The 72,089-nt window shown below is 34.7% G+C and overlaps 2 protein-coding genes across 2 annotated transcripts in view; both read left to right on the top strand.

Moving 5' to 3' along the window:
- Positions 1 to 26,386, top strand: part of brp (ELKS/RAB6-interacting/CAST family member bruchpilot) — a gene marked incomplete in the record, with an annotated part of 771,444 nt that extends 745,058 nt beyond the window's left edge. The window contains 2 exon segments of the mRNA XM_081742418.1: positions 3,997 to 4,161; positions 22,688 to 26,386. Coding sequence (XP_081598544.1) covers positions 3,997 to 4,161; positions 22,688 to 22,738 — 216 coding nt within the window.
- Positions 26,387 to 34,003: 7,617 nt separating this feature from the next.
- LOC145673068 (uncharacterized) lies at positions 34,004 to 60,892 on the top strand. Its single transcript, XM_081742417.1, has 2 exons — positions 34,004 to 36,519; positions 59,851 to 60,892. Exon 1 carries the CDS (start codon positions 35,194 to 35,196, stop codon positions 36,160 to 36,162), a length of 969 nt encoding a protein of 322 aa, XP_081598543.1. The 5' UTR covers positions 34,004 to 35,193; the 3' UTR covers positions 36,163 to 36,519; positions 59,851 to 60,892.
- Positions 60,893 to 72,089: the final 11,197 nt, after the last annotated feature.

Raw genomic sequence — 72,089 nt, 5'->3', positions numbered from 1 at the left:
CAAAGGATTAACCAATGTATATAATAAGATTTTTTAAACCTCCTACATACAAAACTAAGCAGGGTTGGCAAGAACCGTGGTTGTTTTTGAAAATGCGAAAACCCCGTTTATGGGGGGGGAGTTTAAACTAGTTTTTTTTTGTTTGTTTGTTTAAACCAGGCTTTTTTGGGTTTAGATATTTTGCTTTATGTATTTATATTACATATTGACAGAAAGAAGTTTGTTTCGCCATGGTGTTATTATGCAACAATGGGGTTATGCTGGAAGAGGTCACATAAGCTTAAAGAAGTCCAGTCAGTAAATTTCTTAAATTGGGAAACTCCCGCCCTAGCCATCGGAAAAATCCCGTCATTACTTTAAATGTAAAACAATAACGGAAAAATCCTGTTATTGTTTTGTATGTAAAATTTAAAGGTCAACATATCATAATCAGTACGCTAAAACTGAGGTATTAAATTACAAATTTAGTACGTACGTATCATTGAAAGTCCAATCTAAGCTAATGTTGGAAGCTACATAGGCAATCGATAAATTTTGCCAATTTCTATCAATATATTTAAGTAACCTTGGCTTCTTTATAAAACAACAGGCATTCAGGCATGGGGAAATATACAATTTAGTTTCGTTTCGTATGTTCAGGCTTAACATCCTTACGTAATACCGAGGTTATCAAGGAGAAGACTTTTGCTTAAAGTTACATCCGAACCGCTACTTTGTTTACGCATGAAAGAAGGGTTCGGCCGAGAATTGAACATGGGACACCTTGATTAAAAGGTGAAAAGGAAATAAAACTAATGCAGATAGTTTGATGTGGGGAAACATCACCATGAAGTTCACACGATTCGCATTTTCGTTCTTTTTAATTTTTTGGTTTAAACCAGTTCTTTATTTAAAAAAAGAAAAAAACACCTGGTGTAAACCAGCCAACCCTAAAAGTAAATACTTATTTTTTAAAAAAATACACAAATAACTAGCAAAATTCTATGTAGTATTTTTCAAAATATTCCATACCCTCTTTTTGGAACAAAATAAAATAAAACATAAGCAAAATGCTTAGATTTATATGATACACTTAAAGACTGCACATCTAGAGCTTTTGGTTTTGTATATTCTTGAAATTCTACAGTTTTACATAACCACCATCATGGTTTATTCAGTCCTCAAGTTTTCTGAATTTTAACAAGAGGGATTCAACATATGAAGGGTGTGAGGTAAGAACATGGTAACCCTCAATTTTACTATTTTAAGAAATTAGAGATTTTCTGCTGCACAATCCATTTTGAAAGTCGGAAAGCAGATTTTTCACATAAGACTATAAATGAAGGATTAAACGAAGCGGTATGCGTTGCTGTCTATCTGGTGCTGCATAACTCTGCATAACTTAGCAATTGAAAATTTGTTAGTTATCATGTTCTTGGCTCACACCCTTCATATCATTATGAAACTCTCCTCACCCTACCCCCCCCAAAAAAAAAAAGGACTACGGAATATATTTAGCTTAAGATAAATACAACTGCACAACAAACATGACTGAGTGGAGCTTTTGCGCTTCTATCGGGAAGTCCGGGATTCAACCATCATTCGACCATTCTAACAAAGCTTTTCTTCATTCCATCTGTGAAGTAGTGAAGTAGAAATAGTGCGTGTACTGTGGGTTAGCCGACTTCCTTTCTTATTGTTTTTAAATCGTTATTATTACTAATTACCAGCAGTGACGGTTTTGCGAAGGTTAGGGGGGCGGTCTTTCAGACTGAAGCCTGTTTCCCAAAACTACTTAATGTCTAAAACAAACGAAATATCTTTTAGTCATGTCTTTACTCATAAACTTTGAGCTCCCGTCAAATAAAAATTACGAATGTTTAGAAAAACTAAACATTAGTAAGAAAAAAACTCTCAAAATACTTTTCTAAATCCGCAACTGATTCTCAGTTGTATCCGGAAGATTATCGCTAAATATATAAACGAAACGAAATATTAGTTATGCCTGTACTCATAAACTTCAAGCTCCTCCCAAATAAAATTAGGACATTTTAGAAAACGAAACAATCAGAGAAATCCCTCCCAAAGTACTTTTCTAAATCCGCTGCTGATTATTTGTATAAATTAGTATTCAAGGTTGTATCCGGAAACTTATTACTAAATCGTTGCACAGCTACAGTATAACAGAAATGTGGAAGTACGGTTTGACGGATATATTGAAAAACGTACGCTTTGACGGATATATAGAAAAACATGTTTAACCTTTGCGCTAGAAGCTAGAGTACTAAGCTCTTAGAAATGAAACACGGATGAAAAACTGAAATGATCCCGAGAAGGAAAAAAATGTCGATAACTCAAAAGTTAAAATAAAGTTAAATAGCCCCTAAAATTGCGCTCAAATACTACATTCCTCACGTTAGTTTTAATTCTTAAAACATGTGCTCCATGCATCTTGCTGGTGAATTTTAGAGCGAAATATGGCATTTAGGTCATGGAATTCTTATCTAACTATAGAATATACTATAAGAAAGCTATTTAGATAGAAAAATCATGAAAATGAAAAAAGCCAAAATTTCCAAAATTCTCGTTTTTTTTTCCCAAAGAAGCCGGCTTTTTATGTGAAAAAACCATCGATTCAAAAAAGCCGGCTTTTTTGGATCTCTAAATAAGATACACCTGAACCGTTTTCCAGGAAATCGTTCCAGAGAAATTGACCTCAAATGTAAACTACCTTTCTTTTTTAAATTTTGAAGAAATAGTAAGTATATACCATATTAGGCCCGAAACCAGCCACAGAGGCTGATCCAAGGAGGGCCGATCGAGGCAATGGCCCCCCAGAACAGGAAACTTTCTTGTTTATATATATATATATATATATATATATATATATATATATATATATATATATATATATATATATATATATATATATATATATATATATATATATATATATATATGTATAAATAAATTCCATCCCGGAGTTTGGAGCCCTTAAAAGTAGCATTATGACAACCCACCGCCCCCCAGAAGTCGGTCCTGGATCCGCCCCTGGTCCATGGGTTCTCTCGGTGTACTCCCGTTTTCTTCCACTTATCCCAACAATCCTTCCATTATCATTCACTTGACTTAGTCATCCGTCCCCCTTATCCTAAGGAGCATAAAAGCTCCTTCGTGGCTAAGCAGTTAGCATTGGCGTGAGTGACCCGGGTTTGATTCCCGGCGGGAGCTCATGTGATTCGGTTTCCACGTTAATCAGTAGGTTCCGTCTGATATAGCCTCGCTGCTGAAAGGGACGTTAAACTCCAAATCAACTCACCTAAGGAGCAGAAACGTGTGACGTTAAACTGAAAGATTTCATTGCCCAATCCAACTACGGGAGCTTGACAAGCTTGTTCTGTAGCCACTTCATTTGCCAGATTTAATGCCTTAATTTTTCTTTCCACCATTAGTGGCAGAATAAACAAAATGCAAAACATATTAAAGAACACTTTTTGTTTTGTATGGCTGAATTTATTTATCATGTAGATAACTGCATGTCGAGTGTCTAAATATGTATATATTGAAGGATTATGATTAACACATCTCAAACTTAAGACAACTGTCATCTCTTAGGTCACACTCACCTATGATAGTGAACAGCAGTGGTGTATTTAGGGGGCAGCTTCCGGGCTTAAGCCCCCCGAATTCTTACTTACTATAGTAAAGTATATGAAATATCTTGCAGAATTTTCACATTTTCAGGCAAAGCCCCCCCCCCCCGAAAATTAGCAAAGACCCCACCCGAAAAAAATCGTAAATATGCCACTAATGAACAGTAATCTTATTCGGTGGCTCAAAACTACAGTTACAACATAAATGCTCTCTACTTGGATGATAGCATATTCCTTTTTATATAGGCCTATCAAAACTTTAAAATAAACAGTGAATATATCCTTTTTGGCAACTAAAAGCTAAATGTATACAATAGTTAACGTATAATAATCAAATGCTTATAATTGCGTTTCAATTTTGTAGAATGAACAGAGCATGAAGCTTATGCAAGAGTATTCGGCGCCTGAGCCAGCACCTTTGGATACGTCACTGATTGATCTTGAAGATGAAGATATGAACAAAAGCACAGGAGCCAGAAAGAAAGAGAAGGAACCCACAGAGAATGGACATCAAGCTGTGACACAAGAGGTAAGCAATATAGATAACTAACCAACTAACTCTATGGCCTATGGAACCCGGAGGCACCATATACCGCGTTCACAAAAGCTCTTCATTGACTTCTGTCCTTAGCCAACGGAATCCAGTTTCTTCTTTGTATTCCTATTTCTGCGAGATCTATCTTAATATTGTCCTCCCACCTGCATCTGCATCTTCCTAATAGTCGCTTTTCGAGTGAACTTCCAGTTAAAACTTTGAAAACGTTTCTACTTTCTTCCATTCTGGCTACACGACCTGCCCACCTGAGCCTCCTAGACTTGATGACTCTAACAATGTTTGGTAAACGGTCCAAATTATGTAATTCCTCGTTATGAAGTTTTCATCATTCCCCATTCCCATTCCTCTTGGGTAACAGTGGCGATTATTAGTATAATCCATATTAACTAGCATAGAGTTTTTGCGAGCTACAGGTCTCTATTTTATCTATTTTTTAAAGACACTATCGTAAGTACTATTACATTTCTACAAATGATGCCACATTTTATTCACCAAGGAGAAGGGTTTTAGTTTTAACTTAGCCTCGACGCAGAGTTGGTCAACTACATTCTCCGGAATGTTACCGTACGTGTTCAGAAACTCGCGGCCGCAAAAGGTTGGAACCATGTTTGGCTTACGGACCACGATTTGGGTACCCCCGAATAAGTTAAGGAGTAGTCTATATACCTATGATGCCTCTAGTGTCGTGTTAGTATCCACTTTTGATGTTCAGAATGAATTATGTTTCTATTGGTGAATCAAAAGCCACCATCTCTTCGTTGTTTCTTAGTGGTGATACTCAATGAATCAAAATAATTAGTGATATTTCTCAGCATGTGCTCCCCTCCCAGCAAAAAAAAAAAAAAAAAAAAAAGTCAGAAGTTTTATTCTTAACTATTTTATTGCTAATTTATTGTTATTATTATTATTATTATTATTATTATTATTATTATTATTATTATTATTATTATTATTATTATTATTATTTTTTACTTGTGATAAGTGTGTCAATATGTGTCTATGTAGAGTATTTAGAAGATAGTCCTGATTCAATTTTAATAGCAGCCTTGATGATAATAGTGTATTATTATACATAATTTTATATTTACAATTGAGGATTTAAGTTAAAAACAGAAAGTGTAACGGACCTAAAATTTGTCGGCGGAAAGAAAACTATTACAGCATTCACCTATAAAAACATTATATATAATGTTTTTATAGGTGAATGCTATAATAGCTTTCTTTCCGCCTACTGCATATATTGTTAATTTAACGATGCATGTAGTGAAATTGCCTTTTTTTTTTTTTTTTTTGGCATTGGAGTCATTTGGTTTCCCTTTTTGAAGGCCCTTTTTCTCCTTCTTAGTAACACATGTGTATGTAATTTAATAATGGTTAACAACACGTTTTTTAACGCCCTAATAGCCGGATAGCCCACTTAAATTGTATACTACTTTGTCCCCTTTCCCTATGGGTGGTCCTGCTTTGCAGAAATATGTTTCTAGTTTGTAAAACAAGATCTTGTAAAACAGAATTTAAATAATATAAGTGAACAAGGAAATATATAATTGCTTGTGTATATTGACATCAAGTGCAATATAAATTTCGTCTTGTATAAACTTCAAAGTATCGAGTGTGCAGCTGTTTTGCAGCATTTGAAACTAATTTTCCACGTTAGTTTAGGCACATGCGTAGGAATTTATTTCCGTGGGGGATCCAGGGTTCTTCGGGGAATCCAAATTCAATGGATCAATTGTATTAAAATTTGTAAAATAATTCCTAAAATCAGACTATTTTACAGAAAAGTCGGGAATTCGGTGAGATCTGACCCTTCAGAACCCACCCTCTTCGAACGTCCCTGCTGTAGTATGTCAATGGTGTGATATAAAGGATAAGTTTTATGAATGAAGTCTAAGTTCGTGTAACTTACATATCTGTCAGCATTTACTATAGAGATCCTTATTTTGCCTGCCACTTGTCTAAAGTAGAAATCATTAGTACGTCCGTAAAGAAATGCTTTTTTGCATATGATTCTTCCATTGGTAAGAGAGAGAAATCTAATGCAAATAAAGTGAATGTGACAGCTGGATATTTCAGGTGCAGAAAAATTTAAGTATATCTGCAGTTTAGTGAGCGGGAGCATTATCAGCCAAGGAAAGCACATCTTTGGTTAATTTGCCACTTTTTTTTTCATTCTCTTTTATAACCTTCGTAATAAATCTCAGGAATGGTCGTTATTAATGCTGTGCTCAGATTCTACACAATATGTTAAAATAATCCCTTTGAAATCTCAAATCCCTTAGACACAGAATTCCACTACTTCATGGACCTGGTCCTCGGTGAATATTCATATTGATGCACCCAATTTTGTCTGTTCACACTGGTCTTTCAAAAACGCATCACTGTTCTACAAACACATCATCAATATTACGCATGTAAATGACATCAGTGGATAGATTTCTGTGTAGCTTTTTTGGAACGGAGGCATTCAAGTTTGTCTGATATCACTGAAGAAGACATCAATTAGGATTTTAATACTAATACGTAGGCTCAAAGTAAACTTGGGGGGGGGGAAGGATCGGCACCCATGGATCGGCAAGGTAGATTATCCATTTTTTTTTTTTTTTTTGTACAATATATATAGCAAGTCCTAGCATTACACGTGGAAGGCCCAACATAGGCAAATGGTTGGGATGGTTGGTAATTGCAAAAATGAAGTTGAAAATGCGTTGACACAACCTAGTTTAAGGTGTATTTTGACCAACCAACAATTTACCGTCATTTATCCAGTAGTTTCGATCTCGTACTTCCAACCACAATTTTACTTCTTTAGTACGGATTACGTTTGGCAGTTGAATTGATCGGGAAATGCTCTGCAAAGTGGCTAATTACAACGTAGGGCCAAATTGAATTCGTTGGGGAATGCTTAGCAAAGCGCCCAATTACATCATAGGCCAATGTTTACAGTTGGCTAGTCTATCATTCTCTTCGTTGGGCCAACGCTGTTCAATTGAGTTGATCGGGAAATACTCGGCAAAGAGGCTAATTACAATGTAGGGCCAACGTTGGCAGTTGGCTAGCCTACCGTTTCACTGCGTTAGGCCAACGTAGGACCAGCATTGGCAATTGGCTAGCCGACAATTTCCCACTGTTAGGCTTACTGTCTGTCCTGCTAAGGAATGCCGTAGTATTTATTTGAACAGATGCAGGGAGTTCATGCAGGATGGCTAAAATTCGATCAGAAATTAATGCATGAAGAGCACTCCATCTGTCCGAGAGCAATAGATACCTTCCTTTTCTCATTATGTCGTCATTAATGGATAGTTACCTTACTTTTGACTCGCCCTCAATTCTTACACGTCCTCACTTGAATAATTAGTTTCAGGTTTTAATATTACTGTAGAATAAACCCCACAAACAGATTTTATTTGATCATACATCTGTGTGGGGTTTTACCTTACAGATGTAAGAAATAGATTTCAGTCTTTGTTTTATAGTATCTTTCTGAATTAGACTTGTAAAACATAGAGTTGAAAACAAGACGAGACAGACAATTTTCTCGACGACATTCGAGATGAGACATTCTCTACTTTTATCTTGTGCACATTTCAACAAAACAAATTCTTGTATAATTAGATTTGCACATACCTAGGGTATATAGATGTGGGCAGAATACAGCAATCGAAGTTTCGTAGCGGAGTGCCACCATAATCAGGACAAAAACTTGTTAATATGCCCTCGAAAATTCACAGAGCTTTGTTTTCGTGAACTTTCTCTCGATATTTTGCCATTTCTTAACAACAAAAACGAAAGATGTGGGCATTTGTTTTGCTTATATATGCCACACTTGTGGGAGGAATTATGAACATAAAAAAAAACATAATGCTTTAACCCAAATTAAACGGAGTTAAAGTTCTCTGTACGGATAAGAAAGATGATGCTGATAGAGGATTGAGGCGGGGTGAGCTTGAGCTAATCAACAAGATACTTTCTTGGTAATTAGCGTTTCAATTTCTAGATTCTTAAAAAGAAAGGTAGATTGTCTTCATTTTGGTGAAGACTTTCAAGGAGGGTGGGGGAGAAGTGATGGAAGGATGCAGCGTAAACTCAAGTTCTTTATACACTGTCTTTCCTAATCTACTGTGTGGTCATGTATGTAAGACCTTCACAATCAACAAGTAATCTGATCCTATGATTTGTCAGTCAGTAAACATACCAGCGGCATCATTAGTGACAGTCATTTGTTTCCTCTCTGGGTAATGTTTAAAGTTGTTACACTTATGGTTCAGACCTCCAACGATGCCAGTTACTATTTGAAATACCACTGTCATTTTTTTTCTTTTTCCCCTTTTTCGAAACTTTTTTTTTTTTTAATGTAGCTTTAGTTGTACTTCCTATACGAACTTGGAATAATATAAATTATAAGTCTTGATGTGTGGTTCTACTAGTTCGTTTCACAGTCATTTGTTTTTCCAAGAGTGTTCATTTTCTTGCCGCAGCGACATATATAATGTGTCTTGACTTACTAGTATTTAAAGGATATAAATTTAATTCTATGTCATTTTCACAACCAATGCAACATGTCTATTAAGGATCACAAATTGATTCTACGTAGAAGAATTTTCTTTTCTTGGGTTTCCTCTTTTTCTTTTTCTTTTTTTCTTTTTTTTTAGCATTTATTTGGTTCCTTGTAATATAAACAACGGAAGAGGTTTGTTTCTTGTTTGGTTTGATTTTCTTATGTTTGAATTTGTTGTTAAACTACAAGCAGATATATATTGAACAAACCTGAATTGGAAATAATTGTGTATACTCTCTTTTCTTTCACTTTACATCCAAACATTCCTGTACATTGATTCAAAAATAAAGAAATTGAAATTATAAAAAAAATGGTGTTTAATAGACTGTATCATTGTAATGAACAGTAGCTTGTAGTCATTAAAGTTTTCCGATCATTTAACAAGGAACTGGTTACTGTCACGTGTCTATGGTAAGACATTAGTGAATATGAGACTACGGATATACATGGAACTTAATTTTTTGAGAGTCTTAACCTGTCGAACTTTTATTCAAACTGGTTTGAGTTGACAAATTGTTATCCTGGACTCCCCCGTAGTCTCATTACTAAAACAGTGAGCGATTCCGTTTTCCACAAACTTTACTCGACTTCTTGCTCGCCGATTTCAATAGAACTCAATTCATTCGACCTCAATGGAACTCTCCTAGCTAACTTCCGTGGAAGTACCGTTCACTCGATTTCTTGATAACCAACCTCAGTGGAATCCGTGTCACGTTGTAACAGCCAAGCTGGGTAATGTTACCATTACCGTCCCTTCCCAGAAAAACTATATCTTTGAAAATCAGAAAAGAAAGTTTTACGTTCCCTTCCCTCTACTATAACAAGTAGCCCCTCCGAGAAGAGTTTCCCGGCCAGGTATATGGTTCACAACGCCGCTTAGCGCACGTAAAAATGTAGGCTACTGAAAAAGAATGGTATGCTAAAGCTCAACAAATAATAATATGTCTTCAAAGGTTGCAGGAACATAATAACACTACTTGATAAACAACACAAAAAGAATTCAGATAACATTAACAAATTTTATTTTTAATAAAACGAAAAAAAAATATATCTACGTAATGTTGAATAGAACAACGAATTTGTGAACTTCGAAAAAGTTTTGTCCGATTTTGAAAAATATTTTCAACCACTAGTAGATTTAAATAAATTCGATTCATGCAAAAACCATAAGAAATTTATAATTACTGAAAAAATCATCAGGCACATGATGTATGAAGTAAAATTCCAAGATGGCTCTTGCCTTACAACAAGTCATATTCAACGCGAACCATATTTGAAATATAATTATTTATATCACAGGAATTCAATAACAATATTTGAACTGATGGTTCAATTAGAATATATAAAAATTTTCTATCTACATGTTTTTTTTATATACTCACGGAAAACCGATAATATGATTTTAAATTCACAAATAAAATATACTACACACAATATTAAATATGGTATTACACATACCTCGCGAAGAGAACAAGTGACGGACCCAATCACTTATTTTCAAGGCTCCTTCATCGGAAGGATAAACAACTAATCAAATTCAAGTATAACAATCACATGACATTTTGACAAAAGACTCCAACCATAATACCAGATCATTTAAATTAAGAAAACACCAAACTCTATATCCCAATAAATATACTGTAGTGGAATACAGGAAGGAAAAAGAAGGATGAATAGGTTACCGGAAAAAAAAATATAGAAGGAAACAGCGCTCTTTCTAATTTAAATTAAATCCCTTTTGCATTCATTTTACTCTATAATGCCAATAAATACGCAGAAGTAAAGATCACTACGGCACAACGTGATCTCTCGCTAGTTGACTTAAAGTAAAATTTACACTCACTCTATCTCTCACTAGTCGATCTCAGTGTCACACCGTGCTCGTGGGTTTTCTCGGGGTTCTCCCGTTTCCTCCCACTTTCTTCATTCCACCATTTCACTCATCTCTCATAATCACCGTCTCCTTTAGCCTAACCGGCATAACCGTGGGACGTAAAACTTAAAGATTTCATTTCATTTTTCGATCTCAGTGTCAGTGGAACTTAGGCTCAATCGATCTCTCGCTTGCTCTATCTTTCTCTCTATTGAACCTCCGTGAATTTCGTGCTCATTCGAACTCTTGCTAACCATTCTCAGTGGAACTCAGGCTATTCGATTTCTTGCTATCCAACCTCAGTGGAATTCGCAGTCACTCGATTTCTCGCTAGCAGTCCTCAGTGGAGCTCGCGCTCAATCGATCTTTCGCTAGCCTATCTTAATGGAAGTTGCTTTTGTTCGATCTCTCGCTGGCTGACCTCGATAGGACTCATACGGTATTCATTTGATTTCTTCCTTGCTCATCTCAGTGGAACTCGCGCTCAATCGATCTCTCGTTAGGCAAATTTAGTTGAATTTGCGCTAACTTTTCCCCTCGCTAGTCAACTTCAGTGGAATTCGAGTTCACTCGATCTCTCGCTAGCTGACTTCAATGAAATTCTCGCTTGCTCGGTCTCTCTCTCTACCCAACCTCCGTGAATCTCGCACTTACTCAAGTCTTGCTAATCATTCGCAAAGGAACTCGGGCTTACTCGATTTGTGGCTAGCCAACCTCAGTGGAATTCATACTCAGTCGATCTCTCGCTACTTCAGTGAAATTCACACTTACTCGATCTCTTGCTAACTAACCTCAGTGGAATCTCGCTCACCCGATCTCTCGCAACCCTTCCTCAGTGGAACCCGCGTTCAATCAATCTCTCGCTAGCCGATCTCAATGGAACTTGACCTTGTTTGATCTCTCGCTAGCCGATCTCAATGAAACTTGATCTTGTTTGATCTCTCGCTGGCTAACCCCGATATGACTCGCATTCACTTGATCCTTCTCTAGATGATCTCAGTGGAACAGGCGCTCAATGAATCTCTCTTTAGCCTTAATAGAGTTTACGCTCACTTGATGCCACGCTAACCGATCTCAATGGTGCTTGCACTCCCTGACCTCAATAAACTCCCGCTCAAGCGAACTCGTTCTTGCCGTTGTCAATAGGACTAGCACTCTAACGAATTCTCATTCGCTAACTTCAATAGAACCAGAGCTCGATGATTTTTAATGAAGCTTATGTTCAGTAATTGAAGAACTCACAAGTTTGTATACATTTGGCTAGATTGCTCGTTTTCTTTGTGCCTGATTGGTGGCTCAAATCCTACACGAGGTACAACCCTCGGATACAAATTTCCAACCCTTCGTTGAGAATTACCTCTCCATTTCCTCATTTTCGTCACCTGGCACCTAGTGACGATCTGGCATCTAGTGATTATATGTTTCTAACGTTGGAGGCCGCGGTCACTTAGTGAAGAGCGTCCACCTCTGGTATGTGGTCCTTGGTTCGATCCCAGTCCGCACCAAGTAAACTTTAAGGTGGACAACCTCCATGTGTGTGGGGAAGGGGGTTCCCGGAGTTCTCCCATTTTCTCCCACGTACTTCAATCCACCGTTATCATTAGTATCGATAATAGTAAGAAAGATACTTATTTAAAGAGTTTTGTGTTGAGTATAGCCTTATTTGTACCAGAGCCATGGAACTTTGAAAATCGAGATATAATGTTGATTGGCTGGAATTTTAATGACTCTTTATCAGCACTACTACTCTGGTTTGCATTTTAGGAAAGCGTTTTCATTGGGAATCGAACTCGAATCCATGGACACAGAGCACATGTATTAGTCACTTGGCCACAAAATGTCTTATGTAGTGTTAAGCTGATAAAATATTAATTACGCAATGAACAGAAAAAAGAAACAGTAGAGAAATATCAAAGGAACCGAGATGGAGTGCACTTTGGTCTCTATAGAGAGAATAAATAGTAGCAAAAGATCAACCATTTAGTTCGTCATTAAGAATGGAGTTATTGATAACGACTATTTGATCATTCGGGAGGCTGCGGTGGCTCAGTGGTAGAGCGTTCACCTCTGGTGCGCGGGGTTCTTGGTTCGATCCCAGCTCGCGCCAAGTGAGCTTTATGGTGGACAAACACCGTGTGCGTGGGTTTTCTCGGGGTTATCCCGTTTCCTCCCACTTTCTTCACTCCACTATTTCATTCATTTCTCACCATCACCGTCTCCGTTAGCCTAGCCGGCATAATCGTGGGATGTAAAACTTAAAGGTTTCATTTCAAAAGATTTCATTTTGAACATTCGAATATTCGAGTTATTCGGAGAACTATTAGTTATTGCTCAAGCACTACTTGTTATTGGAATAGTTATTCAAACAACTATTCGTTATTGAAATAGTTATTCGAAATAGTTGTTCGTTATTAAAATAATTATTCAATCAAGTATTCGTTACTGAAATAGTTATTTAGACAATTATTCGTTATTGAAATATTCAAACAGTAACTCGTTCTTGAAATAGTTATTCAAACATTTGTTCGTTTTTGGAATAGTTACTCAGTCAACTATTCGTTAATGCAACAGTTACACAAACAGCCATTCGTTATTAAAACAGTAATCCAAACAATTTTCGTTATTAGAATAATTATCCAAACGATTATTCGTTTTTCGAATAGTTATTCAAATAAATATTCGTTATTAGTAGAGACCGGATGTTAGGCAAAATGCCTATTCTTTAATATTAAAGATATGATGAAATATAAAGTTTTAAAGTTTATATAGGGGTTTGTAGTTTCAATTTAAGCAAATTTTATTTTGCCTATTTTGCCTATTTCGCCCCTTCCTGCCTAAATAATTGCTTTAGTGCCTAATGTTGCCTATTCTATGCATTTTTTGAAAATAAGATTTGAGATGAAATGAAATCTTTAAGTATTACGTCCTACTGTTATGCCGGCTAGGCTAAAGGACACGGTGATGATAAGAAATGAATGAGATGGTGGAATGAAAAATGTGGGACGAAACCGGAAAACCTAGAGGAAAGCACACATGCGGTGTTTGTCCACCTGAAAGTTCATTTGGCGTGAGCGGGGATCGAACCAGGGACCAGAAGTGAATGCTCTACCACTGAGCTACCACGGCCCCAAAAATAAGACTTTATTGGGAAAAGTAAAATAAGAATTTATTGCGAAAAGTAAATTTAGTACCGGTATTTTAGGAAAGGGTTCTGCATCCCGAGAAATATAAGTGCTGTTTGTAGTGATAAAATGCCGTAAAACTTTGTATTGCTATGTGCACTGATAAAGTGCTGTAAAACTTTGAACTGTTGTGTGTACTGATAAAATGTGTAAAATTTGGACTAATATGTAGTGATAAAGTGCTGTATAGAATGTATTTATCAAATATACATGGAATACATGTCAAACTTCGTTGTTATACATACAGTTTCAGTAAAATAAGACATTAACAAACAGGTATGTTTCTATATTCTTTGAACATTAACTAATGACTTGAATTTATATTTTAATTGTATTGAGTATTTTCTTCATTACTTCAAGTTATATTTGTGTGCCTATTTTACTGCCTTTTTTGTAAATGCTAAGTGCCTATTTGCCTGCCTATTTTCCAGGTTTTTAATGCCTAAACATCCGGTCTCTAGTTATTAGAGTAGTTATTCTATCAATTATTCGTTCCTAAAATATTTATTCATGCAATTATTATACGTTGATTGAAATATTTATTCAAACAGTTATTCATTATTGGAATAGATATTAAAAAAAACTATTCGTTATTGAAATAGTTATTCGAACTATTCGTTATTGAAACAGTTATGCAATTAATCATTCGTTATTGAAATAATTATCCAAACAATTATTCGTTTTTGGGATAGTTGTTCAATCAATTATTCGTTCCTGCAATATTTATTCAAGTAATTATTATTCGTTGTTGAAATATTCGTTGAAACAATTATTCATAATTGGAATAAATATTTAAACAATTATTTCTTATTGGAATATTTATTCAAACAAATATTCGTTATTGGAATAGTTATTCAAGCAACTATTCGTTATTAAGGTATTTATTCAAACAGTTGTCCGTTATTCGAATTATTAGAACAGTTATTTAAACAATTTTAGTTATTGGAGTAGTTACCAAGTGATTATTATTCACTATAATTGAAATAATTTTTCAAACAATCATTTTTATTAGAATAGTTATTATATCAATTATTCGTTATTGGAATAGTTATTAAATCAATTATTCCTAATTGGAATAGATATTCAAACAATTTATCGTTATTGGAATAGTTATTAAATCAAGTATCCGTTATTGAAATAGCTATTCAAGCAACTATTCATTGTTGAAATACTTATTCAAACAATTGTCCGTTATTCGAATTGTTATTCAAATAATTGTTCGTTATTGGAACAGTTATTCCGACAATTTTCGTTATTGGAGTAGTTAAGTGGATAATCGCTTGTTATTCGAATATCCAATCGGATATTGAAAACGAATATTTAGATATTCAAATAACAGCAGAACACTCATCCGAATAATCTTAACAGCGTACTAGGAAGAACCAAATATGGAAGACGAACAACGGAGAGATATGAACAATATTAAGAAACGACAACTATAAGCAGATAAAATAACCAACAAAAAATAGAAAGGGAATAATTTTAATCATTCCACGTTGCCTACCGACCTTTGGTTGAGGAACGCATACACATCCGCCCCCTCGGCATTTTTTGTTAAAAAAAAAAGAAAAACACAAACGAAGCTTTGAGCGGCATGAGAGGTTCATTAAGGAATGAGCTTGTAACGAACCAATTATTGCTCTCGTAAATTATTTTGAGGTAATGGGTAGATGTCATTAGCCAAACAGACCTTATTTCCTCCTGCGCTTTTCTTTAAATCTTCTTTCAGAAAAAAAATTAGAGAAACCGCATAAGGGGTAAAGTAAAGAGAAAACAAGTATACGAAATAAGAAAAAGAGAGAATTATAGAAAATTGTACTGACATACGTACATCGTACCAATAACAATATAAATCACAAGAAAGCTCTTTTTTTCCATCCTGTCTTTCTTTTTGACGAACCTTCTTGGCTAAGTGACTAATGTGTGTGACTTTCTGTACACGTGGATCCCGATGGAAGCTATTTTGAGTTTTAGTTTGTGTTTCGCTTCCTTATGTACAGGAGGTGCTCATCCCCTCAAAAGCTTGGACACAAACATCCCAATTTACCATTTTCCCTTCTAAAGTTACTATTTTCCTCCCAAATTTACCCTTCTGCCTCAAACCTATCATTCGATATTCATGTCAACAGAGTAGTTGGTGAGGCCTTTAGCAACCTTGGCTTTGTGATGAGATTAGGAAGTGATTTTTCTAACATCAATGTTCTCAAAACACTATACATTGCCTATGTAAGGTCTAAGGTGGAATATGCAGCGATAATATGGGGTTCTGATAGTAAGAAATATACAAGTAAAATCGAAAATATTCAAAATAAATTTGTGAGCTTTTTAACATATAAAGAAACAGGGATATATCCGAAATTTGAGAAGTATGATCTTCGAAGCAAATATTCATTACAATCACTTGAAAGCAGGAGGACTCACTTCATTTTATCTTTCTTACTTAAAATAATTCATAGTACAGTAGATTCAGAATATTTATTATCAGAAATCAAACTTCACGTCCCACATAGAACAACCAGACCCCATAATAGCATATTCCATCTCTCAGCGCAAAGGACTAATGCATTGGATGTATCGCCTGTCAGAAAAATGTGTTTATTGTATAATAAGATGTCAGAAAAGCACCCAGAGATAGACACTTTTAGCTATAGACAGAATTTTACTCTAAATAAATAAGGTGTAGATCATGTTATATGTATTTTAAAGTATTTTGCTATCGTATTATTTTGTTATCATATGTGTATTTTAAATTATATTATCATGATGGAAAACTGTAATTAGGCATCCGCCTGTTGTTTTCTGAAATAAATAAATAAATTTACCATTCTGCACCCCAAATATATCTTTTTCTCCCATCCCTATTTATCCTTCTCCAGCTAGATTGCACCTTTTTTAATGAAAATTATGCCCATCTCCAAATATTCTCATGGGCACACCTTCACCCTAAAACCCGCCTGTGGGCATCTCTGCCTATATAGTACTGAGATTACACTGGAAAGACGGAGTCTACTATTAGCGCGGGCTCCGAACTACGACCCATGCAGTTAGCGGATGCACAGATTATCATGAAGATTAACCATCTCAGTATAAATCTTTCCCCACCATATCTTGCCTCCTCCAAAAGAGCAATAGTTTTATTTTGGGTTCGAGTACTGGTTCGAACTCCACTTTTAATAGTAACGCCCTGTCTCGTATATTAGCGCTGAAAAGGAGCGTTAAATTCCAGTCATTATTCATTTATTATTACGAAATTACACTATATTCTTGAAACATGGGAAAAGTTTAATCCAATACTATGCTTAAGAAAAAGCACTAAACACTAACATTATGCTGTTATAGTTCACAAGATGTTAATGTTTTAAGTGTTGAGCGTGTGTGTGTTAGCCTCTGCACTAACTGCCCCGGTAACATGGGACAATTTTCATTCGTTAGTGTATACTCAATAACTCTAAACGCAACATTAGCACTCTGTTCAAACCGGAAGTGACAAAAATCAACCACTTCTGGTTTTAACGTTGATCACTATAGGGTAAAACCGCTAATAAATAGCGAGAAGTGGTATTCTGCAATCAAGTGAGCGTCTCAAGAACATATTCCATCTCTACTAAAACCGGAAGTGGTAGAAATCTACTGTCACGTCCGGTTTGAATATTAATTGGCGAAAATATCACGCCATACAAACCAAAACTTTATTAAATCGAGGATTTACTCCTTAAGAAGTTCAAAGAAGAGTTCGTGAAAACAAATCAATTGGTTACAGTTTCGTCAAGAATTCAATGTCGTATGGAAACACGTTTTCTCGATAAAATATATAGGCCCAGTTTTTTTTTAATAAATTACAGCGATAGCGTTAGAAAGTTTACACTTAGCTAGAGCGCAAAATATGAAAACGAAAAAGTTTACCCCTACCCCTTCTACATTACTTAATATTTGTATCCTAGTTTCCTATAAGAACCTACGTAAGAGATCTTCCAAATACCAAGGGAAAAAGTACAAAATGTATTATCATATTACTAAGGCCAATGTCACAGTTTTCAGTACGGTACGACTGGCTCGACTCAGTTTTGGTACGATACAGTTGTTTCAAATTGAGAGCTATTCTCCTTGCATTTCGGAGCACTTGATGAAGTACAAATTAGTTTTCTTTTTTAAGAAAAAAATCACATTTGAAAGTATAGTGAAATATTGATAATTGAATTTGAATAATTGATAAGTGAATTTGAATAATGGAGACTGATGGTATATAGTAGAGGTGCAGAAAGCCCGGCTTTTTGATAAGAGAATCTTTTCTCAATAAGAAGCCGTTTTAAAAAGGAAAGAACCGGAACTTTTCACTCTTTTTTGACTTTTTCTTACTTTCTTGTTCAACACTACTTTTGTTTCCCTGTAATGCAGGACGCAAAATTTCAAAGTCAGACGCACTCGCCAATCCAAAAATAATGGTGGCCAGTATCTCTCACGTACAAATTATGAGTCCCCCCCCCATGTCCTTTTGTTTGATAAAGAAAGAAATTAGATCAGGGCATAAAATTTCAAAACCCAGACAATTTAGACTCAGGATAATCAATTTTGAATTGGAGAATTCATATACATGTTAAAAAGTACCTTACCTTAAAACTTCACGTTTGGGTAATGCTTTCTCTCTGCACCGAAGTACCAGTTGTCGATTGCAGTTTTCGGATCAAAGTCCTTAAGTGAAGAATCATTGATAGAAATTGTCAGCAAATCATCCAGTGTGTCAGTTCTCAGTGAATTCCTGTAGGCAGTGCTAACTCGGTTGAGACTACTGAAGCCTCTCACATGAAGCAGTACTCACAAGTAAAACTGCACAAAATGTGACAATTGGAAGCAAATTTGGGAATCTCGTAATGAAATTTTCGATTGAGGGTGGGAAAGGAGGGTCAAATTACAAAGTTGTGAAGACTTCATATATTCCGTGTTTTGTCTCATTCAGTGACAATTATTTTTTGTGCGAAACAGAAACTGCACAGCCCTGCGAGTTTAGGCAGAAAAAAAATCCTACTGAACACTGTCCGCCATCTCTACATTTCTAGTCGCCAATGGCGACCGGAAATTTCGCGCTCTGCTGTAATGGATTCTACAATTACGTAAGTGCTTTAACATCATCCAGTATAGTCCCTTCAGGTTGTCTAAAAAGCCTTTGGAAAATGAAATGAAATACTTCAGTTTAAAAAGCCTTTGAATATTAAAATTGAAAATACATTTATTATGATTTGAAAATAACATTATAAGAACACATATGCATCATTTTGTTTCATGATCTGCTATTTTTCCGGCAACACCATAATACTATAGAGATTCTGAGGTTTATAGTCAAAATATTGTGACACGTAGTTTTCACACGCATCTTTTCAAATTAGCTTAACACCATTCAGGTAGTTCTGTAGAGACCGAAGCAAATAATACTCTGACGGTGCCAGGGCCGAACTATACGGTGGATGCATTAAAATCTCCCAGCCGAGCTGTCGTAACTTCTTGCAAGTCGTTAAAGAAGTATGCGGTCCGGTCGTCGCTGACAGTGTGGTATACAACACCTTTTCTGTTTATCAGTTCTGGGCGTTTCTTTTGAATTGCTAAGTGAACTCGCGCCAATTTTCGACAGTACAGGTCCATGTCTATCATCCTCCCCCTGTGGCAGCAGGTCGTGATGCATGATGTCCTTCCAATACCACCAAACGCACAGCATAACCTTCCTGGGTGTCAGCGTGAGCTTTTTACAGACTGCAGAACTTTCCCTCGCTTCAACCATATTTTCACTAACTGAAAGGACAGCATTTCGAACTGTGGCAACTAAGAGTTCACGTGGAGTTGACAAGCGGCTATCAGTTGTTTGAAATGAGCGTTCTGGTTGGCCATTTAGTTATTGGGGGTGTTTTGCACAAGTTCCTGCCGACGATGAATTGTTTATGGCACGAGCCATCATACGTAGAAGGCGGCATCCTTTACATACGGACTGCACTTCGGTTGAAGAAACCAATTATATTTGGACCTACCCAGAAAATTCTATTGAGAGCATGTCTGGGAATTATACGGCGCAGTAAATCCCCTGCACACTCATTAACCATTGATGAAATATACATTTTTGGATTACGTATGTATAACTTCCTTTACGCTGATATGGACCGCAATTCCATGTTTTCTCAAATTCGAAATAGCGCGTATTGAAATTTAGTTTTTTTTTTCTCGATGTTGGACAGCCATAGCTTTTAAATTACGAATTTTCTCTTAGGTCCATGTGAATTTTTCTTTTATTTTGATGTAAAGAATCATCTCTTACAGTTTGTCGGTATAGCTCATTAACACCCTGTATATATATATTCAAAACTTAGTGTGTGATCATTTACAAATGAAAGTATTTGACGGCGTATAAATTACTGTTCTAGAAAATACTCGATACCAGAATACAAGTAAGGTTTTTCGAATCCACATTAAATTACGAACAAAGCTTATTTATAGAATGTAGTTTTTTTTTTTTTTTGAGTCGGTCAAGTGTAAAAACGAGTAGTTACAACCAAAGTTTACCGTATGCGCAACATGTGCGTTTGCACGGGGCGATAAAATAATGACAAAATATACAAAAGTTAAATATATGAAGAATGTAGGCTATTATTTAAAATACACGTGTATAGTTTAAAGTTAATTTCTAATAAATAGGGGCAGGAGTTTTTCGCAATTTGAAGTTAAACATTTCGCATTTGAAATTAAAAATTTCGTATTTTGTCGCATTTTGAAATCTAAAGCTTCTCATTTTGTCACAAAGTAAATTACTTTACAAGCTCTAATATACGAACTCTAATATAAATTATATAAACTCTAATATAGGACTGAGCTCATCCGTGGCTAAGCGGTTAGCGTACGCGCTTTTGGCGTGGGAGACCCGGGGTCGATTCCCGGCGGGAGCTCATGTGGTTCGGATTACACGTTAATCAGTAGGTCCACGTCTCATATAGCCTCGCTGCTGAACGGGAAGTTAAACCCAAAATCAACTCAACTCAACTCTAATATAGGACTAATATAATTAATAAAAAATACTACTACTTAGGACAATGAACTTATTCGTTATGCAGTTACTAACAACAAATTACTTCTTTCTTCTTTCACAAGTCCAAAAACTTTAAATACACTAGCACAGTATCTTCACGATTGTCATCACAAAACACCATTGTATTAACCATACACTAGGGATGGAAAAATAATCCGGAACTTTCCCGAAATCGTAATTTTTCCGAATTCCGGAATTTTTCCGATTTTACTTTCCGGATTCCGAAAAGTAAAAATTCCGGAATTAGCCATCCCTACTATGCAGCAAGAACACATAGCCCCTACTGAGAAAAAGTGAGATACACATGCAAAAAAGAGGGAAACATATATACAATACATTAACTAAAAAACTAACTAACTAACTCTATGGCCTATGGAACCCGGAGGTTCAGTGCCGCGTTCACAAAAGCTCTCCACAGACTTCTATCCTTAGCTAATTGCATCCAGTTTCTACTTTGTATTCCTATCTCTGCGAGATCCATCTTAATACTGTCCTCCCATCTGCGCCTAGGTCTTCCTAATGGTCGTTTTCCTATGGGTCTACCAGTCAAGACTTTGAAAGCGTTCCTACTTTCTTCCATTCTAGCTACATGACCTGCCCACCTAAGCCTCTTAGACTTGACGACCCTAACAATGTTGGGTAAACCGTATAAACAATACATTAGTGCAGTGTATCTCATCTGCAAATTATTATTCTGATGAAAAGTACAGCATGTTGCACTGCATTTTAACAACAGAAATGGCCTTTAAAAAAAAATATCGTAATTTGTCGCGTTTTGCAGCATATTTCGCCCAAAATGTCAGTGATCGCATTTTGTCGTGCAATCTGACGTAGTTCGTCGAAAAACCAACTCTCGGCTTTGTCGGAAAACTCGCGATTTCGCAACTTGCGAAAAACTCCTGCCCTTACTAATAAATATAGTGTAACTTTATGCACTCTCACCGATCTACAGCACTTCTTATTTCTTCTTCTTCTTCTTCTTCTTCTTCTTATTATTATTATTATTATTATTATTATTATTATTATTATTATTATTATTATTATTATTATTATTATTATTATTATTATTATTATTCGGTGTATCTTATGTTTTAATTAATGCTACTACAATTAGGATGTGGTAACGTATTAATTTGGCTTTTAAGATGTCTTCTTTCAAGGGAAGAGGTGCTCTTTCTAGTGAAGGGACGGGAGGTAAATAATACTATTGCGTGGGGCAGCAAATTGACTGAGGCCGAATCTGGATAGAGGGGACAAAGCAAATAGCGTAATTTATTTAGACTTTTCCCCTTCCTGTATAGGTAATTACTTTACACATCTCGTTATTCATTGATTGATGAATTGACATCATGTCCTTTTTCTTAATCTATATTATACGGAATCTATTGTTCAAACTGAAATACAACGTTTAAAAAAGTAACATTTAGGAATACATTGACAGTCTAAGAGCATAAAAAGTAATTTCCTTGTAGTTAAATAGTGATTTTCTTCTAGGAAGAGGGTTTTGGCATTCCAAATAAAAGCATTTATAAACTGATAACGTCTGATGTTCAACAAGGGACGTTTTGGCACAAATCAGACATTTTTTTTATGAAGGAGCATTCTCACATGAAGCGTTTTGACACTAAATCAAATTTACAAAGAATAGCTGCCCTTGTTCGTTTAATTGACTAGTGTCATTTTTCTTATTCTAGTTTTTTTCTTATTCTAGTAGTTCTAGTCTAGTCTTTTTCTTATTCTAGTATATTAATAGTTTGTAAGATCACTGTAATATTTGAGAAATTCACTATTTCTAATAATTTTTCACTACTATTGAATTGCAGGTGGAGCCTGAGAGTTTGGAATCAACTAGTCCCATGAAACCAAAGGAATGAAGAACTGAATACTGTTGCCATACTATAGAAGATCTTTACAAAGTAGCCCTAGTCACATCATTATCCTGTGTTTTCTGCTTACCACCCACGCCAAAGATTGTTAAATAGTGAAATACACACACATATATAATTAGCTATTCAGCAAAAAGAAAAATAACACATCGAAGATATAAGTGCAGAGAAACCAAAATGTTAAGATTATTACAAAGAAATTACCAAATCTACTCTTCTGCAACTCCTATATTGGAAGGAATGTGTCAAGTAAAACTGAAACTTGTAGGTTAGCGGCACAAACGACTTCTAGCCTTCTTCAGTGATATGTCCTATTTAGAGAAGATAGTGCGTATGATTTATGGTTGTGTGAACGTTTGTGAGTATGTATGCAAAAAAAAATCTAATATAAAGAAAATAAAGTGAAGAATTCTGTGAGAAAAAGAGAACGAAAGTAGTTCCATGTTTTTATTGGAACCTAAATCTGCAAATTCAAAACTAATCTAACCTACAATTCCCCCTTCTCTTATCTTTGTGAAGACAGACTGTTGAAGCTGAATATAACTTCAAACGTTAGTGGAAACAATTTTACATTACTACATTAATCAATTAATAACAAATCATAATAAAAATGTGTTTCTTCTGCTATTACGTCTAATAACAGCAAATCATCTTCCATTCCTCGATTTTCGTCGATTACCGTGTATTATCTTCATAGTAGTGTGACTTCACCTCTTCCTCCCTATCTCCTATATACTGACTCTGTCCATAACGAAGTTCGGACTTCTAGCTACTTAGTTGGAAGCTCTCTCCAAAACTATTAATAGATAAAGCTAATATCTGAAAAAAAAAAGTATATCTGAAGAAGGAATCTTGAAGCAATAAAGAGGGAATTTATAATTCCCCAAGAACCGCAAAGAACTCAGAACTGTTTCCCCTTTTCATCACTAAAAAAATAAAAATAAAATATGATCTCGAAGTACTCTTTTTGTGTACATAGCTGAGTAATAAGTAAATGTTTAGTGATGCTAAAGAGACTAGAAAAGAAAAATTCAACTACAATGAACGGAAAGATATGAAAGTTGTTGACAATAAATTTATTTATTTACTCAAGAAATTCATGTCTTCCTATGGTGGAAGGTTATTGCTTTAGATGTAGGCATGGTCAAACTAGTAAAAAAATAAGATGCAAGGAAAGAAAGTTGTTAATTCTTTGTGAAAAGTATGGAATTTTTAGGATAAAAAGTTAAGAAGAAAAAAGGCCATTGTTCCCAAGGACTTATAGTATTTGACATGGTTGTCATGTAGTATTTTTCTTTTTTAATCTACATATATACTTATTCAGTGTTGGTATCTGGATAATTGGACTTATGTTGTAAGCGTTAAGAAATACTTATAATGTACTGATATCCTCCTCCAAGACCCTGCTTGCCCTCTCTATTTCTCCTTATGAATATATATACAGTAAACATTTATATATAAATGTACATGTCATGAGGAACATGTGGTGTTTAGATCATGACAGTTAGCACATCTGCTACTACGTTATTATTACCGGTAATATACTTCTGCTAAGGAAGAACTTTCCAGGAGTTATTTTTTTCCTTCACTAATATTTGCGTGTGTATCAAAATGGAAGAAGTTCTTATTGTGATGTGTGAATGTGTATGAGTGTGTGTGTATGGTAAAAAAATCTTCGTTTGGGCGTATATGTAAATCTGTTCAAATCAGACTTCTTAGCTGATGTTGCCCAAATCGAAAGCAAGATCTATACACATAAAAAGGAAGATGGTTTTTAATTAAAAAAATAATAAACTTCATTTAAAATATTAAGTAATAAACAAGATGTACTTCTGCCTGACGATGGGGTGCTTTAATGATAGACATATATTTTGAACATTACGACTGAATAACTAACATTCATATACTGCTTGAGTAGACCACTGCCAATGTAATTCAGTCAAGTAATGTTTTAGTGTCTAAAGAGTTTTAAATATGAGTAAAAAATGTATGCTTCTATTTATCTGTTTCTCTCTACCTGTCTGTTTATGTTCTTTACTATGTTTTTTATACTATATCTAAAGACGTTTCCATCTAGTTCACAATTTTTCTCAATTCTAGATTGAATTACTAAAGAAAATAAAATGCTTTCAAGTTCCCTCTCCTTAGCTATTCTAAGGAGATTTGTGGAGCTTGTCACATGCCACTTTATCACAAAACATTTTTCTTGTTAGAAAAATGGCAAATTTTTAAATTCCTAATGTCTGCACTTGTGGATAAAAAAGGGAAACTATATTGATTAAAAATTGCGCTTTTGTATGTTGGTGATAAAACACATTCATCCGTTAATTCTGAATTGAATTTTGTACATAAAAAAAGAAGGCTTGCAATCACAAAAGTTCTTTAAAATCCTCCAGAAAATTTAAATATTTTCTTCTAGCCCAATAACACGTCATAGTGTGTACTAAAAAGAAAATTTAAAGAAAAAACATCAAAATTATATTTTTTCTTTATTATTTAGGTTTCGTGAAATTTTTACTTAATGCAAAACTATCACGGTAACACATTTCTTTATGTACTGTATGTGTGAATGCAAAATGTGTGTGTATTTGCAACAGACAAGACAAACGAACTTACACGTCAAATTATAAATGTATGTAAATGGCGTTCGCTTATTTCAAAAAAGAAATAATTTTTTGTATACTTCAAAACTGATTAGTTTACTAAAACAGATTGAAACTAGTTGAAAAATTTGAAAAAAAAAAAAAAAAAACAAGACGTGGGCTATGACAGGTTGGTTTAAAGCATTGAGATAAGAAATAGCACGTGAGATAATTAGCTAGATTTTTATATATGTGTATAAAGAGTGCATCTTTACATGATAAGTGCATAATACAAGTTTGTTTGCATGCCATATGTGTATGTACATATTAAATACATGATACGCTGAATGTGTGCTTGTATGTATGTATGTGAAATTGCTATGGTGTATGCACATGTATGTAGGAATGAGAGAAACGATAATGTATTATATATATATTGAAAAAATATGTACAATGAGAAAGATAGGTATTGTGAATTAAACCTACACATTTCTACTCGCTACAGGGAAAATGTATGGAAAGAGGGCACCCTGACATCATATATGAAAGTCAGACTTTCAGAGTCATACTGCCATTGCTGTGCCATTATTGATCGTATTATATGAATCCAGACTTTTTTCCTTTGAAAAAAATTACGGAAATATGTGCATTATGTGTACGTTAAAGTATAGATCCCCAAGCAGCAATAACCACAGCTCTTATGTGAAGCAAGGGTATTAAAAAAATTAAAAAAAAAAATGTAAAAAGATCAGCATGCATGTATATACAATGAAGTTGTAAAACAAATAATAAAATATGGATAGGCATGACAGATAATTATATATATTTAAAGAGAACACATACTTGTACAAAAATTATTTAAAAAAATATTTGAATGTTGCATTTGTTGTATATGGATTCCTATATTTATTAGGGCCAAAATTAGATACTAAGCCAGCAAAGGACAGAGAACAATATTCCTTACTTATTTTTTAATTCTTCTATCATCATGTACCCCTTCTTCAAAACTATTACGATCAAGTACCCTTCTGAAACAAGACTCATTTAATTTTTTTTGAAAAAGGTATTCTCCCTTTCAAGTATAGTTAACTATAAGAATTTAAAAACGATAACATGGAGAACAATGTGTTTTATTGTTTTCTAAATAGTCAAATTATAAAAACAATGGTTTGTCAGTGTTGGTTGTGAAGTGCCATATTTAAAAGTTTAAAAAAAATAAGCTGTATTTATTGTGATGTACAACTTCAACTTTGCTAACCATGATTGTGTGCTGCTAGTATATATTAGTAATACTTTTCACCTTTGCCTCAAGAATGAAGAAAAAATGTACTAATAAAGGTGGAAGAATGCTGCTCGTCTTAAATGATTTTTTCATTCCCTGAAATATATTAAAATCTTTAAAAAAATAGTTATTGAAAAAGAAACATTATTACGTGGGACAAAATGACCTTTCAAATCTTTAGATGTCTACTCTTCGACCCTGTAATAACTTAAGTATAAATTCTATTACGACTGTTGTGAAAATTTTTGATTCTATATTACATACATACAGATATATATATATACATTAAAACGTTCATATACATTTGAGAATCTATTGTATCTTATAAGGAAAAAAAACGTGTATGACATAAACAGACTTCTTAGTTTTTTTTAAAATTAACTTTTATTTGAGTAATATATTTGAACATTTTTACCCTAAATGAATTTAAAAATGGAATAAAAATGTATGACAACTCAAATGAAGATTAATTGAAAAAAGACGAGTAAGTCCATTTGTTTTTTCTGTGTTTCCTAAAGAGAAAACAATTATATATATATATGTATAGTATGTAAAACATAAATCTAAAATTTTTAAAAACATGTAAATAAAGGGGCGTCATCGATCAACTATATTTTATTTGATGGATTAAACAAAAACACACACTCGAAATATAATAATAATAATTTGTTAATGAATTTTTCAATAATACTTGTTCGCCCTGTTTAAGCGTATGTGAAAAGAGGGAACCAGTATATAAATATATATACATATGTGTAATTAATCATGAAATGAGAGCTTTATATATATATATATCTATCTTTTTTCTACCTCCTTGAGAGTTGAGAATTTTCTGTATGATTAAGTTTTTGAAACAAATCATTTGATTGGTTGATCCAAATGTGATGTCCTGTTGAAAAACAATTGTGTTCATCATTGAAACGATTTATTTTTTGGGTTGTTTCAATGTGTCATAGTTGTATAGATTAAAAAAAAGTGGAGAATGAATTTTAAGAGGAAATATTAAAATAATAATAATAATAATACGAGGAAATAATTATTTAAACAAAAAAATCATGAATGAATGTTGTTAACTTAGAGAACACAGTGTTTCCATAATTGCAGTCACGCATTGCTCGAATAGAAAAAAATTAAATGTAATTAAATAAAAGGTATGTTTATTTCGAGTCACGTTATTGTTTTCTAATATGGCAATATGAAATCAAAAGTAACATTATTCAGAATTATTTATGATTAACAATACGTCATCATTTCCCCTTTGACGTCAAATAAAATGTTGGGCACGAAATATCGTTATCATTATTCAAACAAGGACGAAATGTTCAACATTGTTTATGTACTCTACTACTACGAAAACAATTTTGTAGTGTTACAGTATTTTCTTTTTATCTTTTTTTAAAAAAAACAAATTCAAAATCTACATAATTTATTTATTTTCCCATTTTCTTTTGACGGCCAGCGTAGTTTGTTGTGTTTGACTTGTTTCAGTGTCATATAACTGTTCTAAACACTTCTGAAAAGTACAGTTCTGACATAAAAGAAACACAAATAAAAAATTTTCTATCATTACGTGCATATTCATATAAATATATATATACATATAAAATGTGTGACTGGAAATGTATTAAGATCAGTGTTCTCATGTTGTTGAATAAATCTAGGTTCAGTGAAAGGCAACATTGGTTTGTTTATTGTTTATTATGTTTGTTCTTGCTGGTAATGATGGTATACTCTTCCTTATACTGGATTATCTTTTCTAAAAGGGTAATGGACAATGGGAACAAAGTATCCTGTAAGTTAAAAAAAAAAAAAAAAAAACATTTTAGCAGTAAGGTCATGAATAGAAGTATTAACTTCAGAATACCTAGCGGATCATCGGAGTTGGAATAGAAATGGTACGGTAAAAACAGGCTTATTTCTTCTCATAAAAATGCAATCAAACGGTAGCAAAGGAAAGGTTCATTCGATTTTTTTTTTTTTTTTTTTTTGGAAAAATGTAAACATTTAATTTTTCCATTTTCCTATTTTCATGACACACGTTTCTTTCATTAGTGTACCGGACAAAAGCATCATCTAAGTTATAAAAGTGATATTTTTTAGCAGTTTTAAAGTATATATTAATGTATAGTATAAGGAAGATGTGGTAAAGAGATCATAAAATATCCTAGTATTCTAATCAAAATGTAATGTGTTCTTCAATTATCAGTCTGGATCTTCTTCTAATGAAGAAGAAGAGTAAAGTTGAATTAATCTCAATTTTACTAAAGGTACCATTCCTACCTTTGGTTCTAATTAAGGGAAAAATCAGCGAGAATCTTCGTTAGAATGACTAATTGCGAAAAACCGTCACGACCCTTTCTATCAATGTAAGTATGGAAGTATAATACTAATTTCATTGCTGTTTCGTCTAACTCAAGTTTCTGTATCTATACGAGTGCGAAATACCACTGGCCGCTAACTGGAAGTTGTTATTCTTAACTTTTACATAGTGTGGAAGAAAGTATTTTTAAAATCTGTCAACACCTAATCGAGTTCAAAAAAGAAGAAAAATTATGCAACCGCATTAAATTTTCTTGCTCTTAGAGCTTATATTACTTCAAGCATAGTTACAACTGAAATATTTATTTAGGAATTATGAACAAAAGTGTAACAAGCGTTTTCGGAGTGCTTCATCGGGAGAAAACTCACTCTGCCTTATGTAGAGTCATTTTCACGTATGATTAGCAGTGGCGGCTGGTACTATATGTTGCATGGTTGTGCAACCGGATATGTTTTTTTAATACTACAGATATTTAAAAGTATTAAAGTAGTGTATCAGTAAAAAATAAACCTTTGCTCTTGAGCGAAAAACAGTATTGATGAATTTCTAAAAAAATAAATTTTAAATACTGAAAGAAAGAGAGTGATTTACAAATCCAGTGGCAGAGAGCGTTGCAACTGGAAGCAGTAACATTGAGCATATGGCAGCGAGCTCCTATCTCTTAACATGAGGAAGTGGATTTATTCTTGCGTCGCTGCTATCCTCCCGTATACCTTTTTTCCAGTTGCTACTTCGTTTTCAACTGGTATACAACAGTCAGCTTCTGTAGTAGTTACGAATTCCTCCGCTTGGCAGCGCTTGACTCAATTGATAGGTTGAGTGAGATATAGACGCTTGGAAGAAAGAAGTTATTCACCAAACAGAAACTCGCAACATTACAAATACGAGTCTGGTGGTAGCAGGGGCGGATCCAGGCTGAATGTTTGGGGAAGGGCGGTCGTTCGAAGTCAATAGATTTTATTTTACATTTATAATACAAAAGTAAAAATTCTTGGGATAGATTTTATTTTTAAAATAAAAATATCCTATTCTGGAGAGAGTGAGGAGGGGGGGGGGCGATCGAGTCTCGAAGAAGAAAATGTCTTACCACTGGTGTAATTCCTAGCTCTGTGTCGTTCGCGCACATGATTCGGTGTTCGACTTCCGGCGGAGAGCATAAAAATTAATCTCAAATCGTTCACTTTCAATACTCATCTGTCTTCTTTAGTCTAAATTCCTGGAATATTAAACTTTTTTTTTTTTTCATTTTCGTAGAAGTTTTGTATATAAATAGTGTATAAACTTACACTGATAGTAGTTGTTTGAAAGCTTAAAAGACTTCCTTCTTGATATTTTCTGAATATTTTTTGGATAAGACTCAAGAATACTGGGGGAGGGGAACACTTGCGCGTAACTAGATACCGTTGATATTGCAAGATTGCAACCGGTGCTTCTACAGACCACGAACCGCTACTGATGATTAGCGTCATACTAAAGGCCTGACTACAGCAGGAAACATATGTTAGTCGATCTCTTTAGTATTGCACTAATCACCCGTCAGAATGACTCTGCATAAGGCCCACTCATTCTAAATGAACCAGAAACAATGGTAGCCGGTTCTAAGGCGCTACTACAGGATTGACTTATTGCGCTGGCAATGCTGACAATTAAAGAAAGAAGACAAAAAGAATAATTTCAAACTAAGGGATTTCTACATTAGAAATTCTCCAGCAAAAAGAACTGATATATTGGTTTCATCTGTCGTCATTAGACGAGTTTCACATTTTCAAAAATATACTTCAATTTATCTAGGTATAGCCAGTTTTCTTTCAGAAGACTCGATTGAAAGAGCGAAACGAAAATGTGAGGGACGCGTAACTCCACTGTAACACTATTTGTTAAAGGACGTGCCCTGTACATCATCTAAATTTTATTTACCTTAGCTCCGGGAGAGGGGAATGTTAGCTAAACCTGGCAGGGGCGGCTTTTGGATTTTAATTTTGGGTAGGCTCCTTCGCTTATGGCTACATATACACATTTGATTGATTAATGACAGTAGGAAATTACTTTTACAGCAGTGGTTAATGCTATTTGTTAAATAATTATCTACCATTAATATAAGTAGTGGAAAATATATTTACTCTTTATTATATTTTTTAGCGTTTATATGCGAGGGCTATTTAACTCGAACAGGCAACAATGCTACGATTGAAGTGTCGTGTGGGCAGGAGACAAATGGTGAACGTAGTGTGTTCCGTTGATATTTACGAGTCAGTTCAACGGTGCTGCGGTCCCATATTACGGTGTGTGTGGCGGGTAGACTTTGTTAAAGTGATTGTTGTGTGAAATACCGCCCTAACGCAATATTCACGCGTGCAGAACAGCGTGTGTTTATGAAATTCCAGGCGAAATGCTAGGACGATTCACAGAGGATTAGTAGTGGCCGGTGGTGAAGCTGCTCTACCGTATCGGACAGTGACGAGATAGATTGCAGCATTTAGGCGGGACGACAGTCAACAGACAAAATGCACAGTGGAGAGCATATCGAACGAAATTCATCTTGCAAGACTACGGTGATCGGCGCTGGACTTGTAGTGAATTGGCGCAGGAGCTGAACATTTCTTCCGGATCAGTGTTCCGCATGCTAACACAAGATCTTGGCATGCGGAAAATTGAAGCCAGATGGGTACCCCATGTCCCAACCGAGGTTCAAAAGTGGCATAGTGTGCGCGCCTACATCTTTAAAGTTACAATGAGAAAGGTGATGACTTCTTACACCGCATTATTGCAAGTGACGAAATGTGGGGAAGATCCTACGAGCCTGAATTGAAACGTCAGTCGAGTGAATGGCGCCACCCAAAATTTTCTCGACCGAAAAAGCTTAGGCAAGAACCAGCAAACGTGAAGGTGATGATGATAATGTCATACGACCACGAAGGCATTATCCTGTCATATCAAGTTCCACCGGGCGTTATCGTGAATGCTGCATACTATGCTTCATACCTCAGTTACCATTTGCGACCAGCATTGTGGCGCAAATGTCCATACCTGAAGTCTGGACCAATTCTCCTCCATGACAATGCCAGGTGCCATACGGCCAATCCAGTACAGACTCTGTTACGATGATGGGGTTGGGAGGTATTGAAGCACCCGCCATACTCCCCGGACATGAGCCCCTGCGATTTTGATCTTTACACCAAAAATGAAAGAACCTCTCTCAGGGGCAAACGTTTCAGAGATATTCCCAGCATTTTTCGTGCCTTAAGACACACTGTCAAACACCCTTTCACAAAGTGGGGCTTTGATAGGTATTCAACTGTTACTAGACATTTGGCGAAGAGTTCAACAGGCTGGCGGAGACTACATCGAATAACTGTAAGCGTCTTGAGGTGAGTGGTTCAATACATTCCATTTCACAACAACAACAACAACTACATTCCGTATGTTGCCACTTCGAGTTAAATGGCCGTCGTAATTTTCCAAATTTTTGGGTAGGTCTATGCCTAGCCGGCCTACCCGCTAAAACCGCCACTGAACCCTGGGGGTTATTGTGGCGCCCTCAGTATTTTTACCACCAGCCGCCATTGATCAGAAGGAAAAAGTTATGCCTATATTATAGGATTCTTAGTGCAACTTTCTTTGTTCAATAAACCGCTTTTATATTTTAGTGTAGTAGGAAAATTCGAATCACTCTGGAGAATCACAATAAATCCAAAAGTTTAAAACTTAATCTGGATAATACAGAGCGTTCAAAAAGTCTCTATACACCTGAATCGTCTGGAAGCATGTTTGGAGTCTCATGGGGGACATTTCCAACATTTGCTGTGAAAATGTGTGTTAAAATGTGTGTGTGTATATGCTACGCCCTGTACATAGTGCTTTTATGCCATAAAATATGATAAATTTTGAGTAAAATAATTTTCTCGTTGCTTTGAATATGTGACAATTCAGGTGTATAGAGACTTTTTGGACGCTCTGTATATACGAACGAATAGACATCTAAAAAAAGTTACTTTTTGTACATGTATGGGTCACGACAAAACGTCTATCGAATTTTATTTGTTTCACAATCACGAAACATTTGCTCTAAACAGTTCACCAGTAAACTATACGTTTTGGATAAAGTTATAAATTTTTATAATAACTGTGCACGCTCTTATATAAATATGTAATACAAATAGTATTTGCCTTAGTGTGCTCGTCGGGGTTTATTGCATTAGAAGAACATTCGAATTGCTTCTCTGGACCTCATACCTTAATGTTTTTTCTTAGACGACTATTTTACCCTGAATATGTAGAAATGAGTAAATAGACTGAGGGGTCTTACTTATTCTTCTTATGTCCTAAATCCGAAAGACTTGAGAGGTAATACTGATAAGTAAAAATTTGAACTTGTAAACATTGCTCCCAATCTTCAAAAAAGTCCACCATATTAGTATCAGTATTGCCAATTCCCAAGTCTGCTTCGGTTCTTTTGCATGTATAGAGAATTCTCTATATTGAATTTTGCACTTCCTCGTAACTGTCCATAAATTAACTTTAAAATTTTAATTACATTTTGTCCTATATATTATGTGACACAATCCCGTTGATTGTCTAGTGTACCTCTATCGTGATTTAATTTAGGTTTCTTAGTTCTGTAAAAATAAGAATAGTACTGGTCGTTCAATTTGCGAAGACGTCTTATATAGGATTTTTTTAAAAATCTTGTTTATAGTGGAATTACTTAGAATTAAGTCTTAGATAATTCTAGATAATCCTAACTGAGCTAGTTCATTGTCTTTGGAATCTCTTATATGCTCTATAACTTTAACTATAGTATTTCTTTTAGTCATGTCAATGTGTGTGAGTTCGAATTGGTAACTTACTTCATAAATTTTTGATTAGACTTTTTCGTTAACATAGTAATTTTTGTAGTCATGTAAGTACTTTTTAAAATTAGTGCATGGTTTTAAAGCTACTCTGAAACGTACTTATGTACGTAACTACCTTCTATAATTTGTACGATAATTTACGCCATAACGATTGTCTTAATTATTCCTCTTACTGATTTTTTTTTTTTTTTAATTTATCTAGGAAGACTTCGAATACCCATTTAGCAAACTTCCCAATTTATGTACTAACTTCAGCATAATGTGAAGTCGAAATATTGGTTAAGGAATAAATGAGCTCTGAAAATAAATAGTAAAGAGGATCACACGAAATAAACAGGAGAACTCGCTATTGACGGTGTGACCCCCGGGGACGAATTCGTGATGCACAATGCTGCTTGGTGGAAGACGATGAGCATGCACTTGGTCGAGCTGCGGTCCTGTCTTACTGTCGTGAAGATGATGGACTCTTTCAGTATGAAGGCTGTTTCTTTGTCTGAGGATCGTACCCGTACTGCCGTACATCCAAGTTTTTTCACTAGAAATGGTTCTCGACATGAAGGACGAGTCATCCACAGCACGGTGAAGGAGCTCTTCGCAGACTTCGATGTGTTGTTCCTTCTGCTCCTGGGTCAGCAGCCTGGGGACGAACTTGGTAGCAACAGAGCGCATGTTCAAATCACACGTGAGAGCTGCCTGTACTGACACACTGACCATGGCAGCGATAGCGTGGAGTGTTCTCCGACAATTCTCATGCACAAGTTGCCAAATGGTTTCAACATTTTCGGATGTTGTGCTCGTTGAAGTTCACTCTGGTACTCTCGTCATCTTCCAGTGATGTTCTTCCGCTCTTCAAGTGTGCATGCCACTTAAAGCAAATCAAACGATTGTTTGTAGCATCGTCATACATTTACCGAATCATTTCATGCGTCTCTGTGGCGAATTTGCACAGTTTCACACAAAAGTTCACGGACGCTCGTTGTTCTAACTTCCTGTCCAATGATGAAGTCGCAGACGTGGTAACGCAGTTGGTCAGAATAGAATCAGCTGCACAGCTCCCGATGTACAGATGGAGATGTCTTTTGACACACTAACTTATGAAGAAGATCAGTGCTCTATGTGCCTTTCGGTGCAGCCTTTCGCTGCCATCTGTTGGCGTGTTACAGAACCAGTCTCGAAACTTTTTATACCATCTCGGGGGCGTGGTGGCTCAGTGGTGGACTCGCGTGTTAGCTGCCCAAGAGGTAACACGTCTTTCGCTGGTCGTCCGTCCAGTGTCGTATCGTGCGAGAGGCATTGAATGCGCCCAGTGTACTTTGTGTTTGCTTGGAATTTACGCTGACTTGATTCTAATATATTTCAGTTTAGTTTAGTGAGTTCAGTTTAGTGAGTTTATTTAGAATTATAAAATGTCTATCAAACGTGTCAATACATTAAAATTAGGATTTCGTGCGATTCCTAACCGTCCGTCCACAATAAAAATCCATGAGTTTATTCAAAATACGTTTAAGTTAAAGGAAGAACAAATACTAAGTATTGAGTTGGATATTTATCGTAAATGTGTGTATATTAAGTTATTGTCTGACTTGTTGTGTGACAAATTGTTACGAGATTATGGTGATAGTGTTAAATTTCAAGATGATAGTGGAACATACCCAGTGACTTTAGAATTAGCTGATCGACCTTTAACCTATGTGCGAATACATGCCATTCCCACGGAATATAGTGATAATGATGTCACGCGTGCCTTGTCTATCTATGGAGAGTGTAAAAGTATAAAAGACGAAATTTATGACGATACTCATATTTATAAAATTAGATCTGGACGAAAGATCGTGACTATGTATTTGTTTAAACCTATACCGTCCTTCCTGGATATTCGTAACCAGAAGTTCCTAGTAACTTATTTCGGTCAGGACCGTACTTGTTATTACTGCCAATCTAGAGATCATTTACAAGATCAATGTTTTCAGCGTCAAAAACGGGCCTTTGTTTCAACAACAACCATAGAACATACTGAAAGTGATAAGGAACGCTCTCGGGTTTCGCCAACCCCAGAAATTAATGTGGTTAAACCTGCTAATTTGCCTACTTTAACGTCAGATGTTGACTTTCCAAAGTTAATGACTGAGCTGACTACCCCTGTGATACAGGGCCGTTCTCTAAACACTACTCCGATAGTGCCAAAAGACAGTGTTCCTAGCCACCATGTTCCGGAGAAATTAAGGAAAACGTCTCTCCCAAGGATATTAGTGATAGTCAGGACAGGACCTCATCTGCAGCCCCTCCAGCTTTACATGGTACTTCTTCACTGGCTGAGTCAGATTTTCCACGGGAACATCAAGTTGTCATTGAACAAGATACAAAGAAGCTTTTGATAGACAGTGATTCCTCCTCCACTAGTGTTGTTGATGGTGATCAGAAGCTAGAGTGCATCTATAGTGTATCGGAAGTTTCCTCTGTAAGTCCCATTTTTCCAGTTCAGTCCAAGGAAAAAGATCATCCTTTCTCCCCTGTGAGTTGTCCTAGTGGGAAAAAAGGATCTGATGCCCGGTATTCCCAGGAAGCCTCCCAAGACAAGAAACGGAAGAAAGCAGGAACGGCTATAGCTCAAGTAAAACAACCTAAGAAGACGGATCAGGGACCCTTAGAAGTATCACCTAGGATCACCCGTTCGTCTGTAGCTAAATTAGTGAGTACGGAATATCTACCTGATACCGCAGTTCCTTCTTCAGGTGAGTCACTAACAGTTTCTACTCCTACCTAAACATTCAGAAACACAGTGCTTGCAGCCAAATAGTGATGTGGTATTCTGAAGTGTGTTGCTAACATTAGACAACTTCCTATAACAATATTTATGTGTACTATCTTAAAACTAGCAACTATAAATATCAACGGAATACAATCGCCAGTCAAACTTGAAGCTCTCAATGACTTTCTACTTAAATCTGAAATAGATGTAGCTTTTCTCCAAGAAGTTGGTCCAAAGATTGTAAACGTACATCCATCATATAATGTATATAATAATTGTACATATAATAGCCTTGGTACTGCAATTTTGGTTAAAGAAGGCATCCCGCTTACAAATGTAGAATTACATCCTAATGGTCGAATTATCAAAGGTCAGGTTTATGATATAACTCTAATCAATGTTTATGCGCCCAGTGGAAGCCATAATAGAAAAGAAAGGAATAATTTTTATGCAAATGAGGTAGCGCCGTTTTTTAGTGGCCCAAATAATGTTATCTTTGGCGGAGATCATAATTCAAGTATAACTCACACAACAGAACCAACTTACCATTATTGCCCTACCTTAAATGAATTGGTAAAGAATTTGTCTTTGGTAGATGTGTGGGACTTCAAACACCCAGATTTAAGGGGGGACACATTTATTACAAAAACTTCGAGCTCAAGGATAGACAGGATTTATGTAAATGATAACTTCAAATCCCAGGTTGTTTCTGTATACCGATATCCCACGTGTTTCACTGATCATCTCTGTTTAATAATGGAAATTAAAATTAATGACCAGAAGATTGCTCGGGGACGGGGATATTATCACATGAATGAAAGTCTGCTCAATGATGAGACATTTTGTCAGCTCTTTTCTAAAACGTGGGCTTATTGGCTTAAACAAAAGAAGTGGTTTAAAATATATATTGAGTGGTGGAATCAATACTGTAAGGACAAAATCCGAAGCTTTTGTAGGTGGTATTCCTCTGAAATTTATGCTGATAAGCGAAAACTTTATAATTTCTATTATAGATGTCTATTAGAGGCACAAAATGAAGCGATGACAAATCGCTCGGCCCTTATCTCTGTACGTAAATACAAAGCCAAATTATTACAATTCCATAAACAGAAAATGGAAGGGATTAGGTTACGTAGTAAAGTTCCAGGGTTTCCGGAAGAAGAACAATGCTCTCTTACACATGTGTTAACAGAAGCCAAACGTGGACGGAGGAAACTTATCACGTCACTCACAGATGCTCAAGGCTCTATTCAAACTACTCAGGACAATATTCGTAACATCCTCTATGATTATTACTACCAGTTATTTGGGGTCGCTGCTGCTACCGGCTGCGAAAATAAATTACTTGACAGTGTGCCTGCAGTGCTAAATGATGAAGACAATCAAATTTTATGTGCTCCGTTTACTAAAAATGAAGTACAAAGAGCTGTAAATGCTGCAAAAAAAGGAAAATCTCCTGGCCCCGACTCTATCTCTGGCCGTTTATATGTTAAATTTTGGGATATAATGGGCGATACACTAACATTGATTGTAAATGAATGGTTCTTTGCTTCAGAGACTATCAAGCGCCCTAATACAGCCGTCACGGTCTTTATCCCTAAAACTGTTCAACCATCTAATGTTAGCCATTATAGACCTATATCCCTTCTTAATACAGATATCAAAATTTTTAGTAGATTTATTAAAAACCGACTACTGGACTACATGGATAAGCTATTACAAAATTTGCAATATGTGGCTGTTAAACAGAAAATCATCTATCACCTTTTATTAACTATTTGAGATAGTATTACTATTTGTAATGATTGCGCTCTTAAAGCGGCTCTGATAAATTTAGACTTTAAAAATGCCTGTGATAATATTGAACACTCGTACTTATGGTCTGTTTTCAGAAAATTCGGTTTTAATGAACAATTTGTTACATGGATGAAATATTTTTATAAAGACGCTCATACGAAGTTAAATGTTAACGGTCACCTATCCAACAACATTCCCATCAAACGTTCAATAAGACAAGGTGATCCCCTTTCAATGTTGAGTTTTGCTATTAGCCTTGCTCCCCTGTTATATGCTATAAATGACCGCCTAACTGGTCTAAATATTATTACCCCTGCTATAAAGGTGGCTAGTTATGCAGATGATGTAACAGTTTTTGTCTCTTCTAAACTAGATTATTCTCTCATGATGGAATGTGTTCGTGAATATGAGGTAGCATCTGAGGCTAGATTAAATGTTTGTAAATCACATATGTTAAACATAAACAATAGTATTGATTTTAATGATATAGATACCGTCCCTCAGGCCGACAGTATCAAAATTTTAGGAATTACCTTTTATTCAAACATAATGCACACTATTGATCATAACTATACGAATATTGTAAACACACTGCGTCATTCAGGTTATGTAAATCAATCCAGAAATCTATGTTTATATTCTAGAGCTAAATTTATAAATGTTTATCTCTTAAGCAAAATCTGGTATTTGGCAAATGTATTACCTATGCCTCAACTCATAGGAAAACAAATTCAAAGTTTATGTGGTTGGTTTCTATGGAAACATTAGGTCTTTCGTGTTAAATATGATGTAATGTGTAGTTTACATTCACAAGGTGGCATCGGTCTGTTCAATGTGCAAGAAAAAGCTACCAGTTTGTATGTTACTCGCTCAATGACCTTGTACACAGACGAAGCTAATAGTGTAACACAACAACTGCTCACTTACGTATTAGCACGAACAGACAGGAGTCGACCCCTGTGTATGGCTGACCTCTCTCAAAGCTGTAAGTACTTGGAAACTGTTTTGTGTGATTAAAATAATAATAACATATATATACTAATAAATTACAATAGAAATGAGCAAAATTAATTGCACAAACACTAAATTGAATTCTCCTGACTTTCTGTGAGAAAATGTGGACAATATTTCCTTCAAATCTAACTTTATGGTTTCATAATTTTCCATAGCTAGTATGACCAATGAATTACGTCTTTCCTGGGCCAGGGGGTAGACTACTAAATATTTTTGAAAAACTAATAATTTTTCTTTTGCCCGTTTATCGTAAGTGGAAAGAGGTGATTAAATGTAACTTACCATAGTAATAGATAATGTTATTCTACACTCGAAAATACGAATCGGAAGAATTTTCAGTGTTGCCATCCATAGAAATTAAAGTGTGACCAGAATTTGAATTACTCAAAAATCAAGGTTAAGGCACCGACTAGAAAAATGAACTCAACGGTAATTGACGACTTATCATGCTGTTTATGTTCTTTGTTTACTACTTTTTAAATAATGTTTATATTTATTTTATAAAACTTACATAAATTATAACAAAATAAATAATGTTCTGTCCATCTTCTTTGTTTACTACTTTTTAAATAATGTTTATATTTATTTTATAAAACTTACATAAATTATAACAAAATAAATAAGTTATTACAAAATAAATACAAATGTTATTTAAAAAGTAGTAAACAAGGAACATAGACAGTAGGATAAGTCATCAATTACCGTTGAGTTCATTTTCCTAGTCGCTGCCTTAACCTAGATTTTTGAGTAATTCAAATTCTGGTCACACTTTAATTTCTATGGATGGCAACACTGAAAAATCTTCCGATTCGTATTTTCGAGTGTAGAATAACATTATCTATTATTATGGTAAGTTACATTTAATTACCTCTTTCCACTTACGATAAACGGACAAAAGAAAAAAATATTAGTTTTTCAAAAATATTTGGTAGTCTGCCCCCTTAAGTCTTTGTTCAGCGTAAATATGTCTATTTCTTGTGCGTTTCTTGGACGGAATAGGAATAAAAAAATGTTATTGAATTACATTGAAGTTGCTTCAGTTTGTACCAAACTCTCATGGATAAGACATTAAGTAGTAGGAGATCTCGGTCAGTTTTCCAAGATAAAAACTCTTTCCACAGAGGGCTGGAGAGAGTTCTAGTTGAATAATCCTAGACGATGTTTTACATTACCGGTAATTTTACTTAGCCGTGGTCTGATCATTAATAAAATATCGGAATTAACATTAAATTTTAAAAAATCGTTTACTAAGATGACAGAATAATCTAAATTGAATTTTGTGTATTTGTCATCCCGGCGCCCTGGGCGATCGCCGCGGTCGCCCCGCCCACGCGACAGCCCTGCTTGAGTTAAGCCTAAAAGTAAAGGATACCCTCTTAATCACAAAATATAAATATCTAATACCAAACACCACAAAAAAAGTCCAGATGTGTGTACATATATATAAAATATATACATTATTATTTTATACTTTCCTTCATTTCATTAGGATACATCTCCACCACTTGAAAACATATTCCAAACTATCCTTTTAATCGTCAACATGGATGAACATAACTACAACAAAAACTACCTCTTCTTTATTCTTATCACTTCATTCTATGCCTTATGTCGATACACTAACGTACACACAGTCACCATTTTATCTACCAACAGTAACGTGCAAAAACATCTACTCATTAATATCATCATAGATATTTTGACATTATTGGCAGGCTTTTTGGCGCGAACTGAGAAACTTCCATATCTCACTATCCTCAGTTAACCTCTTCCTCTTCACTTACGATTTTTTCTGCTGCTTTAAAACAGTCTATCAAGTGCAGCCTTTTCACCCTCCCTCTTTTTCCTGCCACCATACCTTTTTGTACGTACCCTCATGATACAGACAGTGTCTCAACCAGTTTTCTTCCTCTTTCCAATTACCTCTAAAATTATTCATTTCTTTTCTACCATTTCTAACACTTCCTGATATGTTTTCCGTTCGATCCAACAGATTTTCTCCAATCTTCTCCACACCTACATTTCGAAAGCCTCCGGTCTTTTTTTTTATGGATTTTGCGTAATGTTCATATTTTTATTCCATAGGGAACAATGCTCCAACGTGAAAACCGGAAGTGGTTGATTTGTGCCACTCTTGGTTTCAATAGAGGGTTTACGGAAAAATTGGTACCTATTCTTAGAACGTTAAATCTATTCCAGAAAAACCGCTTGTCGCTAATCGTTTTTGCTCTATTAGATCAATAATGAAACCGGAAGTGGATTTCTATCTTTTTTTGGTTTTAGTACAGAGTTAGGAATGGAGATAAAATGTATTCTTTGGATGTTTAAACGATGCAAACAGCTTCTTGCTGTCTATTACTGTTATTGCTCTATAGTGATCAATGTTGAAACCGGAAATGATTTGTTTCTACCACTTCCGGTTTGAATACACCTCTATCAACAAACTCGGTACATAACTTCTGATCTTCTAAATCCTGGCTAAAATTGATGGTGATCCATTTAGTAGTTCTTCAGATATTTTTTGTCTCCAGGATGAACGGACACACGGACAGACATGAGTTTTTGGTAAACCAAATTCCTTAAAAAAGAATTGCAGGAAAATACACGAACAAACTTGTTAAACGTAAATTTTAGATTAGAAGTTAACGTGTTAGACAAGAAGTAAATGCAGCTTGTATTTATATTTAAAAAAAAAAAATTGTTAAAATGAGTGAAGAACGAATTTCTTCCGCATTCAAGAAACTTATAACTAACCTTTGGTCGGTACAGTAAATCATGTTAAAGTTGGTCACAGTGGCGGGTCTTTAAGGAAGTCACATTGATATTTTTTTCTCACTTCAATTTAAGGGTGAAACAACTTCACACAATTCCATATACAAGAGTTAGGGGCTTTGTAGTCTAGTGTGTAGCGTTTCTTACCTTTTTTCCTTTGCGACACACCAAAGTATGTTTCAAACTTTTGCAACATCCATCCATGTGATTTTTTTTCCTAGATACAAAAAAGCAAATACATAAATATACATTTTTTAAAATTATGGATAGACTATGAGATACAAAATATGAGAGATAAGTGTGAAATCAAGTCGATTGGCGATAAATTTTTATTTTTTTCTACAGATAATTTCTTTCCGGAAGATCTTAGAAGACATTTAAAATCTCGCGACACACCAATGTGTCGCGACATAGTGGTTAAGAAATGCTATTCTAGTGGTTTGAGCGTTTGACTTATTTATGTTTCCGTGGTCGCGGGTTCCATTCCTGACTCGTGTGCCTAAATTTTCGGCGTCCACCTAGTGTCGTGAGGCAAACTGAGGAGTCACATGAATAAAGACGAATTGACCCCTAGATACAGGAAGCTCCTCATACGTCTGTTAGAGACAGTGCGTCACAACACGCTGATCACATATTCGCTGCTAGGCTATGAACATATTTCAGTTGATCGCTGACGGAAGGCGTTGGAGCGTCTCAAGCCCGCGACGGGCTGTCTCGCCACTACTGGTAGTCTATTATTATTATTATTATTATTATTATTATTATTATTATTATTATTATTATTATTATTATTATTATTATTATTATTATTATTATTATTATTATTATTATGCAAGAAGAATTAGTGCATTAGGTAAGATCTCTTCTTTTAGCTTGAAGCGATAGAAGTTACTGGTGTGATTTCTCTCAATGGAACAACTGCTCGGTTATTATTTAGGAGTTCAGCCACTTACATTTGAAGCCATGTCTACATGAATTAGTCTCAGAAGCGACAGTCCTATTAGCGACAGAAACTGTTATCTGTCCTATGAACGATCGATTCATTTACATTGAGATGATGGAAGATGATATGATTCCATCTCGTAAAATATGTTTGACTCTGGCGTTATTAGCGCCCGAGCAACCTTGGTATGAAATACGTACGTTCCAGTGATACTGTTGGTCAAATATATGTTTCCTCTACTGTGAGTGCAAATAAAACTTATTTTAATTTTGAGTTTGATTTGATATAAAACATATCAAATAACTTAACGAGACAACAGGGATATTTCCATTAAAAGTATATTCCTATGTAATTATTGAAAAAACAGTTGTAATAACCCCTTTCTTGAAGAGCTCTGTTTTCTGTACTTAATTTGATTCAAATCTAATTACTCACTAAGCCCAGTAATATATTTTATTTTGAAAAACTTAAACGTGTAACAGCTTCGCCGTGAATAAAATGAAAAAAAAAATCAATGACAAAAGACAGCTTTTGAGATCCCTTATATCTGATTGGCTATTCTTAACCAAACTCACCAATTACAATGCAGTTCACTCTAAACAATCCAAAAGATAAACAAACTCTTTAAACTACCTTCCCCCTCCCCATTGTAAGCTACTAAAACATAAACTAATTGCTTAATTTGCCTTCCTCCCTTGTTTTGACATACATAAAAGCTTGTCGTGTAGCAATCTGAAATAATCCCTTATAACTAAACGAACTGTTAAGTCCTGCGAGAGATTTGTAACTTGTGTAATAATTTCTTCGAATACACCGTGTTTTTAGATTTCTTTGATATCCTCAAATGGTGAACACCTTTTTTCCATAGGCGCCCAGTGGGCCGCCCCCCTGGCTCCTAAAAAAATTGTATACGTAGTAGAGCAAGCCACGTATATTAAATACCAGATATACCAGACGTGATACAGCAACCATGGAGATGCCCCTGCCTAGAAAAGTTTCTTCGGGCGCCCCTACCTCTTTCTGATTTCTTTCTTATACCATAAACATATTCAATCTAAACTTATGTTCCCTATCATTTTAACATGATTTTTTAAAATTATGTTAGAATCATAGACAAAGGCGGAACTACTCTAAATATTTAATTACTTCTCCCCTTGATAGAGTCAATGTATTTATAGAAATTAATTCAAAAATATAATATTAGGAAAAAAGTATAAAAGATCGTTAATGTAATGAGAGCATTCTCACGTATTAAATTCAGGTAGAACGAAATTTTTCATAGTACATTTTGTTAAGTTCTAAATCACATTAATATAAAAGAAGTTAAAGAAGAGAGAACCTTATATTCTTGCATTATCGTAGTATGAACGAATCAGTGACATAGGACAATTAACGGATCGAATCGGTCGCTCATAGGACAGTTAACAGTTCCTGTCGCTAATAGGACTGTCGCAAGTGGGAAGACACCGTCTACATAGACTTACGCTATTTTGGCAGCTTCTGGAAGTTGGTCATATTATGTGAAATCAAGGACAACCAAATTAAGCTTGTTTCTATTTTCTTGCTGTGAAGGGTAGATCGGATAAAATAAAAAGAAAAATCAGAAACAAAAAAACTACGAAATTCTTGCTTTTTTAAAACCAACTTCTGGTATTATTATTCGTTTAAAAGCTTTATTCCTTTTCTTCCTTTAACAGCTAATTTAAACCTTTCAGAACGTTCCGTCATTAGGGCTAATTGAAACCTAAATGAGCCCTCTCAATCAGTTTGAGATGGCATCGTTGATAAAGCCATTATTGAATCAGTGGTGTGTTTACGATACCCATATATTTTTCTTTTTCTTTTTCTTTTTTCTTTTCTTTTTTTTATTTCATCATTGAAAAATCTCTTAACACCCTCCCTTAAGAAAGATACCCTAATTAAAAGGAATTCAAAAAAAAGCTCCCTTGACTATTAGTATGTATAAAGAAACCAATCATAGTCGGCGGCATTCCCTTCTCCTACTCGTACGAAGGCGTTAACAAGTATGACGAAGGGGAGGAAGAATATAGGAACGGGTATATTCCTTCCTGTGCTCGGCTTGTGTTTAATGAGGATAGATGTCTTTGGTATTGCATCAAAATGACTCCAATGTTTTGAGTTCCTATTTCTTTTTTCCTCTCTTTCCTAATTTATATTAAGAAGTTAGGTTTACCAAAAAACTACTTTATATATCGGTGTTTGCTGCGTAAAAGGTGTTAAGTCGAAAATGATCTAAACCTTTGAACGTTGAAACACTTTACTTTGAAGGGAACATTTGATGCAAAATTTAAAACATTCAAGTGCTCGCCAACAGGATTTAGATTTCTGGGCTTGCGGCATCAATGGCCCATCACCTGTGACTAGGGATGTGCAGTTTTCTTTTCTTTTATCCCTAAAATCGGTGTTATTTTTCGCGATTTAATAAAGCAAATAAGGGTTATTTACTTTATTTTGTAGTGGTTTTGAAAAGCAAGTATATTGTAAACACAGAGAAAGTGGTCTGTGAAAGCTAATTAAAATAAACTATAATCTTAAAATTAAACGAATAGTTTTCAATTTTGAAATCTTAAATTTAAAAGAACAAATTATATTTTTGGACTTACCACCTGAGAAAAATATAGCTCGATATTCCTCGTAAACTTGGATTTATCTAATGTATGATTTGAATATATGTATCAACTAAAAAGCACATTGCAGTGTTTCTTAACATTTTCTTTACTTCAAGAAAACAATCAATTCACGATATACTTATCTAAAATGCAATTCATAGCATAATGTTTCTTAAGATTTTCTTCACTTAAAAAAAAAAATCACAATATACTTATTTAAAACGCAATTCATATCATTATCACCACACATTTTCAATTAATGGCGAATTTATACCATCTGCAATGTTTCTTATTTTTCAAAGAACAAAATTGTCAATTGGAAGCTGGCAAAGATATTGCTTCAAGAGCACAGGGAGCAAAATCTCAGGGGCAAACTTTCACTAACCAACCGCTCTAAAAATAATAGGACTGATGCTCTGGGAATCACATTTTGTTCAAAAGAAACTTGTGTTATGTTATTAGTACTACCGACCAATATAGCGATTTCGCGAATCTATCGCTTTATGCAGTGCATTTCGGTGTTATTTTTTTTAAAAGTACCCAATTCCCGTTATTTCGCGATTTAAAAACACCAAAAACGGCCTTATTTAGATACTTTACTTAGCCTTTTTCAAGTTTTCGATGTTATCGTTAAAACGAAAATTTCACGTCCCTACCTATGAGAGATGACGTCCCTCGGCGAGCACATTCTCCGAGGAAACAGAAGGAAGAAAGGATTGGAGAAGGAATAGTTGAGTTGATTTTGAGTTTAACGTCCCGTTCAGCGGCGAGGCTATATGAGTCGTGGACCTACTGATTAACGTGGAATTCGAACCACATGAGCTCTTCCCCTGGAATCGAACCTGAGTCTCCCACGCCAAAGGCGCGTACACTAACCGCTTAGCCACGAAGGAGCTCTTGGGGAAGGAAGAAAGCAGCCTGGAGCCTATGAGAAATGAAGGAAAACCCAGGAAAAACTCATTCAGGATGGCTGGCCGGAATGAAGCTTTTACACTTTTTCGACTGAGTGCTCCCACCGGTATTCGAATCCGGGGCCGCTCGCACCGACGGCGAGAACGTTAGCGACTACGCTACGTGGGACACTGCTCGCCAAAGGTGTAAGTCGCTTAATAAAATTTAAAATACAAAACTGGAATGTTTAAATCCCATTTTTCTCAGATTACAATTTTTGGACTTAATAACTTTTATGTAGCACGCACAGATGTTGACTCTGTCTGTCCGTGCATTCGTCCGGGAGACACAAAATCTCTGAGCTTTTTTGAATTTTTTTGTGCTACTGATACAAAGCCTTAAGAAGAGATACAATCTTCACCTGCAACTCTCTACTAAAACCGGAAGTGGTACAATATTACTACTACTTCCGGTTTCACTACGGATTTCTATAAAGCAAAAAGGGTAAAAGATAGCGAAAAGCAGCTTTCTGGAATCGGTTGTGTCCGAAGAATATTTTTTATCTCTAATTTTATTTCTCTAATGCAACAGGATGTTGTAAAATTTACCACCAATTTCCAGTTTATATAATAATTTTCATATAACAAAAGCAGTAAGAGACAGCAGAAAATGACTTTTTGATATGATTTCACCGTCCAAGGAATGAATTCTGTCTCTGATCTTATAAATTTATGTACTACAAATGGAACTTAACAGTACAGATAGATCTACGACCGTTTCAGTACTGACTTCGTATAGATTGGAAGTCTACTGTAGTTTTACACTGTGAAACGAAACAAAACTTATTTAGTCGCATCTAAAATTATTTTCTTTCATTTCCCGATTTTTCGTTCCTCATTCGTTTTCTCTTTGTTTCTTTTATCACGTACTGATCTATTGAAAAGAATTTCACCCTTTGCACAACGAATCTGTGAGGAAACAGGTCTTCTTAGCACGCCAGTAGTCGGAGTCGAAACTTAGGTTCTCCAGTTTTTCGAGTGACAAAAATAATTGAAGAAATTGTTTATATATAGCTATATTTTGAAAGCTTATAAGCGTTGCCTTTTACTCTTAAGAGTCTTCATCCCGGCGAAATTAAAATACCTCTAATTTTACAGTAATTATGTGGTATCTTCCAATAGATAAAAGATAATTGAAATATGGAACAAGAGCGCCCTAGACAATATTATTTTGCGTGAGGTACCGTTATCACGTCACCTAGTGGCTTTCCTTTTCAGCTGTTTAGAAACGCGAAAATAAATGCCGATTTTCAAAATGGCTCGAAATCGAAAGCAGATAATTGAGTCGTGATAACGGTTTCTCATGTAAAATAATATTGTCTAGGGCGCTCTTGTTCCACATTTCGATTATCTTTTATCTATTTGAAGATATCACATAATTACTGTAAAATTAGTGATATTTTAATTTCGCCGGGATGAAGACTCTTAATTGGAAAATTTTTGAAATATTAGATATAATTTCAGATGCAACTTTTCTGTTATACAATGTGTAAATAAATACTTGAGGTCCACAATGTCAACCTAGCCATTCTATCCATCTGCAGATAGTTAAGTTGGGAACTTCTGCAGGACCCATAAAAATTGTTTAATCAATTTGCAAACACAGAAATCGACTAATTAGTTCCTGAATGGATCACGATAATGTATTGTGTCATTGTATGCTGGTCAGTGGTGTATTTAAGGCGGGGCTTCCGGGCTTAAACTCCCCCCGAAATTCAAGAAATTATTTTAAAGTAAATTGAATATCTTCCAGAATTTTCATATTTCCAGCAGTAAAGTTAGCAAAGCCCACCGAAACAAAATCGTAAACACGCCACTGGTAGTAACAAAATTAAGACAAAAAGCAGCAAAGATGTGTTCTTTTTCTTTATTTTACATGAAAAGTAAAAATTGTTACAATTTCTTGCTATTCCTTCCAAAGTTTTGTTCGTAATATATATTATTCGTAACTGGCGAAAGGAATAATTCATTTTTTATTCCTAGTTCCTGTTAACGAAGCGTGTAAACAGATTTCAAATTAAAATGATTTGCGTAAACTTATGATATAACTATCATAATCTGGGTTCTGGCTGGCCTTCTCTCCCCCCCCCCCCCAGTTTTTACTTTCTAGATCCTCCACTGCAGGACGTAGCTTAAATTCAAAGTTCTACGGGTACGAGACCTTGCTGGGTGAAATTTTAACCTTAATTTTATATATAGTATCATATGATTTTGTATCCGAGGATACCCCATAACGAAAAAAAAAAAAAAAAATCAAATAAAATATCGTTTGAAAGTTGCAACTAAAATATTGTGGTATAGCGACAACGTACGGTTCTACCTTGTGTGTATACAAAATGACAGACTAAAGTCAATGTTCGTCCTTTTGTGTACCGAAGTAAGAAGGTAATGAACAATTTAATAATATCGTGAACTAAACGGTAAAGGTACTAATCAAATCTCCCCTAAAATAAAATATTGCCATTCTTCCTGTCCTTTTTCTTTATCTCCACAGAGAGTAGTTTTATATAGTACAAATTCTTCATTTGTTCAACTAATAGCGAAATTGATTTTACTATTTCCTTTCTGAGAATTTCTAATCCAATTGGATAAAACACATCAAGTGACATACCTGTCAAATAAATATTGAGTGACTCATGAGACACTCGGTATATCGTGTCAATGACATTTTTCCTTGTAGTATCGTTCACAGAAATTTGTATGCTGCTGTATTTGAAAAGAAAAAATGAATTTACTTCATATCAGTTCGTTGACACGTTTTGGAACTGATTTCAAGTGTGACGTCATGAAATAATAATGAATACCCTTTGTTTTCTTCACCGGATCATCTTGACCCATCCTTCTCCTGCACTAAAATCGAAGAAAATGCTTCCATCTTGCAAGGAAAGGTATTAATTTAACACTGGATGTCTTCACGGAGAAAATGTTCTACGGTAAATCAACATAATATTAGGATCAGGGTGGTCATTTCTTACAACTTACCGTATTGTGTTAGTTTTTTTTTTTAACCGTTACAGTTTGGAATCCATACTTTAATCACTTCCTCAAAGGTACACTTAAAAAAAAGGAGAAAAGAGAATGAACTGGAATGTTTGTTCGTAAAATGAGTAGGCATTGGAAATTTCATTCTTATTTTCCCCTCTCTGTTAAGTATCTCTGGAGATCTTTCTTCTGCTTTAACAATGCTCTTAGTATTATCTACTTTTATGTATGTTTGTTAAAGTAAAATCTTGCAACTTAAATTTCATACACTTCCGTATAAACTAGGGATGGTTAAAATTTTCCGAATTCGGTAATTTCAATTGTAGGATTTCGAAAAAATTAAGAATTCGCAAAAATTCCGGAATTTATAAAAATCCGGAATTCAAAAAATTCGGAATATTTCCGATTTTACTTTCCGGATTCCGGAAAGTAAAAATTCCGGAATTGGCCATCCCTAGTATAAACTAGAGCTCTATTTGTTTCTTTACAGACTCGTAAATCCAGTGACAATAATATAATATTTTTCACATAATTTTTGCTCTAGCTTATCGTTGTACTACTATAAGAATTATTATAAACGTATTTAAATTGCGTATATGCATAGGCAACGTCAGTTATTTAATCATTTCTTCAATTGATGCAGGAGTGGTTCAGTACTGGTTCGAGACTTACGTGCTGTATATGTTGCGCCTTTTAACAGAAAAGTTAAGAACTACTGCGTTACACAATTGATTGCAGGATATTGAATGAAGTCTTAAAGTCTAAAATGAAAATAATAACGATACAACACTTTTAAAGACTTAGAAAAGCCCAATTCCTCAAGGGCTTGGATGCAACCGCAATCCACCCAAATTTATCATTCTTCCTTCAAATGAACCATTCCTTCCAACGAACTTACTTTTCTCCCCCTAACTTATCATTCTTCCTCTAAATTTACCTATATCCCACGAATTTATCATTCTTCCTCCAAATTTATTATTCTTCCTCTAAATTTAGCATATCTTCCACGAATTTAACATTCTTCATCTAAATTTATCATTATCTCCCACGAATTTATCATTCATCCTCCAAATTTATCATTCTTCCTCTAAATTTGAGCACTGCACTTTTAACAAGTTCGATCTTTCATTTTTCCTTCCGTTTTCCGACTATAGCGGGTGAAGTTTGATACGGAAACAAATAACGTTAACATAATAGAGGGCGAGTTTTATTGTAATAAACTGTATTTTTCAACTCTTATTATAAATGAAAAATATCAGTCTGTGAGTGGTGCTAATATGCAAACTTCAAAACACTTAAATATTACGTGTTGCATAAATATCTACGATAAATATTTATGTAATTTTAATAAACGAGCTTGGATGGGAAAACTATTTAATATAAACGTAACATGCCTGTTTATCAGTCATATTAATTCCCAATAGTTCACAGTTGGGCTAATATTTGTTGTTAGCTGCGCTACTTCCTACTGACGCCAGTAGATGTCGCTAGCGTGCAGATAACTTGCAAATGGGCCGAAAGGTTGGGAAGAATAACTCGTATATAATAATTATATTTTGCGATAGTGGAATGTATACCCGAATCTAATTATAATTGCCTACGAGATAAGGTTGTTGAGGCTACCTTATCACAAAAATTCTGTCACATCTCAACTTGGGGACGACGATAGACCTAATAATTGTATTGTTTTAGAGAAATTCGTTGTATGAAGATTTAACCGTAATTTCCGTTATTCTTGTAAACTTACGATGTCTGGTACTTTTGGAATTCAAATAACTGTCCAACTCACTAGGAATGATGAACCAACACTATGGAGGTCTTTGCCTCGCTGGGGATTCGAACCAAAGACTATCGGAGGCTAGCTTCCTAACCATTCAATTACCTGTGCCATTTATCAATATATCAGTTGTATTTAGGTGAAATCCTGTCTATTCCTTTGCAAATGCATACAAGCATTCTGCACTATATGTATTTTCTTTCTGGGTTGCAATAGGCAATAACTGCTACTATTAGGGAATAAGTATCACGACATAGCAATTCACTTCTAGAAGTTAACGACTTTGAAAGCTAACTTTACTATTTAATGAAGTATACATAAGTACTTTAAAAAGGATCATTTGTGTTTTGATTTATGTCAATGGTACAAGATCAAGATTTAAACTTTTAGAAAGTAGAGACTGGACAACTTTAAATATCATTACAGTTGATTTTACAACTGCTCTTCGTCCTTGTTAACACTGAAAATTTGCCATCAGAGTAACGAAAAAATCTTATATTTCTTGTTTTTAAGTTCCAATACAATGCATTATTGTTGTAATTTCATGGGTTGTGGGTCATGGAAGACATAAACTTTTGATCTCGTATGGTAACTAATCAATACATTGTAGATGTTGTTTGTTCGTTTGTTTCTGGTTTAACGTCCCTTTTATCAGCGAGACTATATGAGACGTGGACTTACAGGCGCGTACGTTAATCATATAACAAAGAAAATCTCGACACATTCCACGATGTTGATTGTTACTATTTAAGCATTCAAAATGAGTCTACTGATTTTTTTTTTTTATATATTTCATGCTTTTATTTATTGTATCATCTGATCACATAGGCGGTGCCAGAGCTTTTCACTTGAGTGTGCGCAAAGGTAACTAAGTAGAACTTTTAATATGGGTGTGCACAAAGATAAATAAAGAAAACTTTTCGTATGGGTGTGCACAAAGGTAACTAAAGAAGAACTTTTCATATGAGCGTGCACAAAGTTAATTAAAGAAGAAAATTTCATATGAGTGTGCACAAAGATAATCAAAAAGGACTTTTCATATGAGTGTGCACAAAGATAATTAAAGGAGAACTTTTATATGAGTGTGCACAAAGATAGAGGAAAACTTTTTATATGAGTGTGCACAAATATAATAAAAAAAGAACTTTTCATATGAGTGTACACATGGGTAATTAAATCAGAACTTTTCATGTCGGTATGTACAAAGATAATTGAGCAGAATATACAAGTAGGTGTACACAAAAGTTGTTCATACAAGTACACATGTAATTGATTAATGACAGTAGGAAATTACTTTTACAGTAGTGGTTGATGCTATTTACTAAACAATTATCTACCATTAATATAAATAGTGTAAGATATATATACTCTTTATTGTATCTTTTAGCGTTTATATATTTGTCAAAATATTTGGGTAGGCCCGTGCCTACCCGGCCTACCCCTAAAGCCGCCACTGAGAGGGGTAAAATGAAGTTTTATTTTTTAAAATCAAAAGATTCAATCGGCCTATATTTCAATCAAAAAAATCTTATAGGCCTTATATCTGGAGAACTACATACAGGATGGCCCAAAAATAGGTATACAGTACCTTACTGATTAGCTCATCTATTGTTATCCTTCAGGTAGACTGAGTTTCTTTATTATTTGTTCTTAATGTGTTTTTACTTTCATCTTCAGCTCGGAAGAGTCGAAGCAAATAAACCCATAAACTAGAATGTTATACTTGATCAATGCAGGGATGTATACCTACTTTTGGGCCACCCTCTAAAGTGTAGCCAAACTCAAACAGCCACTTAATTCAGTGTGATGTGCTTATTCCATTAAAAGAAAAACCGAAAACTCGATAGAGGAGTCGTTCAAAAATTTTGTGGACCCTGATCCAAAAACTAATTATTGGCAAAGATTGCAATATTTTGATATATTTTTTGGATCATTCCTAAAATTCTTGTTTGAAATGTGTATCCCAAGAGAGGTAAAATGAAGTTATATATATATATATATATATATATATATATATATATATATATATATATATATATATATATATATATATATATATATATATATATATATATATATATATATATATATATATATATACCAAGAATAGATTATATCACGGAATTCCCTGAAGAGAGATGAAACTTTACATATAAACCTCTCACTATTTCAGCATTTTCGATAAAAACCGCTCCTAAGGGGGGAAATGAGGATATTTCTGTTATATATACTCAAATTTTCCTTTCTTTATTCAGGAAGTATCACAGAGGCGGATCCAAGGAGGAAACTTTCTTGTTTTATATATAAAGAAAACTCATCCCAGAGTCTCGAGCTCTTAAAAGGAGCTCTAAGTAGCAGTATTACAACCCAGCGCCCCCCCAGAAGTCCGTCCTGGATCCGCCCCTGGAGTAATTTTCAATAATATTCAGAATATCTGTACTATATTCATTAAATCTCATTCTTCCCGTGTAAAGAATAAGGATTTCTTCATTGCACATTTTCAGCATACGTAGCTCCAACAGTGTCCAATATTGTACCACCACACTTCACCGTTATGTTTAGTGATAATAGTGCGTTTTAAATCTGTGCACACTTGTATATGGTACTATTTAAACAAAATATTTTATGCTGAGTTGGCAATACTGCGTCACCTATGGCAACATTGTTTGTGATTTTCGATAGAGCATTTTGTTCTCATTAAATTGTTCAACTTTTGTTTTGATTGCTTTCACGGTTTTCAAGATATTTACTTTAAACGTACATAATTCCATGATATAATTTTTTGGATATTCAAATTTTGAAGCCCCGTAGCTCCTATCTTTCTGGTCCATAGCACTTTAAATTTTGCTCGTTTTCATTTGTCATGATGCTCTATTAGATGTGTTATATGGCAATCAGATTTGAGCGACAACTTGTGAGACCCTCCCGTGTGAGAATTTTCAATCTGGACCAATTTCTGATCAGTTAACATGCATCGGATCTTCCCTTATATTTCCTATTTACTATAAGAACATACAGTGACAGTACAACAAGAAAACATCCAATTATGAGTGGTTCAGCACAAGCTCTAAACACTAATTCTGTAGGCTTACACATTTGCAATGTAATGTGTGACACTGATGGTGCTAAATAAAGATTTTCCATAATTATTTAAATTTAATATCCGATAATAAACGAGCTAAATATATTTTGACACTTAATGTAACCAACTGTATAAATACACAAAATCTAATATATCAGGGGAAATATTTAACTTTCAACATTTGTCATATTTTAACATATTATTTACCTAATTGTTTGCTTTTTCTATCTTTTCGTAATTTTATTTATTTTTGAAATCTTTTTTACATATACAAGTGTTTCTTTTACTCTAATGTTTGCAATCAAGAGGTAATACGTCACCGTTTTCGCTTTGTACTTAGGTTCATAGGGTATGTTGTTTAAAAAATAAAATTGCGATCACCATGACAACGAGAAGGATGTGACGTCACACTATTTCAGTCCATATCGTCGCTTGCCACTTTCATTCAAGGGTTTGAGGGCTTAAAAATTCAATGCATACATGCCAAAAGTTCAGAACGAAAGAGACAAACTCTAATGTTCCTTTACTGCTACCACTTTGCTCATTCGACATCAGGCTAATATGGATACAAATAGAGGTATTTTTATCTCTTCACTTCATAGACAGCAGCGATGAGAAACGGTATTTTTGCGTCTATGTGAAACATACGAAAGAATGGCTGAGTTGCAACTAATAACAACACTTCGAGCGATACATCTATACAAAATAATGATTAGGAGGACGTAATTCACTGCAATTTGCATGAAAACTATACTGTTAGCATAGATTTTTATGTGAAGCAAATGTACGGGTTCAACTAGACCAGGGTTTCTCAACTTGGGGGTAGCGAACCCTAGAGGGGTTGCGAGAGCGTTTCATGAGGTCGCGAAGATAAGTGGAAAAGATAAATATAATTAGAATCTAATATCGGAAAATATTTACAAATATTATTTTAAATTTTGCTCTGATAGACACTTTTTTTATACATAATATTAAGAACAAAAACAAACAAATAAAATAGATCTACTGAGCATTTTCAACAAGTACAGAGTTGTTCAAAAATCCGTTTAAATGAAAAATGTACAAAGTGAAACTAATAAGAACTGCATGTTGAAATACAAGCAAAATACAAATGCAACTAAACCTGAATATTGAAATACAGTTAAAATTGTAAGATAATGAGATACCTGAGCATGGTGTGATTTCACTAGTGCAGCAATGTCCTACTCAATCTTCGTGACGCACATTATCAAGTCACTTTCAACTGATAAGCGATTTCTTGTCTCTGTTTTTAATGCTTACCATGGAAGGAAAATCACTTTCACACAGGTGCGATGTAGCAAATGTAATTATTACCTTTAAAGCAGTAGATACTAGACCAGGATATTCTTCTCTCCTCTTTAGATAGAACTTGTCCAAGTCTTCGTTACAAAAACCAGTTGCAAGGACTTGTCGCACGATAATTCGTCAAGAAGTTGTGGGCTTAGATCAGCTACTTTGATGGCCTCTTCAATGAAAGGGTTTAATAGCCATTTTGAACGAGCACTTTCATCGTAGGAAATATCCACTATATACAAGAAATTGATTCTACTTTTATAGAAATAGATGGATATCGTGAGAGCTCCGCAATAGGTATATTAAAAATCCCACACAAGCTTATTACAAACCAGGAATTATAAGGGGATCGCTGGCAAGAGGATGTGATAAAATGGGAGTCGTGATAGGAATTAGTTTGAAAACCACTGAACTAGACAAACAAGTTGAAATAATCCAACCAGTGACAAGGCACTTTTTCAACGTATCAACTCACCTTTAAACATTAATCTGATTGACTTTTCAAGAGTTCGATTGAGAAGTCCAAATGCAAACATCATTTCACCGTATGCTCGTGGTCTATCCTGAAGGATTATCATTTCTTTTGCCCAACAATTTGCGAGGCGCTTCGCTCAGGAGCAACATGAAGCTGGAAACTATGGTCAACGATTTATTTGATTCAAAACTTAGTGAATCTGTCATCGATACATTAGCATGGTAATGGAACATTTGCAGGAAGCTGCAAATAATGGAGAATAATGGAAAAGAATAACTAGTGACTAAATTAAAGAAATAAATATCTGAATGATCTTTTCTTGCGATCCAATTAGATAACGATTTGGATATATTTCTTAGTTTCTTTACTCTGCGTTTACAAAAAATAACTTTTGAAGGAATGGGTATAGGGTCATTTGTACAGAAAATTATCAAAATTACACTTTCTAGTTATTACAAAATAAATAGAAATATTATTTTTAAAGTAGTTGATAAGGAACCAAGATAACAAGATAAGTCATCAATTACCGTTGAGTTCATTTTTCTAGTCGCTACCTTAACCTAGATTTTTGGGGAATTCATATTCTGATCACACAGTAATTTCTATAGATGACAACATTGAAAATTCTTCCGATTCGTATTTTCGGGTGTAGAATAATATTACCTATTATTGTGGTACGTTACATTTCATTATCTCTTTTCGTTTACGACAAACGGGCAAAAGAAAAAGCTTTTGCATCAGTAGACTATCCCAGGACTCAGACACTGTAAATAGTACAAGTGATGACTTAACTGTTGTTGAGGATCCTAAATTCAATTTCAGTTCAGATTAACAGATAAGTGAGTAATAGATAGAACTATTATTATTATTATTATTATTATTATTATTATTATTATTATTATTATTATTATTATTATTCAGTTGTTAGTTTCTCTGGTCCTATCTATTTTCTTTGATAATCACGCAAGTATAAGAAAATAGCCAAGATCTTCAATGTTGACTGCTAGCCTACGTCAAGTCCAATAACACTGCTAACCAGCGTATTTACCTCCCTATCTGCACGGTCATCAGACTTCTTTCGTGGCAACTACTTTAGAAACCTTCTCGGAGCGGTGGAGGGGACACTTTCAGATATAGACAGGGCTGCCCACAGGGGGGACGTATGGCGCAAGTTGCGCCATTGAGAAAAATTTTGGGGGGGATTTTACTCTACTTTCGAACTAGCAATTTTACTGTCGGAATAGCATTAAAACACGATTTTGAGAAGCTAATTTTCAAAAATTTTCCGGGGTGAACCCCCGTACCCCCGGCTTCGATACTCGATGAATGAAGTACCGCGCAAGTAGCCGTATGAAAGGAAAGGTTCGTTCGTTTTAAGAGAGAAGGGCCGCCCACAGAAGGGATGAATGGCGCAAGTTGTGCCATCGAGAAAAAAATTGGGGGGAATAAAAAAAAATGGGGAAGAATTTTACTCTAATGCCGAATAAGTAATTTTGCTGTCGTCAGAATAACATTGGAACACGGTGCGATTTTTTTTTTTTTAATCTCGAGAATGAATCTCCCTACCCCCTGCTTAGAAACTATGAATGAAGTACCGCGCAAGTTGCTATATGAAAGGATGGCGCCAAGTTCTGGTGAACAACAGTTACAAACCTCAAGGAATCACTTTCAAATTTAGATTTGAAAACTGCCTATGTTGTGTGTTGAAAATTATAAAGTAGTTTGACATAATTGTGAGCTAGTGGTAACCATACAGACAACAGCCAAGTTTCAAATCTAAATTTGGAGTGAACCAGTGAGTGTTTGTAACTGTTGTCCACCAGAACCTGGCGCCTATTTTTGTGATTTCAATTCTTTTTAAGGCCACTCGTACTTGGCTCTTTTACAGGAATGTTTTTTGTTTGATATCACTTCTTTTTGTAGGCTAATTTCGAAGATAACATTTTCTTTTGGTATCAAACTGTCTTACTTTTCATGTACAAGGAAATTATATCAATATTTTGTAAAGAAAAAAATACTACTACTAATTGTAAAAAAAAAAAAAGAATACCTGTGCCATACACAGTGTGTAGAAGTTTTTATACCCTTCAATATCCTTATAGAACATATTTAGTATTGTACACTACCAAGACTACTAATAAAAGTAATGCCATTTTTATAATTACTACTGCCCCTACTACTACTACAAGCATTCTATAATACTACTACAGGAAATAAAAACAACTACAAAAATAACAATTACTAGTACCATAAAAACTACTGCTACACTGGACAATTGTTTTTAAAGGACTTGAGTTTTGAGGAGGGAAGAGATTATTAGTTTTGGGGGGGAGTGCGCCATGAGCTTTGGGGGGGATGGGCACCCCTGGATATAGAGTAGGCGCGTCCAAATTGAATATGAATTTTAAGGGATAAATATGCAGTTATATTATTTAGTTTTGTAACATTTGACATTATCTTTAGCGTAACTAAAAATCAACAGGGGGAATTTTTACCTCCGTCAAATTGGCTAGATGGAAAGCATTACATCCAAAACTCAGTGCGTCTCACAACATATAGAAAATGATAATTATTATCATAACTAGGGATGCACACGAGACGAGACGAGACAGAATTTTCCTGTCAAAATTCGAGTCGAGACAGAGCTCTTCCAATAGAGAAATATACATTTTTTGAGTCGAAACATCACTTTTACAGCACAATTTCGAGACGAGACAGCCTCAAATCTTGTCTCGTGCGCATCCCTAACCACAACAGCTGACCTTGTCTTTGAAGTAACCAGAAGCCGACAGGGGATCGCATTTTCAGATAGAAAATAGCGGGGGACAAAATTAATATTGTTTTAAGAAATAAGGAAAAAAAACTACTAAAATTAAAAGTAATATTCAGGTTATTTTAATTTCAAGAGGTAGTTTATTAAAAATATTAGTTTTATATTAATTAATATCATAACATCTTACTTCTGGTTTTATAGGTAGACAGAAATAGAGATTGGGGAGTAATAATCCTAGGGAAATTTACTGCCCCCATCCCCATGAAAAAATATAATTATTTTACCCAAAGTGAGCTCACCTCTTCAGAGATAACATGTAATGAAATCAAGAGGTAATTTAACACTTGATTTTGTCTTTGAAGTAATCAGAAACCGACAAGGAAGGGTAGTAAACATTTTCAGGGGGTAAATATTTCCGGGGGGAGGGACAAGAAACCCGGTGACACCGGAAGATATTAATGGGTAACTCCAACTTAACCTGGGCTAAACCTAAGCACGAAAACTTGAGTAGCAAAGTGAGCCTATATGGGTGGCCTTTGAGGTTGAGGTGAAAGAATCCATTAATCAGACGAGAATAATCGCAGCTTGAATAACGTTCTAGATATAACAGAAATATAATAATTCCTTTTGTTTCACTACAAGAAGAAGAAAAATTAAAAAAATCTAAACTTGAAATTCTTCAAGTAAATTATGAGTAAAACTGTTAACTGAACGTCCGTTTTTCCGCATATTACATTTTCTACAGCTTACCAACGGAAACGAATCTATATGTTTAAACTACTAATAAAGTCTATTTTTTTTTCAGATAGTTCCTGTACTTGGCATTGTGGGTAGAACAACAACTTTGAAAACAAGAAGACGACTTTTTCCTACACAAGAAGAAGAAATAAAGGATTATCAATCTTTAATTAAAAAGAAACCGATATATTAAAAAAAGCCGTCATTAACATGTAAAACAAGGCAACAAGCTAGAAAATAATCTATAATAAATTAGTTTTATGAACGTTTTAAACATTAAGAAGTTAATTGCTCAAAGACGTAAATTTGAAAATACAAGTGTATAGAAGAAAAACTTTACAATTAACTGAATAAAAGTAAACAATCCTTATGTCTTTTTTTATATGATTTTTTTACATATAAATATTTTACTTTACAAATCGTGTCTCCAGCTTGCCAAGAGGAATCAAAAACAACTGGAATTTCTTTTCTCTCTCTCTCTCTCTTTTAGGAAGACATTTCGGTAAGGAAGAACCTAAAAAGAGGCGTTTTCTTATTATTTTCTGGCCTTTTTTTATATATATATATATATAGAGAGAGGGGTTTGTCACAAAGATGAGATAAGTACTTGTACAAGTTCGATAAATATTAAAAGTTGTTCCTGTTATATTGTGGGTAGAAGATGAATTACGGGGTCATCCTATAACCCGTTACCAGAGATTATTTTTTCTATGCATGTGTGAGATTTTGAGACAAAAAAATTGAGAAAACTAGAATTTCTTGCTGTTAAATATTAAGTACACAGGCTACTTCAATATAAACACCTCACACTTTTAAATTAGTATTAATTTCAAAAACACCGCATGTCTCACCAGACAGAACGGTACATGCAAGCAAAATACAACAAAACTAAGGGGTCATTCATATGGACAGAAGTTAAGTGCACTCCCTGATTTGAAATACATATATACGTATATATAAATAAATAAAAATTAGTAGTATAAATATACCGTTTACCAAACATTGTTAGGGGCATCAAATCTAGTAGGAGGCGCAGGTGGGTAGGTCATGTACCCAGAATGGAAAAAAGTAGGAACGTTTTTATAGTTTTTAGCTGGAAGTCCAATCAGAAAATGACCACTAGGAAGACCTAGGCGAAGATGGGAGGACAGTATTAAGATGAATCTCGCAGAAATAGGAATACAAAGTACAAAATGGATCCACTTGGCTAAGAACAAAAGTCAATGGGGAGTTTAGTTAGTTTTAGTATATTAATATATCTATTAATTAAAATGTGGACTACTTATATCGGTGGAGAATCTAGCTCCTTTCTTTTTTTTATCCCAAAACAAAACATGTAATAACACCACTGACCTAAAAGACAGCTATTCAAATTTTTATATATTTTTATTTTATTTTCGAATGATGAAAAAAAGAGAAGGTATAGTAAACGTGAAATAAGTTGAATTAAAAAAAATCATCGCCTTTCATAACCTCTACATATCGAAGAAGTTATATTCGGATTTCTAGCGGTCTATTCGCCTTTCACGATATCTGTACACTATATTCAATATAGTCATCCAAACCAAATTGTAAACTTAAGATTTTTTCAGGAAGGTTTCATTTGTTTCCAAACATCAAAATAAGGATAATTTACTGAAAACTGAAAATCCTAAATTGTACTTTCTCTGAAACGTTTTATTAATGTTTATTTTTCATAAACATTAAAAATCCTGTAAGTCATTTTTTAAAACATCAAAAAGGAGTAAACCATTCTTGGAGGTAAACCATTTCTGGACAATAACGACCCAGACGATTTTGTCCATAGTTAATAAATAAATGTTTCATTAACAACCCTACAATGTTGCATAAGTTACTTCTCATAAGAAATCCAAATGGGATAGTATACTCTCGTATGCAACCTTATCTTCGGCCATTTTTCTTTATACTTTATTAATAAATGTTTCATTGACAATCCTGCGATGTTGCACAAGTCAGCTCTCATAAAAAAATCCACACCGGGTAATTTACTCTCATGAGCAAGCTTATCTTCCGACGTTTTTCTTCATATTTTATTAATAAACGTTTCATTGACAACCCTACAGTGTTGCATAAGTTACTTCTCATATATAAGAGATCCAAAAAGAGCAGTATACTCTCATGGGCAAGCTTATCTTCGGAGGTTTTTCTTCATATTTTCATTAATAAATCGTTCAGTAATAAGTGCCGCATGACAGTTTAATTCGAGAAATGGAGAAAGTTTAATGCCTTAGCTCGGGTCGTTTATCATTTTACTTTGTTGATGAAATTTTCATCATTTGAAGTAACTCACCATCAAAGTATCCACACAGAGTACAATATCGCTGTAATCAATACTAATACAAAAACGAAACGCCCACAATTGCGAAATTAATTTTAGGCTCCTTATCTGTTCCCTATTGAGGGTATCATTAGCGTACGTAAGATTAGTTAGGTTAGCGATGCTAATCTATAGAAAACTAAATATTTGCTATATTAAGATATATCCACAAAAAGCATGCCGGATTAAGGGAGAGCTTAAGGGGGCTGTAGCCCCGGGCCTCTACTTTGTTCAAAACCTCAACTGGATGTCCAAGAACGATAATAGAACATACAATCATCATCATGAGATAAAATATGGCAAAAAATATGAAACATATTCCCTTAATTTTCCTACTTTACTTTCACAGAAATATATTAGGCGAAGTAAGGAGAGGCCACAATTTTCTCTAACCTCGGGTCTCCAGATGGGTTAATCTGGTCCTGTATGTCCTAAAAGTATATGAAATTGACTTCCTGAACCCCTCCTTTGATTAAATTCTACATACACCACTGTAGTGTCTGTTAAAATATTTCCTTGTAATGAATTTAGAAGTATAGAACGAACAAAGATTTAGCCTTTTTACTTATAGCCTATTTAAATCCATTTGTTCAAAACACAATTGAAATTAATCCTGTTTCATAATGTAACTATTTTTCGTATTACATTATTTTTACATGATGAAATTGTGGCAGACAGTTTGAGCGATAGGTGTCTTTGTGATGATGAGATGAAAGAGGAAGATTTGGTTGAAAGTGATCGGAGGAGTTTGGCTCTTGTTTAGGCAAAGAACATTACACGTAGCATTCAAGATTTTCTTCCATCATGAAGAGATGGACTAGAACCTGGGTTGAATTCCCGTGCAGTGGTTGGTAATTATCTTAAACAGTGTTTTATGTCTGGGAGTGTTCAGAAGAATAACACATATTTTTCTCTAAAAATAAAAGTTCGGATCGTTGTGTACAATGTCAAAATTTGGTAGGCTCAACAATTACAGAAATACCTCTTGCAACTACTCTACATCATATAATTTCGTGTATATATACGAGGGTAATCTCAAATGTAAAGTCTCAAAAGCGCTGAGGACGCAGGAAAACTATTCGTGCTAAGTCTTGGTTTGGCAGTCGTTTGTAATGGAATTCCCGCTTGGCGTTATCACCAAGTGTGAAGTTCGCGTATTTATTCAGCTTTTGGACGCAAAAAGCGTTAAACCAATTGAAATGTATTGCTTATTGACGGAAGTGTATGGCGAGTCATGCATGGATGTCAAAAATGTTCTTAAGTGCTCTAAAATATATAGGGAGTTTGCAGCTGGTCGTACTGAAATTCAAAGCGAAGAAAGGAAAGAACGGGAGACAGTCCATTTCCGACTAGACAGTACACGAACGTTGAGCGAAAAAGTGTTCTAAAATTTCCTGTTTCCTAAGTTAATAGAAAATTTTGACGGAATGCGCTTCATCAACAATAGCGAAGTAAAATATGAGGTTCAATCCTTTCTGGTATAACAAATCGCGGCTAGCTGGTATGAAATGGAGATTACGTAGAAAAATAGATAAATGATCAAGCTTTAAAATAATATATACTTTGCCGGACACAGCGTTTCTTTGTTTCTAAAAAAAATAGATCCTACTTTTAGAACTACCCTCATGTATACTAATTTTCTTCTCATTATACGTATTAAGTTTTTTTTTTTCTGTGAAATCATGTTAAAGTAATGTATATCACTGCAGTGGATCTTGTAAGGATCCCCACATCACGACAGACGCAAGTGTCAACTCAACACGTGCTATTGATTATAAACAACCTAGCAGACAAGAAGCCGCCACGAAGGACACCGAGGAACGCCTAAAGAAGACGGACCACACAGAAGGACCCGAAGAGGACAAATAAAAGGAGGACCATCGAGAGACCCAGGATCAGTCGTCCAACGAGATTGAACATTAACGAAAAAACAGCATTATATTCTTTGTAATCAAAGACGTTTTGTATTTATCAAATTTTATAATAAATTGGTGAAGGGGATAAACCTCGGTCCATTATTGACTCTACCAAAATCATTACAATATAATAACTGGTGAGTTCTTAGGAATTGACTTGGTTCAATCTAACAAAATTTCACTATTACGAATTACTTTGAGAGGTCCCCAAAATTTCGTTATGCTGTTGTTTCACTGTAATTTCAACAGAAAATGGCTCATACGTATCTGGCTGGATGCCGTGAGCGTGCCTTAATAATAATAATAATAATAATAATAATAATAATAATAATAATAATAATAATAATAATAATACTTTCAAACACATTTTGTTGAACGTTCTGTGGAATGAAACGAATCTCTAAATTTAAAGTTCTATAGTTTCACATTTTAGATCTAAGGAGACAGATGATCAATGAAAGAGAATGATGATGAAATTATTGGTGGGATGAGAATGTAGGAGGAAATGAGAGAAGTGTTAGAAAACGGGGGCCTGGACTCGAATCCGGAACCTCATCAAATGGAGTGCTTTAGCCATTAGAGTAGAGGGAAGGTTGAGAGAAAGAAAATAGATATTCACTGAAATACCTGTAATGAGTAACTTCAAATCCCTGTTAATATTTTAAATATTCAAAATGGAACTATTCCGTTACACGTAGTACATACAGTCTTGTTCAAACAAATATGGTCACCCACCTCTCTATAAAAGTATCTGTACTTTCACTCATATTTGGAATTAAATCAAGAAAATGTTAATTTTCTTTGGGCAATGATGATTTTTACGTAGAAACCAACTATTTGAATACCTTAGATACGGTTACCAAATTAAAAAGAGATGGGTGGCCAAGATGTTTTTAAACAAGTCTGTACGTCACTGTGTGTTAGGAGTAGGCAGAGCTGGATTTAGGCCCTAAGCTCCTGAAGATAGTGGGGCACTTTATGTGTCCAGATGAATATAGAACCCTAATGAAGAAACTAGTAATATTTTAGGAAGCAGGTAAGCACAAGGGCCCTCATTACTTACATAATTGGGATCTACACAAAAAGAAAAAAAACTGTTGCTATATGTAGATTTTATTTTATTTATTGTTTTTTTTTATATTTTGGAAATATGCATTCAATTTTTTCCTTTAATTTTTGGGGCCCCCAAGAGAGTGGGGCCCTAAGCTATAGCTTGTTTAGCTTGCACGTAAATCCCTCTCTGGGAGTAGATATGCCCTCATTAGAAATATGTGTGAAAGTTTCAGATTCAAATTGTGGAACAGGTGCAAATATGCTACTTAACAACCTATTAAAAAATGTATAATGCGTAAATAAATTCGATTGCTGAGTCATACCTTGCAATTGCAAGACACAGAATGCTTTACGCTGAGGATCGTCACAACTAACGTATGCTACGGCGGAGTTACGAAACTGCAGTTGCAAAGTAGGAAAATAAAATATTTGAGTTAACGTTCATTTTAAGATATATTTCATTTCTGAGGTATACACGAAAGAGAAGTATAACTATATTGTGTATTTTACGTGTAATCTTAAATATTATTTCTTGTATTTACGGGCAGTATATGCTATTGAAATATGCACAAGCTAGTTAGAAGAAGAAGAAAATATGAAAAGAAGTGAAAATTAATTATTTTCTGATATTATTATTGATATTTTGTTAACATGGTAATCTATGAACAAAGAGAAGTTCGAGGACGTACCAGCGAGGAAAAGATCCCTGAATACTATTAACTGGCTTCAAGAAGGAACAAAGGTTCGCAGCTCTTTCTCCTGAAAGAAAAAAAGGAAAACGAAAACAAGGAAACAAAAAAACTGATTTTCAATAAACCTATACATTTACTATTTGGTATTTTTTAAATTTCTTGTCAACCAATTTTTACACAGAAAAGGAAATATTCCGCTACCATTAAAGGATGCCAGTATGCCGTAACGTTGCGTACCCGACAGAATATATATATATATATATATATATATATATATATATATATATATATATATATATATATATATATATATATATATATATTCTCCCTTCCGCTGAATTTGTATTTAAAGGGCCGGAAGTGTCACTGTTCATCTTAGCGATCCCGAAAATTATGGATTCGACACTAACATGTCATTTTCCCCTCTCCCTTCCCTCAAGTTGCACCTTCAAAGTAAAATGATAAAAAACCATTCCGAACCTCATCTATGTTGAAAATTTTATCGAGGTCGGTCTGATGATACAAGTTATTAAGTTAGAAACATAGTCACTTTCATTTTGATTGTAATAGATAATCTGTCGCACTAGAAAACTTGTATTTGTTTACATACAGGATTTTGTACATAAAATTTATATAAGTGTCTATATTAAAATTTTAAATAATAGTAATTATATGTTTCAGTGCATGAGTATTAGTGAAATTTGCCTACTGCTCTTTCTCTTAAGAAGTAACTTGGTTAAAATTAACAAAACTTCACCAGACCAAAGAGCATATTAAGAACTCAGTTTTATTCAAGAGACCTATTTGTTGCAACAGAACACTTCATGTTGGTAGGCTTGTATGTAACTGTAATTAATGCATGTAACTGTATGTAACTGTAACTGTAAATTCGGTAATTAATGCACATCCACGAATAAAGGACATGACAGAAGTAGTTACAGATATTAATTTTCAACTAGCTGAACCTGCGCTCTCTACACAACGCATCATTCACATATGAGCATGAATCTCCTTGTCATTCCTCAAATCTGTACATGTTCCTTTACTGATACATGTGAATAACGCCTTCATAAAAATCGGCAAGGGGTATCACAAAGGGGAAATTTTTTCGACTATTTTTTTTCAATATCTCGCACCGTTTGCAATATTTGTGGTTGGAATTTCTAATTCATATATGCCCAGTGTTTTCTTTCTTTTTACATGCATTATGTAATAAGTAAATAAATTACATACACAATTAATTATGTCAGTTATATACGGAGTTCATTAAAAACAATGAGTCTCCAAACAATGAAGATTCATCTTAGACTGGAGGAATGGTTATCCTTCGTTTTCTTATCATTTGACCATGAAACAAACACCTGAGAGATATACAACCTCTATATACAACTATGTGATGTTGGAATATATAACTCGTAGGGTATAAAGCTTTACTTTTTCAAAAATTTCAGTACTTTCAGTCTACCCCTAAAAATTTAATAAAGAACTAATGGCCATGTTTTTTTAAATATTCATTAGAACTGAACAATTTCCACAAAATTTGTAATCGACTAATGAAAACGGCACGTTTCTAGCACTTGTGGGTTCAATATCTCATTGTCGAAAGGACTGGAGACAAACATATAAACTTTTCTGTGGGGACAAACATATACGCGTAAATCTTGTATTTTAATACAGATAATAATTGGAATAGTTTTATTTTCGAGTGCTATTTTTTAATATTCGCAATATTGAAATTTTTGAACTTATATTTTTCACGCGTTTGAAAAAAAAAGATGTCATTACTAGTAAAATTAATCTAATACAAACATTTTTATTTGCAATTTTTTCGGAAAGAAATGAAAAAAAAAACGGTTTTTTACCAACAGGTTCAAAATTTTCGGAAATTTTACAACACTAGTTCAGACAAACTTGTACTTGGCCCAGCATTAAACTCTGATGTTAGTTCCGACGCAGTTCGCTGCCTGTCCTGTTTTATCAGTCTGCTAAGCCTACAACGTCCGACATATGTAATGAGGTGGGGAACGCCCAACACCTCGACGTTTGGACGTCGTTTTCCCTTAGTTTCGCCACTTGTTGAAGACACTTACGACAGCACTTCTCGAATACCTGACAAGTCCTGCAGTTTCCGAAATTCACGTGCCGAGTGTCTCTGAATGAGTATTTTCTTCAAAATAATATTAAAAATTATAGAAATATTTTCGAGACATTCGAGTCGAGTCGAGATTTTTACTAGCTGTTTCGACTCGACTCGAAAATTCGAGTCGAGAAATACATTTGTCTCGACTCGTCTCGAATTTTACAAAGTGTGTCTCGACTCGTGCGCATCCCTAGCATTGAGTACAGTGCTTGGAGTTTGACGGGTGGTCTCATTTTAAGAAATGTGCAAAAGAAGATCAGTTTTATGTGTAACTAATCGAAGTGTTGTGTGTGACTAATCTGAAATTAATCGAAGTGTTTCTCTTGTTTATATATTATTCTTTCTGTCCTACATTTGTAATCTACAGATAACTTATGAAACTTTTAGGCATACTTAAACTTCAAAATATTATGTAGTCTCTTTGGTAGACCTATGTGTAAGATGATAGCATCACATTATACATTCAATGCAGATTAGTTTAACAGTATTACAGTTTATTTTACTTTAAGAATATAAACATTTTTGTTAGTTCTGTTAAAAAAAGACAATTGGCGCTGTAGGCATTACCTACAATGTCAGCATGTGTGTCTAAAATAATATTTTCTTTGTATCATTTGTTATATAAAATGCAGACTGAAAATAAAATCCGTGCTAAGATAGTGCCAAAGCGAAAATGTTGAGTAAACAGCCTAGATGTTACTTCAGAACTGATGGGACATATAGGCACACACATTCTTCTGGGGATTATTTGAACTACTTCCACAGTGAATACTAGATAGCCTAATTTTAACTGAACAGTGTTAGGCACTTAGGCCACATTTTACATTAAACCAAACTTTTCCATTTTTGGAAATTATTATTATTATTATTATTATTATTATTATTATTATTATTATTATTATTATTATTATTATTATTATTATTATTATTATTATTATTATTATTATTTTATTGGCTACGAACAACAAACTCTAGTGCCATAAACATTTGTTTTCTTTGATTTTCCAAAAAATTATACCTCGGTATATATATTGTTGAACTCTAGGAATATTGTAGAATTAGAAAATGCTAGCTCTGTAGTACTGATTGTTTTAAATTCAAGCTTATTCAAGTGAGTTTGAACTTCTATCAAAGTTTGAATGGCGGGACATTCTATTAAGTGAACCAATATAAAATTCACAACACTCAAACTATGTCATTCGAGCTCTCATGGTAAGGATCACGATATAACCTAGCGAATATTATTTGTAAACAAAAAATCCCCATTTTAGTTGGGTCGTTAATGAAGTAACGCATGTCGTAAAATTTAACTCACACATTCTCGCTGTGAATGAAAGCAAACGTACATTATATTTGTTGACACATGTTTGCTTTTCAAATTAGAACGGCTCGGTTAGTTCCTTTGGTGCTAAACTTGTATATACCGGATCCGTTTTGCCTATAATTGATGTAATTAGTGACAATTCTGCTAATTATCAGCGCTGGTATTTGAAGTATTGCCGAAGAAGACTTTCAACAGGTTGCTTTCCTTGTAGTTTGAAATGTGTAACACAGTGAAAAATTCTTATAGTAAATTCTTGTGTGCATATTTATTAATAGTAATTCCTTAAAAGTTCTGAATGTACTTAACTTACTGCTGATAAATAGCAACGATGTGAATGTGTGTGCCAGTGCAGGATGGAGTATAAAGAAACTAGCTTAGTATTGGATCGACAAATATAGTATAATTGATAGGCGTAACCTAGTGGTTAGAGTTCCTGCTTCTCAATTCAGAGGTACAGAGTTCGAGCTCTGTGGTCCACCATCCTGACTGAGGTTTCCCAGGACTTTTTCTCAGTTGCACCAGAAGAATGCCAGAGAGAGATATCTTTAACATATAGACCATAGCCTAAATCAGAGATCCCTCTCACCAGGAGTGAGAGCTCTGGCACTGAGCAATCATACTGGTAGGTTATTTTTTCTAGAATTTTTCCTCAGATTTACTAGTCAAATCCTAGGAAATTAGCCTACCTTTAAATATAGACACTAGCCGGTTATCTTTCTCCATTATTGTTGATTGCTAGCAATTTTAAATCGTATTTGATTTTATTTCCTTTCCAGTTTAGCGTTCCTTGCAGGAGAAAGGCTATATGAGACGTAAACCTACAGTTTCACGTGGAATCCGAACCACATAAGCTTCCACTGGGAAACGAGTGAAGGGTCTCTGACGCTAAAGGCGCGTACACTAACCGCTTAACCACGAGGAAGCTCTATATGCCGTATCTGAAAGGATTATTAACTAAGGATACATTTTCGACATCATTTACTCTAAAGCTGTGAACATGACTGTAGTATGATTTAAAAATCTCATCTTCCTTCTCTTATAAGGTACTCGTAACTTACAAACGAAACTGATTTCGACTTTATGTTAAATAGATCATATGGCTTAATTTCTCAAATGTTCTAACAGGAATTTCGAAACACCCTGTACTTAAAGGCATCCAGATACCAATCGCGTGCTAATAAGTTGCCTTCAAGAGCGACATTTGATACTTATTTGTTGATTCTCATTTCTTATTTTCCTTCAACAGATGTAATTACAATCTTCTGGGGAAGTCTTGACTCTCAAGTGCCTTAGGCTATACACTTCACACTCCTGGAAGAGAAGAGGGGAAAAAAGAAAAGGAAGGAACGCTATATACTTAAACCTTGGAATGTTAGTCGCCACAATTTGCACACACGAGAGTTTGCTCTCGTTTAGCTCAATAGTTAACATGTATACCTTTGATGCGCATGATCTTGGTTTGCATTCCCGGTGAGGTCTCAAAATATTAGATATTTATCCATTTTCGCATTTAATATATGTAGATCTACTTGCATACAAAAATATGTGAATTTCTCGCTACTAAAACGACTAAAACGATGAATTCCGCTGTAGTACAGGTAAAACCACCGATTGCGGATAATAAAACGCAACACTGGCGTAGTTGGTAAGATGTCTTCCTATCAATTTGTTAGGCCGAGATCGATCTACGTTCGGGCGAAAAATTTTATCGTTCTAGCCTCTGTGAAGCGTGTAGTTGCTGAAACCTAGGGGATAGGTGGCCGAGGTCCTTTACAACACGAAGTCTAGTAAATGCAGAATATTAACTCCCCTTAACCCTTGGCTTTTCCCAAATGAAGGGGAGACATCCTGAATATTGACCATTTATTCTGAATAGTAAACCACTCTTTCTAAATTTTTCTGGAAGAAATATTTAGGCAATATTGCAAAGTTACTATGGAATATTCATTTATTAAATACTGACAGAGGTGGCCCCGTGTAGCATAGTCGCTAATGCTCTCGCCTTTGGTACGAGCGGTCCCGCGTTCGATTCCCGGTGGAGACACTTGATCGGAAATGTGGAAAAGCTTTTTTTCGGCCAACCATCCTGAATGAGGTTTTTCCTGGGTTTTCCTCATTCACACCATGCAAATGCCGGGATGGTAAGTAATATAATGGTCCCAGACTACTTTCCTCATTCCTCGATCGATAAGGGACGTCAACCCTCATATGTCTGACGGGCTAGCATAGCCATAAATGTCGAAAGCCCAGAAATCTAATCCCTAATCCCTAATATACTGACAGAAGCGCCCGATCGTATATACACTGAACAGTATGCAACACGCCACATAGTGGAGCGTTGTGGGTTGTCTAACTTGAAGAGCTTCTGAGATAGTCTATACCAATGCTATTGAATCTTTTTTCTCGCGTACATCTAGACACAGTTCGCCATCCAATTGTGTATCCCTGAAGCTGTTTAAAAGCAATTAGATCGAAATTAACTTGGTAAACTTAATACACACGTTCTGTTGATTAAAAAGGAAACAAATAGAAACCCAACAAAAAGGCAACCTGTATGCCAATCAAAAGATTATTTACAGGGGGATAAAGTGCACATCCAAAAAAATTAACATGGGAAATTTCAAAACATATGGAAGACATCCAGTTCTACTGAGGAGGATTTTGCCCTCATCTTCCTCTAATTAGTACACTGAGGACAATCTTAAAAATTCGAAAACTAAAAGCTGATTCTTGATTCAAACAATGTTTGTGCTTCGCTTTTATTGACGTTAATGTAGAGGAAACATATTCACACAAATATGTTGATGGAAATCGAAGAAGTAGTGAAATAGCACTGTCACTAA

The sequence above is a fragment of the Thermobia domestica genome, chromosome 16, assembly GCF_964235325.1.
Source record: "Thermobia domestica chromosome 16, izTheDome1.hap1.1, whole genome shotgun sequence".
Taxonomy (NCBI): Eukaryota; Metazoa; Arthropoda; class Insecta; order Zygentoma; family Lepismatidae; genus Thermobia; species Thermobia domestica.
Note: the sequence above shows the minus strand (reverse complement) of the source record. Positions and strands in the feature narration are given on the sequence as shown.

Excerpts from the sequence above, each read along its gene's own strand:
- LOC145673068 (XM_081742417.1), top strand. The coding sequence starts at position 35,194 with ATGTCTATCAAACGTGTCAATACATTAAAATTAGGATTTCGTGCGATT.